The 72089-nt window shown below is 36.5% G+C and overlaps 2 protein-coding genes and 1 long non-coding RNA gene across 3 annotated transcripts; all 3 read left to right on the top strand.

The window, feature by feature from the left end:
• Window positions 1–5132: 5132 nt before the first annotated feature.
• LOC147387677 (glutamate receptor 2.7-like) lies at window positions 5133–17157 on the top strand. Its single transcript, XM_086421303.1, has 6 exons — window positions 5133–5611; window positions 5690–5974; window positions 6095–7059; window positions 10242–10548; window positions 14358–14752; window positions 16541–17157. The coding sequence occupies exons 1-6, from the start codon at window positions 5284–5286 to the stop codon at window positions 17033–17035; spliced, it is 2775 nt and encodes a 924-aa protein (XP_086277429.1). The 5' UTR covers window positions 5133–5283; the 3' UTR covers window positions 17036–17157.
• A 6143-nt stretch (window positions 17158–23300) lies between these two features.
• LOC147387676 (uncharacterized) lies at window positions 23301–56055 on the top strand. Its single transcript, XR_015171336.1, has 3 exons — window positions 23301–24021; window positions 25242–25329; window positions 55778–56055. It is a non-coding gene; the product is annotated as an uncharacterized LOC147387676 (long non-coding RNA).
• Window positions 56056–61491: 5436 nt separating this feature from the next.
• LOC147387675 (glutamate receptor 2.9-like) lies at window positions 61492–66953 on the top strand. The gene is made up of 6 exons (XM_086421702.1): window positions 61492–61864; window positions 61944–62228; window positions 62346–63307; window positions 64659–64971; window positions 65426–65805; window positions 66147–66953. The coding sequence occupies exons 1-6, from the start codon at window positions 61573–61575 to the stop codon at window positions 66801–66803; spliced, it is 2889 nt and encodes a 962-aa protein (XP_086277828.1). The 5' UTR covers window positions 61492–61572; the 3' UTR covers window positions 66804–66953.
• The last annotated feature ends 5136 nt before the right edge of the window (window positions 66954–72089 follow it).

The following is a 72089-nucleotide window of genomic DNA, read 5'->3' as shown; positions in this document are numbered from 1 at the left end:
TATGCAACAATTGTTTGGAGGTCAAATAATGTGAGGTGCATCTTATGAAATAGCAAAATATTTGTAATATACAGTTTGTTCGTTCAGGTACATCTTATTGAGAATTTTCCCTTAGTTTTCAACCTCAAAATTAATCTACTTTTACCTTTAAACCTAAGAGCAAGATAAGATTTTTGAAATAGAAGATAATGTAATTTTTTAATAGAAAATTTTAGATCAAAGATGTGAATATTTTAAAATTAATTTAGCGTAAACATAGAACAGCTTGAAGATGAATGGTTTAAAAATGAAGGTAAAAAAAAAAAAAAAAAGGTGAAAAGGGGTATGTCATTAATTTGATAATACAGCTGGGGCATCTCAAATACTCATTAAAGTATAGGATTTTTAAATCAACAAAAAAAATGGAGGGGAACAAGCCATCAAAACATAAGGGGCTATCTTAAATAATTGTCAAACTTTAGGGGATATTTTAAAGCACCAGAAAAAACCTTGAAGGGGGGGTGCAATTGCCCACCCTGGGCCCTTCCTGGCCCCACCCCTGCACACGAGTTGCCAAAAGCCACAGGTAACACTCGGTCATCAAACCCACCCTAAGTCTTTTGATAATTTAAGTATCTTCATATTTTGATTATTCACCTGTTCCATCGTTAGCAAAAGTAGGTGTGGCAATATCAAATATGTTTTCTTAACCCATGGGCTTGGGGTCCATAATGAAAAATGCTTGGCTGAAATGGGTAGAAAATCACCAATCGAGATGCTAGCATATTGATATTGTCCATTTGTTTTGCTTAAACTCTGTATTCTAAGTTTCAAACCAGTGTTTTCTATGACCCCTATAAGTTTTCCGTAACCATATTAAGTTTACTTTCTTTTCAGTCTTGACTAGGACACTCATTTTATCCAAACCAAACCAGGGCCGCACAATTTTCAAATACATAGTAGAAATATCTAAATAGAAAGACATATTCCAACTATGGTTCGAAGTTTTCTTTCATTTCAGAATGTTAACGTAAAACACTTTCGTTCAACTAAAATCTTGACCCAAGAATATTCAATATTTTGCATTCAACATAAATAATCTTCTCATTCATTACAAGGTGGTCCCTCGAGTTCCTTGTCTGAGAGTTCATTTTTTCTTTAGGGGTACTTCTGTTCTACTTCCAAGAATTTTATTTATTAGAAAAAAAAATCGATACATTTTATTGATGTTTTGGATTGTTATACTTGAGCTAATAAGTTCAAAAAAAATTTTCCCCGAAATCGATTGCCTTGAAATAAGGTTTTAATTGTTTATTTCAACTGTTGTGATGAATAAGTGGTCATAAACCTACTAAAATGTGGATCACTCGATTTTCTCCCCATATATAAAATAAAAGTACTTAATATTGCTCCAAAAAGAAGAAAAAGAATTCATATTTATGGCCTTAGTAACTTCATATACCATATAAAATTACATCCACAGAGAATATAAAATGGGACTGACTAGTTGCACGCCATCGTTACAAATTGCTCTCCATCACTTTAAAATTCCCCTTTGCACTCCATTTGGATGATTACACTCGAAAAATAATAGTAAACATATTACACTCATTTTCTTCTTCTTCCTCAACCATGCCCACATAAATTATTGTTGGTTCAATCATTTTTGTATAGTCTAATCTATGTGCAAATATCACAAATCCCTTGTAATCATCATGTATTCAGATTGGTAAACTAAGGAAGGACTGGTTTAGGTGATTTTAAAGCTATCGTGAGGCTTACGAAACTTGTTGGAATCGATGTCAACACTTTGGACTATTCTATGATCAAGGAATTCCAAGAGATTAGATCCAAGCATAGGCTCTTATCAATTTATAAACAAAGCCTAACTAGAGATGGGAAGACCAATACATTCAATTGGTGCCAACGAGAATTTGAGTAAATTCAATCAAAAGAAAAATACAACATGAACATAGAAGAAGCCATGAGAACATGAATAATGAAGTGCAACTAGTGGGTTGAAATCAAAGTTGAAAAAACCATTAGTGGTGTGCAACTAGTGCGTCCCATATAAAATATGGGTATGTTGCATTGTATTAAGATATAAAGCTCATACTTTCATAAATTATTATTTGAAATAATAATTATAAAATTTATTTATGCTTAATTAAATATTATTGGAGTATATCATCTAGAGATCCCTCCTTAAAGCCATCATCACTGCTCATTCATCTCTCTTAAAAATCGTCCTTGTGAGTTCATTGTGATAATCTCTACAACAGAAAAAGTTTGTGCACCAAAGGAAGATTATCTTCCATATAAATGTTATCTACGATCAGTAAAATAAAATTTCAAATATCCTAAAAATAATAATAAAAGATGCACCAGCGTTAACAAATAGATCTAGGAATCATACGGTGGTAATCGAATCTATAAAATCCAAAATAAAAATTGTGTATCTTAGGCTACTGTTAAATTCATAATATTTTTTTCTTCTTCTTTCCTTATACCATGTTTACATGAAAATTCAAGTTTGATCAATGGTTAAGATTTCACTCGGCTCTCCTTCCCTCACATCTCCCTTGCTGGGAAATAACCTTTGTATATAGAGTAGAGAGTGGGGCAAAACTTTCTATTTGGATTAGATTTCATAAGAGAGCTGCTATTGGCATCCCATCTTTTACTTATTTCACCCCAATTAAAAAAAAAAAAAAAAGTGAATTGAAAGATTAGGAATAAGTAAAAGTTGGGGTGCTAATAGTAGCTCTCTCCCTCTACCGCTCTATATATGTGAGAGAGAGAGAGAGAGATTTCTACTTTTGAGGTTTGATATTTTATGAGGCTAATTCTAATTGTAAAGAACGGCTGAAATTATACTGTGTCGTGAGATGTCTAATATTCTTATTGGATTTGGACTTCAAAAGGGATCTTTTGTGTGTTCGTTTTTCCTTTTTGTTTTTTACTCTTGTCACGCTTTTGCACAACATATGGCTTAAAACGTTGATTAGGAACTTGAGCTAAAAGCTTTGTAATGTTTAAATAATATGTTTTAATATTTAATTGAAGTGTGATAAATAACTTAAGAAGTTCGTGTGCTAATAGCAACTCTCTTTCTCGATCCACGAAGAAAAAGGATTGGCTAAAACCTTTTTAATTCCCTAATTAATTTATTATTCAATTAAAGAATTCAAATTTTTTAGAAATACTATATCTTTTGACCCACATAAATTAAAATATTTAACAAACATGACTAGAAATACTGGAGTGTTCTTGCTCACTAGGAAAATTTTGCATGGGTTCAATTTTTCTATTGAGCTAAAATTTAAAAGGTTTTTATTCATATGAGTCGTGATAACTTGTCAATCTCCATCTATTTTAACCAAATTTTAATTGAACTGTTGAACATATCATGGTTTAAAATCTCATTTCGTTCCATTATTTTGATATTTAAAAAATCAAAACGTTACCAAATCATTGTCAAAATTAATTTCAACAATTAAAAACATCTTTTAGAATAGACCAAGGTCAAATGACACATCATTCTGTCGAAAACACAGGGCTAAGATATCTCAAATATTTACAAACCATAAGGGGAGCTCATCCACGGACCAATGTAGTTTTAGCTTGGTCCATGGCTTACCCACGAATCCTTGTTTTGTTTGCCTATACTTCTCTTAAAGATCATTTGGTTAGAAAATTTTGATGAGATGTGAGCACTTGAGGAAGTACCTCTCTAAATCCCATCATTAGCGCATTATTCCTCAAGAAGATCCCATCTTTTTTACTTCTATGCCCTTGTATTAAATTTCACATAATCTCCCCACCTAGGTTTTCTAGTAATTCTATAATTCTTCTAATCTTGATAACTTTGTCAACATTAACAACATTTCGAAAATATAAAAAAACTTTTGTAATTATTTGAGAATTTACCCAATAAAGGATTAGAGGTATAACGGAAAAATCCATAAAATTACTTATTTTATAGGTTTATAGTAAAACTGAAACATGGAAGAGACTTTACAAAAACTTCATACATTAAAGGCTGAGATATCACCTTATGATGAAATTAATCATTACATATTTTCCGGCTCTTTATTAAATTTTTAATCTAATTATCCTTTATTGAATAATAATGAAAATTAAAATTTTGAATTACTTTAAAAAATTTAATTTCTTAAATCTTAATTATATTAATTATCATCCATTATTATTTTTTATTTCTCATTGACTAAGATGAACACTGGTCGGACTTTGGATTGGGGTTTGATTAGTTAAGCAGAATTTTAGTTTGATCATCGATCCGGTTTTTAAAACATTGCCCAATAATGGTTGAGGTAAGTAATTGTTTGCTCACAGACTAACACCGTTTTGCATGTGACACTGATGACATAAGCAATAATAAGAGAGTTTTTCTCTCCTACCTAAGATAAAAAATCGAAATTTCTTGATAAGATCATCTTGTCGCATTCAAAAATATGATCCAATACAAAAGTGTTGTAGAGGATGAAATTCTATGAATTTCAAAAAAAAAAAAAAAAAAAAAGTTATTTTTCACCGTTGTATTTTAATTTTAAATTTAGGTGTTCGATAGCCATCCATTTTCAACACCATTGATCAAGCTCTAAAAAATTTGTTTTCTTTTATCAGGAGATTTTTCGTGAAATCTAGAGGTTGAGGTGTTTGATTGCTAATATGATAATCTATGTGGATCCCACAATACTTTTTAAGATTTAAAATTTAAAAATAAAAATACCTGGCAGTCAGGGGCGGAGCCAGGATTTTATTCATGTGGGGGCAACGTAAAAGTAGAAATTTTTTTGTGAGGGCAACAAAAATTGTAATTGTTTTGTATGGGGGCAACATAACAATGAAAATTTTTTTGTGAGGGCAACTAAGAGTATAAAACAAATTATAAGGGCAATAGTAACAGATTTTTTTATTTGTCATTATCATCTTTCACAATAGCTCATTACTCCAGAGAAGATTTGAATATTCTTATGGGGGCAAGTGCCACTATTGCCCCCACACTAAATCCGCCCCTGTGGCAGTGGATGTGCCGACAGGAATGAGAAATTTCCCTCTTATTACTTACGTCATCAATGCCACATGTCAAAACGGTGCTGTAAGTAAATTTACTCACAATGATGTGAGCAAAGAATCACTCCATTTAATCCTTTGATTCTTCTACTTCAATTGGTTTTTAAGTTTCCATCCAATTGAATTTCTCAACGTTTATACTTTTTTCAACTTGACCAAATCAGCATGCAATCTCTATAAATTAGAGGTTTTTTGTTTGTTCCAATTATGAAAAACAAGCTCTGGACCTTCAAATTCCAAATGCCTCTCCCAATATCTGTCGCGGTTACTAAATTTTCTCTATCAAAATTCCTCTTCATCTTCTTCTACTTCTTCATTCTTCTCTCCCATGGAGGGATCACAACAGCCCAAAACAACAACAAAATTATGAACATCGGGGCCATTATCGATGCTAATTCCCGTATCGGAAGAGAAGAGAAGGTAGCCATGGAAATTGGAATCCAAGAATTCAACAACCGCCGGTCGCGCAACAATTATGAATTAGTCCTCCATATAAGCGACTCTGGTGGAGATCCCCTGAAAGCAGCCTCTGAAGGTAACATTTCTACGTAAAAACTTTAGTTACACTTATCTTTAACATCTCTAATTATTCCTCCATTTTGTGTGGGTGCAGCTGATAATCTCATTAAAGATAAACAAGTTCGAGCAATTATCGGCATGGAGACATGGCAGGAGGCAGCTTTAGTTGCTGAAGTAGGAAATCGAGCACAAGTACCTGTGATTTCTTTTACTACACCCACTATTACTCCTCCCTTAATGTCTGTTCGATGGCCTTTCTTGGCTCGGATGGCTAGCAATGCTTCCCTCCAAATGAAATGTGTGGCTAACATTGTTGGCTATTATGGGTGGCCTAAAGTCATTGTAATCTATGAAGATGATGCTTATGGTGGTGATACAGGTTACAATCATATTATTTTTACATTTTTTTTTTTTTTTCGATCTATTATATTTCATAGAAATCATATTAGGGTTCCCATAATTTATCCAATAACAAATAAGAATTATTACCTTGACACAGGCATTGTCACACTTCTTTCAGACGCTCTTCGAGATGTTGGTACGGAGATTGAGTACTGGATTGCTCTTCCACCGTTTTCATCTCCTTCCGATCCAAAGACAATAATTCGAGAAGAACTAAAGAAGTTAAAGAGCAACCAATCCAGAGTCTTCATCGTTCACTCATCGATACAGTTAGCTACCCATTTGTTTATACAAGCCAAAGAAATGGATTTGATGAGAAAAGATTCTGTTTGGATAACTACAGACTCAATTACAAATGTCTTCGATGCCCTTAATTCATCGGTCATGTCTTCCATGGAAGGTGTTATAGGAATTAAATCCCATTTCTCGGAGACTACCCAATCTTTCCAAGACTTTACGATCAAATTCAGCAAAAAATTTCGATCAGAATATCTAGATGAAGATAGGTACGATCCAGGAATTTACGCGTTAAGGGCTTACGATACCATTTCTAGTGTTGCAAGAGCAATGGAGAGACTTACCAACAATATTATTACCCCAAAAACATTGTTAAAAAATATTTTGTCGAGTAATTTTAGTGGTTTAAGTAGTGAAATTCGATTCAAAAATGGTGAATTATCACAAAATCAGGTTTATCAGATTGTTAATGTGATCAAGAAGGGATACATGGAGCTCAAATTATGGTCAATAGAATTGGGGTTTTGGGGAGGGAAAGGTGGGACCATGGAAGCATTGGGTAGAGTAGTGAATTGGCCAGAGGGCCTACTAGAGAGGCCCCCACGAAGATCGTTGATGCCTAGGGATTCAGAAAAGTTGAAGATTGGTATACCAAGAAGTCCCTTATTTAAGAATTTTGTGACGGTGAAAGAGGGAGAGAAACCCACAGGTTTCTGCATTGATATCTTCATAGAGGCTTTAAAACATCTCGGCTGTAATTTATCACCCGAGTTCCTGGCCTTCAATGGCACGTACGATGAACTAGTGGATCAGGTCCGTAATGAGGTGAGGATCATCAATCCTTAAACACTTGTTTTTAGTTTTTCTTTCTCTAAATCATGGTTTCAATAATCATCCAATACCAAGATGGCTCGGGTGATGGGTGAGTCCTTTTGGATTCTTGATATCATTCGTGAACGAGATGAGATGATCGAAACATCCATCATAGAATCTTTCATGAACAAAAAATGAGTCAACATCAAAATTCGAGGTTGAAAACCACGTTTAATTTAAACTCCACGATTGTTTCATTTGTTTCTTTTACATGGCTCACAATTAAACTTTTCTTTCTTGACTAGACCTATAGAGAATTTTCGGAATGATTATAGTTTTTTTAAAATTAGATGATTTGATTGAATAAGTGGACTCGGTTAATTTGGATATTTTTTTTATAGCATAATTTGACTTGTCTTACTTGAAGACTTAGGACTTGAAAAATATTAGTTGAGTTGTAATATGTAATTATTATTTTATAGAAACCGTCATTTAACTCACTAGTATAACAATGACCCCTTGATCACGTTAGATTCTGATTCTAGATTTTAATTTTGAATTATCAATATAAAAACTGATTTTCATATTTTTAAATCTCGTTAACTACATGATTGGGATATTTACGAAAAAGTGATCAACTTTGACGAATTTACGATTCCCGACCCACTGTTCATTTTAATTACCAAAACGTGAATGATAAAGAGGTTTTTAAAGAATTCGGGGCAAGCGTCCCCATTATAAATCCGCCCTTGTGACTAGGCTCTCAATTCCCATCTATTTAAGAGGGATGACGTCCTGATAAGATTTTAAGTCAATTGACCATAAAGACAGATTGAGACATAGGATTTTGATTTGAAGTGATCTCCATCAATCACTAGAATCTTAAGATTATATCCAATTAAATGCATGCGGATCTAAAATGATTCACGCGTATTGGAGATTTCACAAGTGATTTACAAGGTAATATTATTCTTGGTTAATCCGCTTCAATGGCACAAGGTTCGCCCATTAAACTTAATTATTAGAGAGCATGTTTTAGGTTCTTGAGATGCATGTATCGATTTTTTGTAAATCATTTTGATGGAGTTAGAAGTTTTGGAATGGGCTGATTTTTGGTGATGATGATCTCCTCACCGTAGAGATCATCCTCACCAAAAATCAGCCAATTCCAAAACTTCTAACCCATGTTTTGAAAAATGTTTGGTGCTGAACATTTCCCTATATATATACATATATGGGGGCAGTTCAAGGGACATATGTAAAAACAAAGGTTTTTCAAAATATGGGTTAGAGGTTTTGGATTGAGCTGATTTTTTGCAAGGATGGTCACTATGATGAGAAGATCATCTTCACAAAAAATCAGCTCAATCTGAAACTTCTAAATCCATCAAAAGTGATTTACAAATTATTGACAAAACTTGACAAAAAATCGACGATCCACATTCTAAATCACTTTTAATGGGGTTAGAAGTTTCAGATTGGACTGATTTTTTTTTCGGATGATCTTCCCATCATAGAGATCATCTTAAAAAAAAAAAAATAGCTCAATCCGAAACTTCTAACCTATATTTTGAAACTTTACTAATATTACATTGTTTTTACATATGTCCCTTGATCCTGACCACACACACACACACACACACACACACATATATATATATATATAGGGAAATGTTCAGCACCCTAAGTTTTACCACACATTTTAACAAACGTTTTTTGTCCTACATGGGTTATAAGTTTTGGAATGAGCTGATTTTTGGTGAGGATGATCTCTATGATTAGAAGATCATTCTCCCTAAAAATCAGCCCATTCCGAAATGTTTAGCCCCATGTTTACACGTTGAAAAATCCTGGACCGTCCCTTTTTTGTAAACCATTTTTGATGGGGTTAGAAGTTTTAGAATGAGCTGATTTTTGGTGAGGATGATCTCCTCAACATAGAGATCATCCTCACCAAAAATCAGCCCATTCCAAAACTTCTAACCCATGTAAGACAAAACACGTTTGTTAAAGTGTGTGGTAAAACTTAGGGTGCTGAACGGGACCCATATATATATATATATATATATATGGGTGGGGTTCCTACGACCCCCGTTACGACTCACATTGCGACACACCATTTGTCTTATATGGGAAAAAATGTTTGGAATGGGCTGATTTTTTGTGAGGATGATCTCTGTGATGAGGGGATCATCCTGGCAAAAAATCATCCCATTTCAAAACCCCATCAAAATTGATTTACAAAAATTGGACGGTTTAAAAATTTTCAACTTGTAAACATGGCGCTAGAAGTTTTATGATGAGCTGATTTTTGGCAAGGATGATTTCCTCACCATAGACATCATCCTCACAAAAAATCAGCCCATTTCAAACATTTTTTCCCATATAAGACAAAACGGTGTGTCGCAATGTGAGTCGTAATGGGGGTCTACGAAACCCGACCCTATATATATAGGGTGGCGTTCAAGGGCCAACTTTTTGGCAAAACATTTTTCAAAACATGAGTTAGAGATTTTGGAATGGGCTGATTTTTAGTGAGGATGATCTCTACGGTGAGGAGATCATCATCACCAAAAATCAGCCCATTCCGAAACTTCTAACCCCATCAAAAACAGTTTACAAAAAATGGACGGTCCACGATTTTTCAGCTTGTAAACATGGGTTAGAAGTTTTGGAATGGGCTGATTTTTGGTGAGGATGATCTCTAAACTTCTAACTCATGTTTTGAAAAATGTTTTGCCAAAAAGTTGGCCCTTGAACGTGACCCATGTAGGACAAAACATGTTGGGCAAATTATTGGGTAAATGGTTGGGTGCTGAACGGGACCTATAAAGTTCTTGCTTCTCATTTTTTTAGATTTCCAAGTCTGAATGTAGAAGAATCATTTTTATAATCTGGAACTAATGTAACATCAGATTCTAAAAATTGGATTAAGGCAAGAATTAATCGAATTCTAGATTCCAAAACAAACACCCTTCTAGTCAAATCAACTCGAAAGTCGGTCAATCCAGTTGAGTTTTAATAGTGTAATTTCCTGTATTTCACAAAATTAAATGTTATTTTGTTAGATTGGAGTGTTAAAAAGAAGCTCATTTGACTTTAGAAGGATAACCTTATCTTGGGTAAGGGATCAAATGACGGTCAATTTACCCATAATTTATACTTACCACTGTTTGGGTCAAAATTGATTGTAGATATACGATGGGGTGGTGGGCGATGTGACGATCCTAGCCAAGCGGTTTGACGGCGTGGAATTCACTCAGCCTTATACTGAGTCAGGATTATCGATGATCACCCCAGTGAAATCTTCTCAAAAGGCATGGTTGTTCTGGAAGCCCTTCACCACGGGAACGTGGTTAGTGACAGGGGCTGTCTTGATGTACACAATGTTCATAGTCTGGTTCTTGGAACATAGATCCAATCCAGAATTTAGAGGCCCATGGACGAGTCAACTCGGTACCGCATTGTCGTTCACCTTCTCCACTATCTTCTTTGCACACAGTAAGTTATTTAAATTTCTAGTATAATGACACATTATTATGTTTAATCAAGAAAATACCAAGTTCTGATGGCATTGAGGCCCATGTGTTTACACAATCAGAAAAGGAAAATGCTGGAATGACAAAAACGGGGACAGAAAGGTGACAAAAATGATGTGGTGGCACACACACAACCGTAGATGCTTTTTACTTGTATCTTGTGGAAAAGCATCTATGGTAATGTGCATGACACCACAAGATTTTGTCACAGTTTGTGTCACCCCAGCATGACTCATCAGAAAATTTTGTCTTAGGATCTATCAAATTCAATGAAAAAGTTATATTGCCACACCAAACAATTAAATTAAATACTTTCTTTTTCTAAGGATAACCATCTTATTTTCTTATTATTTGCTCCATTTTTTTCCATTTCTTCTCAAAAAAATCTTTTTGATTTAGATTTCAGCTAAGGAGAGTGGTAATACCATAGACTTGAGATCAAAACCCTATCTTCACCCTCATATATTCTTTTATAAATAATAGATGGTGGCATTTTTCAAACGCCAATGTTTCAAAGGGGAGGTTTTTTTTTTATTATCGGTGAGCTGGGGCTATAAAATTCAGTCCCCACCCTATTTTATTGAGAGGCTAAAGCCGATAGAAATTACAAAGAAGATCTGCTGAAATATAGAGCACAACTCAGCAGAGTAAGAAGAGTTATCCAAAAGAATCAATCAACAGAATAAAAGGGCACGTTTTCTAGCTAACCAATCAACAGTTCTATTAGATTCTCGCCAAGCGAACTCAAAACTAATATCCATGAAGTTGTGTCTTAAAGCTTGAATTAGACCAAGGAGGGTAATGTGTTTCTAGGAAGTATTCCAAGACGCTGAAATAGAGTCTTGAGTTTACCATTACTTTAGTGAATCCTTGTTGATGCAAAACCGAAAGACCTTGAAAAGTGGCCTCTAACTCAATAGTTGTAATTTCAACATACTGAGACTTTACCCATACCATAAATGCAGATGTTGCCAAGGTTATCCCTCGCAACAAACCCATATCCAAGCCCATTGGAAGATAAAGATCCATCGGTATTCAGCTTTATAACACCAGAGCTTGGAGGAATCCTTTTGATATTAACCTGATCTTTGCGAGTGAAATAGACCTTACAACCCCACGCCTCTAACAAATTCCTGATAAATTTGAGGGTTGAACTCAAAATCAATAGGCAATGAGTGGAGAGGCCCAAGAGCTTATAAGGAAAGAAACAAGGCAATTTGTGTCCGATGTGGAACTAAACTCAACACGCCCCCGGATGTGTGGGTTGGACTAGGCCAAAGCACTTGGAGATATGAACTGAGTGACATGGAAGAGAGAAAGACCCGTTCTGATACCATGATAAATTTAAGGGTCCAACTCAAAATCAATTGACAATGAATGGAGAGGCCCAAGAGTTTATAAGGAGAGAGACAAGGTAATTTCTATATGATGTGGGACTAAACTCAACAGGATCTTGCAAAATGAATAACATCCAGATGTTGTAAAAAATGGTTGTCCCCCCATCTTGATATATATAATCCAAGTCTAGTCTATCCACCAAGCAAAATATATATATACGAGTTGGGATTAGGTGACAATCCTTATTTCATAATCCATGTTGACAATCCTTTGTCTTATAGGGTTATGAAATGTGCTGAATTTTTTGTGAGAATGATCTCTATGGTAAAAAGATCATCCTCATAGAAAATCAGCTCATTCTGAAACTTCTAACCCCATCAAAACTTGTTTACAATTTAACGGTAAATGTTAACGGTCAAGAATTCTTCAACTTATGAACCACTTTTGAATGGACTGATTTTTGTGATGATTTTCTTACCGTAGTTATCATCCTCACAAAGAATCAACACATTTCAAAACTTCTAACCCCATCAAAAGTTTTTTACAATTTAACAATGGTCAATGATCATTCAACTTAGAAACCATTATTTATGGGTTTAGAAGTTTTAGAATGAATTTTTGTGAGGATAATCTTCTTACTATAGATATCATCTCACAAAAAATCAGCACATTTAAAAACTTCTAACCCCATAAGAGAAAGGATTGTCACCAGATCCACTATATATATGGGAGCCGTTCGGGTGCCAACTATTTGGCCAACAAGTTTTTGCTTACATGGGTTGGAAGTCTTGGAATGGGCTGATTTTTGGTGAAGACGATCTCTATGATGAGAAGACCAACCTCACAAAAAATCAGCCCATTCCGAAACTTCTAACCTCGGCCCATAAAAAATGGTTTACAAATAATGGACAGTTCATAATTCATTAACTCATAAACATGAGATTAGAAATTTCGGAATGGGCTGATTTATGGTGAGGATTATCTCCTCATCATAGAGACCATCTTCACTAAAACCAATTCATTACGTAACTTCTAACCCATGTAGGACAAAAAGTGTTGGCCAAATAGTTGGTGTGTGTGTGTATATATATATAGGGTCTTGTTCAACACCCTACGCTTTACCCTACACTTTACCCTACGTGTTTTGTCCTACATGGGTTAGAAGTTTTGGAATAGGCTGATTTTTGGTGAGGATGATCTCCTCACCAAAAATCAGCCTATTCCAAAACTTCTAACCTCATAAAAAATGGTTTACAAAAAATGGACGGTCCACGATTTTTCAACTTGTAAACATGGGGCTAGAAATTTCGGAATGAGTTGATTTTTGGTGAGGAAGATCTTCTAACCGTAGAGATCATCCTCACCAAAAATCAGCACATTCCAAAACTTCTAACCCATGTAGGACAAAACATGTTGGGTAAATGGTTGGGTGCTGAACATTTCCCATATATATATATATGAGGGTGGTTCAGCAATCCTAAAGTTTGCCAAACATTTTGCCAAACATTTTCCAAAACATCAGCTAGAAGCTTTGGAATGAGTTGATTTTTTGTGAGGATGATCTCTATGATGAGGAGATCATCCTCACCAAAAATCAGCTTATTCCAAAACTTCTAACCCCATCAAAACTGATTTATAAAAATTTGACGGTTCATGATTCTTCAACTTGTAAACTAGGGTTAGAAGTTTCAAAATGAGCTGATTTTTGGTGAGGATGATCTCTTCACCGTAGAGATCATCCTCACCAAAAATCAGCCCATTCCAAAACCTCTAACCCATGTTTTGAAAAATGTTTTGCCAAAATGTTTGATGCTGAACATTTCCCTATATATATATATATATATATATATATATATATTATATATATATATATATATATATATAATATATATATATATATATAGATATATATAATTTATTTACCACACTGCTAGATGCCGTGGTATCTTGTAAAATGGATGGCACCCAGACCTTGTAAAAAATCATTGAAACAAATAATTATCCCCCCATCTTGACATATAATTCAAGTCCAGTATATCCACCAAGAAAAAAAAAGAAATAAATTTAGAGAGCTACTATTGCCACACCAACTTTTACTAACACCATACCAATTCCTATGTAAATCACCAAAGAATTGCACACAATTGGCGTAGCGCTAGTAAAAGTTGGTGTGGCAATAATAGCTCTCCAAATTTATCAGTTTACTATTAATGTAACTACTTGCTCCTTACCTTTGTTTTGGTTTTTACAATTCTTTTGGTGTGTCTATATTCTTATTTGGCATGCCATATACAATTTCATTTCTCATGTGTATATAAAATAGTTGGTATAGCAATATAAATCCCCGAAGGCCCATTTATGGGCCCAAGCAATTAATGAACGCCCCTTAGCTCAAAGGTTAAGAGTTGATATATCAATTCATGTTAATTACAGGGGAGACACTTCGTAACAACTTCACTCGAATAGTGGTTCTTATGTGGTTCTTGGTCGTTTTCGTCGTGACTTCAAGTTACACAGCCAATCTCACCTCCATGCTCACAGTTACGCAACTCAAGCCAACTGTGACTGATATCGAGTCACTAAGAAAGAACAATGACAAAGTTGGGTGCGATGGAGCCTCGTTCGTGAGTAAATACTTAGAAGAAGTTTATCACTTTGAACGAGACAACATAAAAAATATCAAAAGTGTAGAGAATTATATAGAAGAGTTCAGAAATGGAAGAATCAAGGCCGCATTCATCGAACTCCCCTATCAAAAAGTGTTCCTCTCCGAGCACAAGGGATACATGGTTGCTGGGCCAAAAACTAAATTTGCAGGCTTGGGCTTTGTAAGTAGTCACCAAAGCTATTAAAGTAAATTACTTGATATGTTTATGAGAAACCAAAGACAACAAAAAATCTAGGGCTGCAACTTGGGCGGGCTAACCTGAACCTAATCCAGGCTCAACCCAATTGATGGGTTAGCATGGGTTGGGTTATATGGAAAATGAGTTGAGCCTAGGTTAGGAAATCTGAGCCCAAATTGAATTCGGGTTGAGGCTCCTGATAACCAACTCCACCCGAACCCGATGCTATATATTTATATATAAATATGTTATTTATTTAAAAAAAAAAAATTATTTATCTTTTGCTAAATATATTTGTCAAATTAAGGGAAAAATTTATAATATGAAAATTAATGGATTTAGAGGTTGTGTGCAAATTTATTTATTATTGATTTTTTTTTATATATTGTATTTATTTTTTAAGATATAAAATAAAATTTATTTGTTGATGAAAATGAAATTAGACTTGATTAATGAGCCCAACCCGTCCAAAATTACCTAACTTGGGCTAATCTGAGCTCAACTCGATTTTAAAAACTCAATCTCGAGTTGAGCTTAGTTTAATGAGCTCTAACCCGATGGTTAGATTGAGTTGAGCTTGTGTTGAGGGTTCTACACCTTGGATTGAGCCTAGGTTGATGCTCCAATCTGCCCAATCCGCCCAGGTTGCAGCCCTACAAAACACTAAATAGCTTGGGTTAATGAGCTCTAACCCAAAGGCCGGATTGAGTTGAGTTCGGGTTGAGAGTTCTACAACTTGGGTTGAGCCTCCAACCTGTCCAACCCGCCCAGGTTGCAGCCCTACATAACACTAAATATTGAGACCCATTAATTATCCCAAAATTTAAATATTGCATTTAACCATGCATGGCTCATTGAGTTCTTGATGGGCACATGATTTTAAAACATCCAATTTGGCTCAACCCACTCGATGGGTACTAGGTAAGTTTTCTTGGTCCAAAACCGGTTCAAGTAGTTGTTTAGTTTTGAAACTCAGCTGAGTTTATGAATTTGGATTGGAGCTGAGTTTATGAATTTGGATTGGTTTTGGTATACTCTCACCTACATGTATATATGGTAGATGCTAACCTTCAAGACTCAAACATTAGGCCATTTTTATTTTATTTTTTGGCCGGGGAGATAATTAATGGCTAATAATTAATGAATAATGATGAATGCACTCGGTCTTGGTATATGTGACTGACGTAGCAAGGACACAAACCTGCACATCTTTTTCTTATGTGTCCCGATGAAAACGATCTATGATTTTGTGCCCTTGCCACGGCAGCTGCATACCTAACCGCATACCAAGATTGGGTGCATTCATCACGACTCGTAATTAATAGGTGAAGATAGATTTTGAATCCAGGTCATTGTATCAACGCTTGTAGAGTTCAACTAACTTATCAAGTTAGCATATTCATTAACATGCTTGGTGTGACAAACATCCATCATCATCAAAGACTTATCTCAAAAAAGAAAATAAAAATATTTTTAGTGAAAAAGATTCATATGAGGAGAATGGTTTTAAATCTCGTCCGAGACCGTGACGACTCATCCGATATGTCTCGGTATCATCCACCAACGAGACGGATAGATAAGTCAATGTATCCTACGAGATTTAAAACCCAAGTTCAGCTTTTTCATTGTTGAACGAGACGTCTCAAATGTATCGGAAAACTCATCGGAGATGACTCAGTCTCATTCACAAACGAGATATCAAAACAAGTTTTAAAACCATGACGAGGAGATGACAAAGATTTAACCATATCTTCTGTTCTTCTCTTTCAGGTATTTCGAAAAGGTTTTCCCCTTGCAAAAAACATCTCCAAAGCCATTTTAAACCTTTCTGAAGATGGTATCATAACCAAGTTGGAGAAAAAATGGTTCAGGTTTGATCCATGGTCCGAGGGTTCAACCTCTGAGAATCAAAGGTTAGGCCTCGACAACTTCTGGGGTCTCTTCGTCCTAACGGTAGGAACATCTACCATTGTATTTCTGCTATATCTTGTTCAACTATTCAAGAATTTTCGACGCCATGGAGAAGCATACGTAAGTAATACATCACCGAAGGATGATAGCTTATGGAATCGATCTAAGAGAGCAGTGCACTACTTCAACAAAGGCAGAGTTTCGACTTCGGCAGAAGCGGTGGATGTGGATGGGATTTCTACAAGTGGGAAGCATGTAAGCGAGTATGATACCCCTAGGCATCCTCAGACATCTTCACCAGCTGAAATTGAAATGGCAGACGCATATGTTGCCCATTTGGATACTCATGCATGAGTTTTGAGTTTAGCTTCTTTTCTTGGGTATGGTAGGAGATGACATAGCTTTCCCTTGGATGACCAAGAGCAGCAACACCACCATTCCTCTAGTGCTTAATTTTTAGGTGTTTTATTATTTTTATTTATTATTATTATTATTTTGTATACTGTTCATTAATTGAAGCAGACAACATTAAATAGGAGTATTTTTTTTTTCTTCTTAATTTATAAATTGTAATTCTTAAATTTCAGATATTTAAAATAAATTTAGAATTGAACCAATAAAGAGAGTAGTCCTAAATGAAAAAAACAAACTCTAATATAAGAAATCTAATCCAATAGCTAATCAATATCCATCCTAATTTTGATAAAAGATGGATATGTGATTAATTTATTTAATGTCAACCCTAGATCTCATTAATTGGATTGTTGATTTTATTGAAATTATTTTGGTGGTCATCATCTGTCTATGAAGTTCATCATTGTTGCTTCATTATCATTTTTTTGAGTTTATGAATGGTCCATCGTTATCTCTTTCAAGAGAATGTGAGTTAGGATCATGTGTTTAGAAAAAAACAAGTCGTTTGAGACGTATGATAAGGATAAATAGAGGAATTTATAAGGCAGGGATGCATAAATTATAAAGGACTGACCAGAGTAAGTTAATATCTTTATTGAAGAAAGTAAAATACTAGTGAATGTAAAATAAGGTCTCGATAAACTGGGATTTTTTACAATAAAGAAGAAATGAATTGGTTTGATTCTCTTAATTGAATTACAATGAACCCTATGAGATTCATATAGAAATATTAAAAACAATCCTAGAAAGAAGCCAAGTCTAATATAAGAAACCAAATTTAATCTTTTTCTATCTTGTTCGTGAGAAAAGATGATTTGGCATTTCACAATGCACCTTATTCTATTGCATCCTATGATACTCTAATATAGTTAATGGGCAAGATTGGCTTTAGGATATAATCTTGGAGGCACCAGTTTGGGACCAAGAGCACAAATAAGATCCTTAGTCTAAATGGACGGTGGGCATGTCCTCCAAGCGAATAAAGCCTCACATACCAAATGATATTACGAGCACTTGCATCTCTCAAGTGTCCATACAATCTGACACTAATTAAGTAGATTGATTTTAATATTGTTGGGTTATGTCTTCTATTCTTGTATATGGAGAGTTGTTGTAGATTCAACCCGGATCTTTTGATGATCTATTAAATTCACCCCCGGACATAATATTGGGCCCATTTGAATTGATTTTTGGATCCGACCCGTTTAACTTCTTTGTAACCCTAAGTATATAAAGGGTAAGAGATGAAATCCTAAAGGGGTGTGAGAGATATACGAGAGGCAGAGAGAAATTGTAACCCAGTTATTCTTTGGTTAATATAGTGAAATCGTCGTTTTCGCCTGTGGACGTAGGTCGATGTTTTGATCGAACCACGTATATCTTGTGTCTTGTGAGATTCTTGTGTTCTCATTGATTTATACTTCGGATCTTAGGGTTCTTTCTAACAACTATATATATATATATATATATATATATATATATATATATATATATATATATATATATATATATATATATATATATAGGGTCACGTTCCTAAGACTCATATTGAGACTCACATTGCGACACACCGTTTTGTCTTATATGGGCAAAAATGTTTGGAATGAGCTGATTTTTTGTGAGGATGATCTCTGTGATGAGGGGATCATCCTGGCAAAAAATCATCCCATTCCAAAACTTCTAACCCCATCAAAATTGATTTACAAAAATTGGACGGTCTATAATTTTTCAACAAAAATTGGACGGTCTAGAAGTTTCATAATGAGCTGATTTTTGGCAAGGATGATCTCCTCACCATAGAGATCATCCTCACAAAAAATCAGCCCATTCCAAATATTTTTGCCCATATAAGACAAAACGGTGTGTCGCAATGTGAGTCCCAATATGAGTCTTAGGAATGCTGTTCATATATATATATATATATATATATATATATATATATATATGAACAGCATTCCTAGACTCATATTGGGACTCACATTGCGACACACCGTTTTGTCTTATATGGGCAAAAATATTTGGAATGGGCTGATTTTTTGTGAGGATGATCTCTATGGTGAGGAGATCATCCTTGCCAAAAATCAGCTCATTATGAAACTTCTAGACCGTCCAATTTTTGTTGAAAAATTATAGACCGTCCAATTTTTGTAAATCAATTTTGATGGGGTTAGAAGTTTTGGAATGGGATGATTTTTTGCCAGGATGATCCCCTCATCACAGAGATCATCCTCACAAAAAATCAGCTCATTCCAAACATTTTTGTATATATATATATATATATATATATATATATATATGGGTCACGTTCCTAAGACTCATATTGAGACTCACATTGCGACACAACCGTTTTGTCTTATATGGGCAAAAATGTTTGGAATGAGCTGATTTTTTGTGAGGATGATCTCTGTGATGAGGGGATCATCCTGGCAAAAAATCATCCCATTCCAAAACTTCTAACCCCATCAAAATTGATTTACAAAAATTGGACGGTCTATAATTTTTCAACAAAAATTGGACGGTCTAGAAGTTTCATAATGAGCTGATTTTTGGCAAGGATGATCTCCTCACCATAGAGATCATCCTCACAAAAAATCAGCCCATTCCAAATATTTTTGCCCATATAAGACAAAACGGTGTGTCGCAATGTGAGTCCCAATATGAGTCTTAGGAACGCTGTTCTATATATATATATATACACATAGCTTCCATGTAGAAAGGGTGGTACATGATATAAATGTTTAAGAATTTTGGAGAATTTTCTAACACAAGGTGAGATTAGAGAGAGACTATATTGGTTTATATAGAAGAGTACAAAATGTTGGCTTGGTTTCCATTATTACGAATAACCTTCCAATAAAATAAAAAATTACATATTACGCGTAGATAAATCATAACAAATCTTAACAGTTACAATCACCACGTCAAAGAGATAGTTATGCATCAATCTGTAGAATCTGTAGAGATAATTGTATCTAACTGTTGGATAGATTTGTGCCTATTCTCAAGGGATTGGAAACGTAGAGAATATCATGGATTGTTGTATCTAATTGTTGGATAAATTTGTGCTTATTCTCAAGGGATATATGTACAAACACTTCCTTTTATTGTTTCAGTCTCTCTTTGACCCTTCCAAGCTCTACTCACTATATTTAGATGGTGTATTGTAATGGGAATCGAAAAATGAGTGAGCTTGGGGACCAAAATGGAGTCATTTATAATCGAGGCTCTTTATCAAAGCTTCGGTACACGTTGCTGTTGTTCCACATTCCGAGGTGGTTGTTGGTGACGTTCCTCAACCAAAAGAAGATGTGGAGACAAGCTACCAAGTCGTAGGCCACAATTCTAGTCACTCCCTAGAATATAGGAGATTGACCAAATCGACGGTTGCTCAAGACATGTGTGCGTGCATGCTAACACAAAAGCCCTAGAATAGACGGTCTCTGTATTCCTCGTTAAATCCGATGGTGGATGAACTAACATTTTTCTACTTGGCCCACACTATTAATCTAATGTCTCATCTTAAATCCAACAATGACACCTATTAAGTAACAAATACTTGCATCATGATGATAAGTCCTTTAAATAATGAGTATTATTTTTCATATATTACAATGTATTTATTTTTTAATATTATACTTTACGTGGCAACAATTTCTTAATGAATAAACCCTATGTTTATTCTAATCCTACACAAATGAAGTTTTTCAAAATAAATTAAGATGCACATAAATATGAGAAAACATCACAATCATAAGAGTTTCATCAAATAACATTGTCCATACAATGAAAAACTACATAAGGAAACCAAGTCCCATATTTACTACATGATCCTTGAATTTCAACGGTGGCATTGCTTTTAGTCAAATGATCAAAGATCATCAATTCAGTGCTAATGTGCTTAAAGACCACTTTCTTTTCTTTAACATGTTCCCTCATGGCTAAATACTTAATATCGATATGTTTATTTCGACTCCCACTTTTATTATTCTTAATCATAAAAACAACAGTTGAATTGTCACAATACATTCTCAATGGCTGATAGATAGAATCTATAATTCTAAGCTCAGATATGAAACTCTTAAGTCATACACCATGCAAAGTAACCTCAAAACAATAAACAAATTCAGCTGCTATAGTGGAAGTGGCAGTCAAGGTCTGTTTGGCACTTCTCCATGATACAACTCCATCGACCATCAGAAAAATGTAACCTGATGTTGATTTGTGTGAATCAACACAACCAGTAAAGTCAGAATCTGAGTAGCTAAATATTTTCAGATTGTCCGTCCGTCTATACATAAACATATAGCTTTTAGTTCCTTAAAGGTATTTCATCACTTTCTTTGCAGCTCTCTAGTGGTCTAAACTTGGATCACTCTGATATCGTCTCAACATTCCCACAACAAATGCAATGTCAGGTCTTGTGTAGACCTGAACATACATTAGGCTTCTGACAGCAGAAGCATATTGAATGTTTTTCATTTGTTCCCTCTGAAAGTTGTTCTTCGGGCATTAGTTCAAATTGAGCCTATCCCTTCACAATGAGAGCAATATTTGGTGAACAATCCCTCATCCGAAATCTCTCTAAAACTTTATTGATATAAGTTTCTTGCGACAGACCCAAGATACCTCGAAATCTGTCTCTATGGATCTTATTGCCAATGACATAAGACGCCTCACCCATATCCTTCATATCAAAATTTTTAGAGAGGAATTGTTTCACCTCATGCAGCAAACCCTTATTGAAAAATTGTGATTTGTATTTATAGACACCCCATTTTTACATCTGACTAATTTGATAATTCGTCACCTGATTACCGTGAATTCCTAATGATAATCGCAAAGAACTCGAAGACTTGTGAGTACTATTCTTGATTCCTCCCAGTTCAATCTTTTCATCTCCCTAACTCGTTACGACTCAACATAGAAATTTACCCACGCTTAGGATCACTATACCTTATACTCGATTTAGCAAGCACGTACGCTTTAGGTTCGATACACAGTTCGATAACTTAGAGACCTCGCTACGTTAGGAAAATACGACTTTGAAACATAAAAATAATCATGTTGGGACCGAAAGAAATCTTACGTCCGAATTTGTAAAAATTCGCAAAACTCGACAAAATGACGAAAATACCCTTCATAAATTTTGGACCTCCGAAAAATCTCGAAAGTACCTCCATTGCACTTAAAATGTGATTTCAAGTTTAACGGGACTTAAATCGACGAAAACAGAAAATCTTACGAAAAATCAAAAAAATGACCAATATGCCCCTTAAGGTCCAACTTTGACCTAGAGACTCCAATTCTTAAGAAAACATGACAATTAAAATGTAATCCAAAAAATCAAACTCAAATTAAAAAAAATTAAACAATTAAAATTTAAAATCTAATAAAAATTAAATTCAAAATTAAACAATTAAAATTTAAACTAATAAAATAAAAAATCAAACGATTAAAATTAAAAATTAAATCCGATCAACCAACAAATCGAAATCAAAATAAAATTGACTAGGAAATTGAAATTAAAATCAAAGTCCTCCCGACCATTTAAATTGAAAGTGAAACTCAATCACAAATTTAAATCGATCGTCAAAAATAAAAATCAAAATCAAATGGTCAATTAAAATTAAAATTAAAAATCTATCCGACCAATTAAAATTTAAAATCAATTTAAATTTTAAATTAAAAATTAATCAATCCATTCAAACTTCAAAATAAAAATTAAAAAACAAATAATTAAAATCCAAATCGAAATTTAAAAAAATCAAATATCGATCAATGAAACTCAATGGACCAATCAAGTAAGACTTAAACAATGACCATCGTATTACGAGGAGCACGGGATAACCACCCTTATTATTTAAAGAAAGAAAAAAAAAAAAAAAAAAAGAAGGGAAAGAAAGAACGCAAACGTGTACAAAAGAAACAGAAAAAAATTAGTTTTGTTTTATAAAAAAAGGGACGTCTTCTTCTTTTCTTCCTCGGTCTTCTTCTTCGGCCTCACGATTCTCTCCCTCTCTCTCGATTCTCTCTCACGCACGACTCTCTCTCGGCACTCTTACTCTCTCTACTCTCTTCTCCCTCTCCACGTCCTCTTTTCCATTGGATTGCTGCACATTCAATAGCTCTGCATCAGTCCCCCCTCTCCACGTCCTCAACACAGCCACTGCTACACCTTCAACAGCCCTGCAACACGGCAATTTTAGCCACTACAACAGCCTTGCAGCAGCCCCTTATCACCTCTCTCATGTCCCTGCAACCTTGCTGCATCCACATCCACTAAGACCTGCAACACAACAACGTTCAGCCACTGCCACAGCCCTACAGCAGCCCCTTATCATTCCTTTCTCACGTTCTACCAAGCCCCCTTTCTTCTCTCTTTGTCTTGCTGCAACACCTCTGCTCTCTCTGCCCTTCTCCCTCTCCACATTTTCTTCCACAGGCTAAATAACCTCCCCTCTCAAACTTTTTCTCTCCTAGACGTTTCACCTCTCACAATAGCAATACTCCCATCGTTCCCCACTCTTCCTGGCCATTACAGCAACCACCATCATCATCAATACTCCATTGCAGTACCTTCACTGCAACGTACACCTCCACAGCCATCACATCCAGTGCTGCAACAACCCTCCCAGCCTTCTCTGTCACGTCCTCTACACCTCCCCGACTCTTTCTCTCTATTCTCTTCTCCTTCACAACACCCCTAATACAGCCACGTTTTGCTGAACCAGAACCACCCTTGTTGTCCCCCTCTCTATCTCCATCTCTAGAACAACCCATTGCTGCAACAATTTCCCGCTATGTTCACGTCATAAACCAACAGTCCTCCCAGCCATCTCTCAGACATCATCTTCTACGCGCCATAAATACTTGCAAGTCTTTGGGTTGTACCTGGACGAGTCGAATCACGCTATGTTTCCTTATAGGTAAGTTCATTTTTTGGAGTTTTTTTGCTGTTGTTTGTTTTTTCATTTTCTTCACTCCTCATACTTCATGGCACATTGTGTATTTTCCCATCTATTATTGTATGTTAAATTTTCTTCTACATGAGGTTTCACGTTGATTCTAGGCATCATGGTCCTCGTGGAATTTGTCGTGAAAAAGATTTTTTTAGGCTCGTGATGTTACGTAATGATTTTGTCGCGCTTAAGGGAGATGCATCGTTTTACTTTTTGGTGTTTGTCTTGGCATATTGATAGGATTAGAAGAGTTTTTATTTTATGCATTCTTTATTTTTATTATTTTTTGCATGCCAATAAGGTCAAGAGAATATTTACGTTTTAACAATTTCCTAGTTTTGAGAATTTTGCATTTTCCCATTCAATTTCATGTCCATAAGAATTTGAGATTTCCTAATTAAGAAATTTGATATTTTTCGGAAATTTTCTATTTTGGAGAATTCATTTTGTAAACTTCCAATTTGGTAACTCATCATATTTTTTTCAAATTCTAAATTTAAAAAAATTCAAGTTCCTATTTAGAAATTTCACAAGTTCCAACTTAGTAGTTTTGATATTCATGTTTTTTTTTCTTATTTGGAGAATGATTCGGGAGCTTTCTATTTTGAATAATTTGGGAATGTCGCTATGTGAATGCTAGAATGTGAGGTGCGATTCAAGGCTTTTTCAAGGTTCCCCTTTTGTTCGAAATTTAATAAATAATCATGTAATAATTGGGACATTTTTGACCATAAGGTTCGTTTGGCAAACCCGATATAAATTGGTGATGATGATTGGACCATAGTCTTGACTTTAGTCTCTACCCGTTGATCGTAGGATAGTTTTGGATTGTAATAGAGACCGATCATTTTGATCGGACGGGTTCGGTGCCTAACACCTTCCGAAACCTGTAATCTGACCCCTTACCCATCTCTTTGATCCGTGGATCGACCCATATCTATTTGGAGTTAATTTTAATTCCTAGACCTAAACTAGGTGGCGACTCCCATTTTTCAAAAATCCCCATTTACCAATCAGACCCCTTTAAACTATTTAGTGATGAAGGATCGAGGCGATTTCAGTATTTGACCTGAATTTGAGTCGGGTCAAGGGATATTGACTAAACCATATTGAGCCCATTTTTTATTTGGATCTACTTAAAGGATTCAAATCCCCTAAATTCAATTTTTGGATGACTTTAATTTCAGGTTATGTTCAACTCGTTTTATACCCTAGCACACACAACTTGGCCATTGGAATTGTTTCAGGCTACATAGGGTTCATCCTATTACATAGGTATATCCTAACTTTGAAATATAATTTATTCCTTTTGGCAATACTATAGCTATTTAAAAGCCATTGGTTAATTTGCCTAAATTTTTGCCTGATTAGCGATGTCTAGTTTTTGGATTTAGGCTATTTCTTTAAGAGAGCTACTATTTCCATATCAACATTTACTAATGCCACACCAAATTCCTATGTAAATCACCAAAGAATTGCACACAATTGGTGTGGCAATAATAACTCTCTTCTTTAATCACTCATACTGGCATGGTTCACTAATCTTGGCTAAACCCTATATGCAATTTCTAAACCCCCTAAAGTTTTCCATGACTATATTAAGATCACCTGACCATTACATTTTCAAAAATCATTCCAGTTATTTTTATTCTAGACTATAAACACTCATTTTTCTAAACCAAATCAAGGCCACAATATTTTCAAATAAATAGTAATATATTTTTAAATATCGAGACATGTCCCAACCATGGATCAAAGTTTTCTTTCATTTCAAAATGTTCTTGTAAAACATTTTTGTTCAACCAAACACCCTAGAACATTCTATATTTCAAGTTCAACATTGATTATTGTCTCATTAATTGCAAAATGGTCCCTCGAGTTATGGTCTCACTTTCTTTCCTTATTTTGCATCATTGAGCGCTGGCCTAATTATATTGGGTTCTTGCCCAAGATTTGATGTTTCTTCGGGGTACCTCCATTCTACTTCCAAGAGAATTTTATTGAATCTTACTTCTTTTACCATTTGTTCGGAATTTTAAAAGAGAGTAAAAAAAAGTAGTTAGAAGATTTTTCTCGACACCTTACATTTAGCCTTACGTATTTTTTTCCTACATGGGTTAGAAATTTTTGAATGAGCTAAATTTTGGTGAGGATGATCTTTATGGTGAGGAGCTATTCCTCACCAAAAATCAGCCCATTCCAAAATTTCTAATCCCATCAAAAGTGGTTTACAAAAAATGGACGGTCCACAATCTTTCAACATGTAAACATGGGGCTAGAAGATTTGGAATGGGCTGGTTTTTTGTGAGTATGATTTCCTCACCATAGATATCATCCTCACAAAAAATCAGCCCATTCTAAAACTTCTAACCCATGTAAGGACAAAACAAGTTAGGCAAATAATAGGATGCTAGACATTTCCCATATATATATCTTAGAAAACTTGATTTATAAAATAATAAGTTTGAAAATATAGGTGTGCGGTTAGAATCTGATGGACAGCTTTGATGGACTCTACCTCACTAATCCAAGGTCGTTCCAAGCACCTCCTTCCTCGCAGTGGCGTGGTACATGCCAAAATCCCTCTGACGCTCAAGTTAGAGAAGCAGAGGAATCTTCTAAAAAAATTGGTTAGACCTCTGATCTCCCCCAAAAAGATCCTCTTCCACAGTGCTTACTATGTTCCTTATAGTTCCTTGTTACGAATCAAGGTTTCCCCTTTTTCGGACGGCAATCCTGGGATATCCCTTGACTTTACGGGGTTGTTTACCTAACGAGGATCTTCTGAATTGATCGTACTATTCTACAGAGATCTCTGGGATTAACGTGTGCACATCAGATTTACGGTTACTCTATGACCAGGCCTATCCTGCTTGGCTGGCCTAGTTTCACTTAATGTTGTGTTGCCCTTTGAGCTAGGATAGGGAGATCACCGCTTTGATCTGCCCTGCTTGAAGAGGCAGCGCTTGTAGGTTGACCTATGCCTAGTATCACTTAATCAACTAGGACACATGTACAGCTTAGATTAAAGTGTAATTATTTCCCTCTACAGTTACCCCCTCTCGAGGAGACATGAAGTCTCTTCGTCTCCTCGAGACATGTGTTTGCTTTCTCATTGGGTACCTTGATTCTCCACAATTACTTCTGCTATTCCCGAATCGACACATTCAATGCAACGTCGTTTCAAATCACTTTTGACGACTGAGATAGGTCACTATTTATCTGTATCCATCCACGTGTCCCACTATCTTATGTACTACCCCCAAATTACGATGTTTAAGTTGGACTCATGTTGTCCTCTCAGGCATATGTGCTCCACTATTTATTCTTATAAATAGGGGGCTTAGCATTCATTTCTTTTCTAATTGTGCCAAAACTCTGAAATTCTGCCTTCTTGTTTTCCAACGAAAATGTTTTCTATCTCCTTCTTTTTGCTTTGCTACTACTGTTACCTTTCTTCGATCGAGGTAATATTATTTTATTGTATTATTTTTGTACACATTTTCTTTCTTCATGGCTATTAGTGCAACCCAACTTCGACGGAATCTCTATATTCTCGCCTATGTATCTATTCGAGTCAACAAGGACCTTGATACCCCTGGTGAATGTCATCAGGAAGAAATTATGGTCTATGTTGGCCAATTTAAGGTTGACCTCAGTTTTCCTCTCTTTCTTCCTTAGAGACATACTGAGTAAGATAAATCGGCCCCAGGCCAAATATCTGGGAACTTCTACCGTCTAGTGGAGATTGTGGAGAAGATGGGTGTAACCACCAAAAACTTCCTTTTCAGATACAATCTGAAGGCCATCTCCCAACGTCCGGGGTACTACTCGTTGTTCTCCAAGAGTGCAGTAGTGGCATTGGTTCCTTCTCTTCCTAGTTTCGACAAAGGGTGGCACAAAGACCCCCTTTTCATCTCTAGGGACTGGAAGTTTGCCCCTGGTGTTCTTCATGAGGTATTTAAGGTCCCTCAGACTTTTCAGGGTAAGACTAACTCGTGATTGCTAGTTGTGTCTCACTCTTCTACTCGGTTCTACGACTTTATTTTGCTTTTGGCTTTTACTTTACTTTATCTACAGATTCTTCTGCCCTTGTTACTGTTGAGGCTAGGAAGGAACAACGCAGAGCATCTAAAGATTGGAGGCTTGTGGTAGTGGACCTCCAAACTAGAGTTGCTAAGAGGACGGTGGTGGAAGACCTCCTTTCTGTCGTGTCATGGCCACCTGCACCATGAGTTACTTATAGTCAAGCCGAGCGGACCATGAAAATCTTGATCCATTCCCTTTCGCCTCTATTCTTCTTCAACCTCCCCCATAACAAGGGGCTTTTTCTGGTCAAGCTTCTTTTGCCCAAGTCGAACAGGACCTGAAACGTTTTGATACATTCTTGGACTCTGTTTCGTATCCTCCTTCATCTGAAATTTTGTCAGGGTCTTCCGACGTCATGAACATCGACCTCTCGAAGTTTTCATTCTCATGTTTTCCTGTCATCAAGATAGTTCATCCCCCTGACCCAATCAAGAAGAGGAAGAAAAAGAAGATTCAGACCTCTCAGGGCTTCAACCTCACTAGAGAAACTAGGAGCTGGCTATAGTGCCCGGAGGGTTGCCTGTCATTGCTTCTACCTCTACTTTTGCTTCTACTGTGGTTGCTACTGATTTTACTACTATAGCCGTTATTGTCCCTACTGAGCTTTCTGAGCGGATTCAGACTCTGGTAGGGTAAAGTTTTGCCACTTCCAAGGAGCACAACCCTGCTCCTAACCTATAGTTGTGAAAAAGGCGTCATTGGTCAGGAAAAGTTTGAGAAATTCTACTCCTTTAGAGGAATCCGAGCACAAGGGTCCTAGATTTCGTAAGACTCCTTTAGAGGCAGCTGCATTCGCTTAGATGGGTTGTATGGCCTTCCTCCAGGATGGGAATGAGAATAATGTTTTTCGACCCCTCTCATACGTTTACAATAAGAACTGCGGGGTAAAGGACCCTGTTGACGTTGCTTCTCTGCTTTCCCAATCCATTTTTCCCATGAATTGGGATGTCGTTAACCGGGCTAATGCTGACCTGGGCTTTGGTCGGTTTGCTCACGACCGTCACTAAGTAATTTTCTATTTTTCCTGTCCTGCCATCTATTCTGTATGTTCTGCTTACTTAAATGTTTTACTCTGCCTCGCAGGCCCACGTCTACCGAACCCTGGCCTTCCTGAAGTAGCGTGAGGTTGAGAACCAAGCGGTTGTCCTAACCAGGGAGCATGAAAAAAAAAAGTCTACTCCAAAATGAGCTAGCCTTTTCAAGCTAATTTTTCTAGGTGGATAAAGAGGAGATGGAGGTTAATTTGACCCATTTTTCTAAGGATCTTGGAAGCCTCCAATAGGAAGTTGATAAATCTCCAGGGTGCTCTGCAACTGGAATTGGCTAGCTACAAAGAAAGAATGCAAAGAAAAGATGTAGAGCTAGAGGAGCTCCGAGAGAAAGTGTAGCAACAAGAAGTTGAGCTAGGTTCTCTGAGAGCATGTGTTGAATCAATTAGGGCAACTCAAGCCAAGGAAGATGAGGCTGAGATCAAGAGGTTGTTGGGGGGCAACTACAAACCCAATACTCACAGTTTACAGAGAAGGCTTCTACTAAGGCCTATCATGAAGGCTTTGAGGCTACTCGACTTCAATATGAGGAGGAGGAAGAAGAGGGGGACGATGAGGAAGACATGGATGATGCTCCTTTGGTTTCTCATGTTAGGAACATGTCTTGGATTGGACGTTTTGGGCGACCCCTACCCTTTCAACTGGATAAGGAGGGAAACCCTGTGGTTGTCCTGAAATGAGCCCCTAGTGAGCTTATGGAGGCTAGGCTTACCTTAGAATTGAATCATGTCAGACGACAGATTCTTCAGCCCAAACCAACAATCTGCCCTCTGTTTTACCTTCTGATCTGCCTTTCGTCCCTATTATTAACGTGGATCAGGATGAAGCGATTGACCCTCCGAGTTCTACTACTAAGGCTGATCCTCTTCTTCCTACTTCTGAGGCTGATCCTTTTATTCTTGCTACTCAGACTTCGCCTTCTGCCAATTAACCTTCCACCATTGAATGAAGATCTAATATTTGTTTTTTGTTACTGCGTTTTGTATTATCCTCTCTTTGGGATCTCTCTTGTGTATTTTTCCCTTTGTTATTAAAGAAGAGAAATTTTGCTTTTACACAACTATTGTTTCGTTTAAAGCTTTACCTCTTCTTACTGCTATACACTACCTACATAATCTGCTAGTCTATCTTTTAACTTAGCATAACTTTCAACATTATGCTCTACTTAAGAATTCTAGTAATTCTAGTTTGTCACATCGCTTGCTTTACTCAAGCTTACTTAAGCCATCTGCTCACTCATTTCTAATGCGAAATTTATCGCATCGTTTGTACTGTTGCACTACGCATTCTACTCATATTTACTTCCTTAACTGAATCGTTGCACTACACATTTTGCTACCTTAGCTAAATTGTTGCACTGCTCATTCTGCTCATAGCACTACTACTCTGTTTGGATTGCTCATGCTTCAGAAATCGGCTTATTATACTACTATTCTGCTCATAACACTGCACATTCTACTACCTTAGCTAAATTGTTTCACTGCTCATTCTGCTCATATCATTGCTACTCTGCTTGGACTGCTCATGCTTAAGAAATCAACTTATTTTACTGTTATTCTGCTTAAACTGCTCATGCTTACTATACTCTTCCCCCAGGTTCTATCTTAAGTAAGTCTTACTTAGGTAAAACCTTTTAGTGGATGACTACAATAAACTTGGGAGGAGGGAATACCCCTGAGTTACTTTTCTTGAAGAAGGCTCTAACTCTGCTTGTACAATAGTTAAATTTAATGTTCTTGAACTCGTGATAGAGTAGGACCCCAACCAGCTTCTTACTCTACCAATGAAGGTAGAGAAGACCCACGTAGGTTTGGATCTAGGTAGGATCCACATTAGTACTTTTGTTACTCGTATCAAAATTGGGCCCCGACCAACTGTTTACTCTGCCAACTAAGGTAGAGAAGACCCACGTAAGTCCAAATCCAAGTGGGATTCAACTTAAGTGCTCTTGAAACTTGTGACAAAGTAAGACCCCGACCAGTTTTTTGTTCTGCCAATGAAGGTAGGGAAGACCCGCGTAGGTTCGGATCCAGGCGGGATTCACATTAGTGCTACTGTTACTCGTGTCAAAGTTGGGCCCTGATCAGTTTCTTATTCTGCCAATTAAGGCAAAGAAGACCCATGTAGGCCCAGATACAGGTGGAATCCAACTCCAGTGCTAATTCCTGCGCATAAGTTAATAGTAATCAAAGAATATTATTCACTGATAATATCTTTTTAAGTTACAAGCATTCAACGGTCTAGGCAGCTCTTGATCCGACATCGTTATCAAGTAATAGGCTCCTTTTTGGCTTATCCTTGCTACTCTATATGGCCATTCCCAGTTAGCACCCAGTTGGCCATTGTTTTGCTCTCCTACTTTCTAGAATACCCTGCATAGCACTAAATCTCCTTCCTTAAACTACATATGGTTAACCTTCTTATTGAAGTAGCTTTGCAGCTTATTGTGATAATGTTTTAGTCTTACCAATGCTGCTTCTTGCTTTTCTTCTAATAAATCTAATTCTGTAATCATCTACTGGCTATTTCGGTCGGTTTGCACTACTCTTAATCTTATCGTAGGGAAGCTATTTTCCATAGGGATCATTGCTTCCACGTCATAGACCATAACAAATGGTGACATCCTTGTAGAGGTTCTAGCAGTTGTCTTGTAGGCCCATAATACGCCATGCAAGACTGTGGTCTACTTGCCCTTCGTTTCTTTTAGTATTTTCTTTAGGGTATCTATCAATACCTTATTTGTATCCTCTGCCTGTCCGTTGCCTTATGATACTGTGACATTGAGAATAACTATGTTATTCCATGCTCTTCACAAAAATCTCTAATTCGATCTCTTGCAAATTGTCTCCATTATCAAAGACTATAATGTGTGGTAAACCAAGTCTACAGATAATGTTTTCCCATAGGAACTTCTGGACTTCCTACTGACGTATTCTAATTAGAGGGAGTGATTATGCCCACTTGGTGAAATAATCTGTTGCCACTCATAAGAAAGTCAAGTTACCTGGTGCCCTAGGCAGTGGGCCTACTAGATCGATTTCCCATTGTGCAAATGGCCAACAGCTGATGAGGGAGTAGAGCTGCACTGTCAACTATCGAATTATTTTTCCATGCCTTTGGTAACTATTGCAGTGTTTGACATGCAGTGCTATGTTTTTCTGCAAATCGGGCCAGAAATACCCTTGAGATAGTACTTTATAGGACAAAGTGCTCGCCCCGAAATGATTTCCACAGTCTCCTTTGTGGATTTCACTTAACACACCCTTTGCCTCATCTGGTACTAAGCAATGCATGAGTGGCCTTCCAATAGACTTTCTGTACAAAATTCCGTCTAGAATAGTGTACCACTTTGTTCTGTTTTTGATTCGTCTGGCCTCTTTTGGATCGCTGGGTAGCTCCCCTTACTACAAGAAGGCTAGGATTGGGTTCATTCATCCATGGTCCCCTACGACCGCTACCACACTGACCGGCTCTGGTTCGTCTTTGGCGAGACGTTCCTGGTAGCCCAATAACAATTCTCTCTTGCCTTGCCTGCCAATATCGAGGCTACGTATGCTAAAGCATTTGCATACCTGTTGTCTTTTCAAGGTATATACTCCACTTTAATCTCTTCTGCTTGAAGCATGACAGACCTAATATTCTCCAAATAGAGTTGCATCTTGGGATTCCGTGCCTCAAATGTCCCATTGACGTGATTGACTATCGACTGCGAGTCACTGAAGAATGTTGCCTTTGTTACATCTAGCCCTACTAAAGAATTGAGGTCGAATAGCATTGCCTCATATTCTGCTTCATTTTTCAATGCCCTGAATCCTAGTCTGACAACCTTCTCTATCCTGGACCCGTTTAGAGTAATCAACACCACTCCTATTCCTGATCCTTCCACATTTGACGATCCATTTACGCAAACTTTCCACCTTGGGTTATTATGCAATTCTTGATCTTCTTCCTCATTCCCCAACTCATTTACCAATAGATCCGCCTTTTCTTCTATCGGGAAATTCGCCAAGAAATCAACTACTGCTTGGCCTTTCAATGAGACTATGGGCTTAAACTCTATGAGCTTGTAGACACCCCATTTTTGCATCCGCCTGATTAATCAAGTCGTCGACCCGATCGCAAAGGTTCCCAATGATGGATGTCTATTCCAATACTTCATTTTGTTACCAGATATGTTTCAAAAATCCGGATGAGGTATCTCGAACTGACAAAACTTAGAAACCACGCTACGCTAGGAAAATACGACCCCAGAAACATAGAAATCATCATCTTGCAAATAAAAAAGAAGCTTCACGATAAAAATCACTAAATTACCAAAATACCCCTAACATCAAAACAACTCTAGAGCCTGCATTACGCTTAGGAAAACCCACTCAAACACATAAAACAATAAATCGAAACCAAGTAAACCACTTCGCCAATTTTCACAAAATTTGATAAAATTACGAAAATACCCCTCATAAAGTTCACGATCATTTCATACAAAAAACTTCATAAATGACAAAAACCAACATTCCCATTGAATTCCTTACGAAAAACTGATTCCAAAACATCTTGGAACATTGAAAAATGACTTAAAACGTAAAAAATCCTCTCCGAGGGCAAAACGGTAATTTCACAATTTTCATAATTAAAAAATTCGAAATTAATAAATAAAATATTAAATAATTAAAGTGAAACATTAATGAAATTAATTTAAAAAGTTGAACCTAAAAAATCGATTAATTGGACTCTCAGGCAAAATTGTTGAGGGTTCGTGGGATATTTCTTTAAGGACCCTCCATTTGGGGGTCCAAAGAATTAAAGATATAATAGAAGGGGGTTCTCCAAAAATTAAAAGTAAATCAAGCAAGACTAAAGTCAAGGTATTAAAGTCAATCAAGTGAGACTGAAGTCAAAATTAAAGTCAATCAAACAAGACTGAAGTCAAGGTACTAATCGAGTCAATCTCATAAGACTAAGGTCAAAACCCTAAATCAAAACTCTAATCTAAACTAATCAAGTCAATCTCATAAGACTAAGGTCAAAACCCTAAATCCAAACCCTAATCTAAAACTAATCAAGTCAATCTCATAAGACTAAAGTCAAAATCCTAAAATCCTAAAGACTAAGTCAAAACCCTAATTGAAACCCTAAAAGTAACCCTAATCAAACCATAATGCTTCTAAAAACTTTATAAATAGGAGCCTCCACACCCTATTTTCGTATCAAAGAAAAAACCTAGGAAAAGTAGGTGAAGAAGCCCCCACAACCCCTCCAAAATCCTAATTTTGGAGCCCCAACTCCTTCCCTAACACCCCTACTTCGATTTTAGCCTAAAAAACACCCAAAAACCTTTCAAAAACACCCCAAAAATCCACCACAAATTCGAAGCATCCAGATCCAAGAAAGAGACACCTTGCCTTGGAGATCAGAAATCAGATTCGGAGACAAGCGAAGTAAGGAGTACGGTACAAGGAACTCCTTTTTAGATCTGAGGGAATAGTACTTTTGCAGATCGAAGGTAAGGTTTTTTTTATTATTTTTTAAATCTAGGTTTTATCATTAGCGATGTAGTTATATTTGGTATAAGTAGAGACCGGCATTGGCCGGGCGGGGTTGGTGCCTAACACCTTCCAACCCCGTAACATGATCTCCGGATTTAGATTTCTATAGTAGACTAGTTCTTTTTTATCCATTGTAGGGTCAGTTTGGTTCCTAGACCACAATAACTAGGTGGCGACTCCCAAACCTCAAGGGTCAAAAGCGGATCCGCGCACCCCGCGGATCGAGGGCGCTTTCAGTGGCGACTCCGCTGGGGACATTTGAGGATCAGACTTGAAAAGTCCCAAGTATGGGAAACATTGCCAGTAGGACCTAGTTTTTTTTATAATTATTTTATTTTATTTTTAGTTATTTGTTTAGTTGTTTATTTTTTATTTTTTTTTTATCATTCTTTTTTATTCAATTATTGAGCATTGGTTTGGATGTTGAATATTTTGTTTTGACATTTTTATGGATCATCAAGGGTTATTCGGAATGACCTTAGAATCATGCAGGATTTCAAGAAGGTAATGGTCTAAAATAATGGGTGTTGACTCATTTTTTATTTGGATTATTATTATTATTATTTTGGTATTATCCTTTATTAATACCCTTTGGTTCAATTTTGGATATTTCGGATTTGGCATAATTTTTTTTTTTGATTCAATCTAAGGTCATTTTGGGATGACCCTAAGTAATGAAAGATTCAAATTGACATAAATTGATGATGGAATGATGGTGGTTGGGATGAGAGTTATGATATTCTTTTATAATATAAAAAAAAAAAAGAAAAAAAAATTTTGGATGATTTTTGGCATGTTACTAAGCATAAGTGGCTATTGATGAAAAACAAATTATTTGTGAATGATGCACTAAGAAATAGAAAAAGTGTCTTTTTTAATGTTGTTCATGATGAGGAGAGAATTCCAAGAAAAAAAAATCAAAAAAAAAAAATTGCAAAAAATTATTTTTTTTTCCGTGTGGTGTGCCATTAGTAGAATTCTGTTTCTGCTGTTTTTATCACCTTCTCCAACAGAAAAAACGAAAATCAGCAGAGAGAGAGAGACGTCTCTCTCTCATCTCTCTCTCTGTCTCCCCCCCCCTCTCTCTCTCTCTCTCTCTCTCTCTCTCCCCTCTTCTTCTTCTTCTCTAAAGGAATCCATACAACCGAAGTTTATGCTGAATGATTCACATGTATTCGATCGAATTGAAAGGAAGAGAGTTCAATCGTTGCTATTTTTCTAAATCTGAGAGGACTCGCGAAAGGCAAACTCAAAACGTAACATAACTCAAGGTATTTCAGTAAATTTTTGAAATGTAGATCACTGAGTCTTCCTCACTCCAAGATCAAGTTGTTTGTAATTCCATACTGCATGGTGGACCAATTTACATGCTCAATCTTGTTAGTCCAATTACCAGAGTTGCTGAGTTTGAAGCTTCGGTAGTTGAAGAATTACAAAGTTTGAGAGTTGTGTTGATGACAACCCAATTGAAGAATTACATCCTTGGCTAAGAATGTGAGTTGTGCTTGCTGCTAGCACTATTAAAAAAATTGATGGTTTAATGGTGGCAGCACAATAAGAACAAAAAATAAAATAAATAAAAAAATGTGAGTTTTGAGTTGTGTTGTGTGCTGGGCTGGAACATAATAAAAAAAAGTTGTATGTTATGTGTGTTGGCAGTATTAAAAAAAAAAAAAAAACCCTTTTGAGTCTTGATCATTGGTAAAAGTCTCAATTTCTTGCTTTATGATCCCGGCCCGTCAAATCATGTTTTGAACTATAGCATGGATTTCCATTTCATACTCTTGGCTGCGCCAATTTTTGATGTCCATAAAATAGGTTAGTCTTACTAACTTAGTAAAATTCTTTTCTTACCAAGGGTCATTGACCTCACCACGTGGCTCCCAAAAAGTTGATCCAATACTACACGCATGTGGTGGATGAAATTGTGAGAATCTTTTTTTCAAAAAAAAAAATTTTTTTTTTTCATTTTGAATTTTGATTTCAAATTTGATTTAATAGTCCTCATTCTCAAAACATTGGATCAAAGTTAAATGATGTGAATTTTATTTTCGGATCAAGACTTTTTTGTCAAAATCTTTTAACGTTGTGACATTGGGTTACAACCATGGTGAATCACGTGGCCCAATGACCCTTAGTAAAATTTGAAACCTTATGAGTTGGTCATGCTAGCCTATGTTCTCAAAAGATTTGCCATGCATATTTTTCCAAAAAATAAAAAAATAAAAAAATAAAATGTTCATCACTTCTTATCTCAATAATGACCGTTCTATCATTGATTCAATATTCATTGAAATCTTGACTTGTTTAAGATCACCCAAAATAACCTTTGATTGGACCAAAAAAGAAAAAAAATTATTGGTTATTCTTGTGCCCATGACTGATCGATAATTGATTTTTTAAGTGCTATCCTGATTAATTGATCACTGTTGTTATTTTTATAATGCCTTGATTGATTGCCTATCTAATGGTGCCATGATATTGATAAGTTTGATGTGCGTATCTTTAATAATGTGATTGAAATAATGTTTGTTTTAATTCATGTTCATGTAATTCAATGTATGATGATAAGATCAGGCCCATGGGCCCATGTGTTTGAAAGCCCCGGGCACACCCTACCCTGTTTTGCACACACCACATGCACGTTTACCGCTTTACTCACTTACACGTCCCATTTAGCCAACGTGGCACAAGTGCGTGGCCCGGTCTCTTCGGAGATGCGACGTCATTCATGAAACCCACAACTCCAGTCACGTACCTTAGGGTATATCAAACTGGGGGCATCAATACCATCTGATCAGGTGATTCTGAGAAGCATGTTGATGCACCCAGGCTGGAGCGACCTGAGCCTTTGACCTATTGTAAGCCACACAGTCACATGTCCCGATTGCCAACGTAGTACTAGTACGTGGTCGGTCCCCTCGTGGGATGCCAAACCATTTATGAAAGCTACAACTCTTGACTCGTACCCGTAGGTATAAAATGTAATCTAAGTATTTCAATTGCACTTCTTGGTCAAAACCGGTGCCTAAGCAAGATCTTGCCCCGCTGTACCCTACTGTACGAGGGGGATAGACTACGTCTATTCTAGACGAGAGGTATTTAAGTGGGCCCTTGCTCAGCATTGTGCGCCACCTCTCAACTGGAGATCAAACTGGCTGTTTTTGACTTCAGAGAAGTGAATTGAGATTTTAGATTATCATCTATACGGTATATCAAACCAAGTCACTGCGTATCGAAAGGTATATAGGTGTGCTTGGGCAAGGGTGGCCAGATAAAAATGCATGGCACATAGTAAGCCTAGAGTCTAGAAACCTTCCCAGTAGGTCACGACTCGAACTTATCGTGGGTGTTCCCGGGTTGTTTAATTGAATGAATGCATGTGATTGATGAATGTATGTGAGTGATGTGAATGATGAGATCAAAGTGTATGATTGTCCTCAAGGATAAAAAATGTTATTTTTGAAAATCAAAATGGGTGCACCGACCCAATAAAAAATCCATCTCTTGCAAATGACCCAGCCCAACTCGATCCAACAATCCTGATGGACCGGACCATTTAAATCGAAATAGAAATCAAATTTTCAAAGAAGAAAAATAGTTTACAAAGGGAAAGTATTTTCCAGAAAAAATATTTTCCAAAAGAAGTGTTTTCCAAAAAAAGTGTTATTCTCTAAAAAAATGTTTTCTAAGAAAAAACGTTTTCCAAAAAATATTTTCCAAGAGAAGATACTTTCCAAATAAAAAACTATTTTTCAGAGAAAAAATATTTTTCAGAAGAAAATATTTTCCAAAAGAAAAGAAAAGAAGGAAAAATAATTTGCAAAAGATCTATTTTTGCATGAAAAATTTTTATGGACCTTGGAAAACTACCAAAAAAATATTGTAAAAAAATAATCAGATTTGTGAAATAAAAACATTATTTTCCAATATTTTTCAAGAGTGCAACATAATTATTTTTCTTCTGAATAATCATTGAATGGACGAATTTTTTAATGGATTGGTGCACAAAAGTCAATAAAATCTCAGGGTTTATTTAAAATGTTATCAAGGGGGTGACACTGAAATTGGTTAAATTCACCTTCAAAGAGGTTTAAGGGTTATCATTGTATCTAAGCTCAATCGTCTATCGTCTAGCTAGGGCTGTAAATCCGGTTAGTTAAAGTAAACGTCAATATCAAGTCAAACAGTCAGAAATGACCTCAAAATTTCTCAACATCGTCCAGTTGTTCTTTAAAGATCATAGTGCTTCAATCCTACCGGTTATAAGCAATATCTCAGTCCTCAGTCCTAATCAAACTCGTATGAGTACTTATCTTGAGTTTTCAAGAGTCATTTGGGTTAGCTCGAGTCCCTTTTTCTAGCAAGGTCATGTCTTCCTTAGATTGAGTCTACTCTTTCCTATTGAGTCAAGTTAGTTCATTGAGTCTATAGAGGTGTCTGTTGTCCCATCTGAAATTGATCGGATAAAGGAAATTTTTGAATACCTCGAGCGCATTAACGAATTAACTAATAATTTGATAGATTTCATTTCTGAACAAGAAGATAAGAGTCGGGCTCAACCTTTAATCGAGAAAGGAAAGGTCTTTGACCTCGAAACAAAAAATAATTCCTAAAGAGATTCAGATAGAAACCATCTTATCCCTAAAGGAACACGAGGGGATAATGAATTTACTCAGAAATTTCAAAAGACTTGTTCGTGTGATCATATGAGGGTATGCTAGGTACAAGCTTGGGTGTTGTTCAACACGAAATAGATACTCGTCTATATCGATGGAATTAAAGAAGATGTTATAAAATGTATCAGCACTATCCTTACTACATCTTGAGTTTCAAATCACATATTATCAGTCGATATGGGGGTACCTTTTGAACTGATCTCCATAATGGGTCGTACTTCAAAGTATAAATCATTACTCTATGTTTAAAGTTGAAGATCCAGAAGCACAAATCATCCCCCTACCGTCCTCAGATCAATGGAACGATTGAAGCAGTTAGTAAGAGTCTCAAGACTATCATCAGGAAAATTGTGTCAATCACATCGAGATTGGTCAAAAAAAATTATCATTCACGCTATGGACATATCGAGCTTCAATTCAATCCTCTACTGGAGCTACTCCCTACTCTTTAGTGTATGGCATGGAAGCAGTCTTGCCAATTGAAATGGAAATTTCGTCTCTCAGGGTCTTGTTGGAAAATCATTTGTTAGAAACAGATTGGGTTCGTCAGCAGCATGAAGAATTAAACTTGATCGAAGAAAACGAGTTAAAGCCCTGTACCATGTGCAAGCTTATCTAAGAAGAGTCACCCGTGCATTTGACAAAAAGGTCAAAGCTCATCATTTATAAGTCAAGGATTTAACTATCAGACTTCAAAGAAAATTGAACACTCCTCCTCGACTATAAGAGAAAGTCTGAGCCCAATTGGAGAAATTCATTCATTAAGGAAATACTGTCTGGAAAAGTCGTCAGACTTCAAGATCATGATGGAAGTGAACTACCAGAACCAACCAACGTTGACCAGATCAAGCGGTACTACATTTAAGGAGGCCATATTTGGCCGAATCAATTCTCCTATTACCCAGTTCAATATATCATTTCTCAACCCTTTTGCAGTATTTTCAAAAAAAAAAAAAATTATGTTTTTTTTCTTTCTCAGCCCGTTCACCTAACCTAGGGGAGGGAAAAATTCGAACTACGTTTTGGTCTGATCCCAAAAATTTGGGGTACGTAGGCAACCTGAGAAGTTACTTCAGGCCCGACCACACCAAAATAAAAAAATAGATTCCTCGATGAAGAAAAAATCTAAAAAAAAAAAAATTCAAAAGAATGGGGAAGAAAATTCAAGAAAAAGTTTAAATGAAATGCCACACAAGGGGCATTTGGGTTTTTGAGCCTCAAAATCCCTTTCATTTTACGCCTAGTCCCAAGCCTACCTATAAAAGTCCTCCTAAGTACCGTGTGAAAAGGTTAAGGAGGGTAGTAGAACATGATCAGACAGTAATTCTAGAAGGTCAGAGGAAAAGAAAAAAAGAAAAAGAAAAAAAAATGATGAAGCCTGCTAAGTTGAAAACCTGAAAATGGCGACTTAGGCAAAAATTAAGGCAAGCTCGCAAAGTTGAAAATCTGAAAGGACAACTTTGGCAACAATCAGAGCCAAAAAAAAAAAAAAAAAAAGCTCGCTAGATTGAAAACCTGAAAAGGCGATCTAGGCAAAAGTTAGAGGAAGCTCGATAGATTGAAAACCTGGAAAGGCGATCTAGGCAAAAGTTAGAGCAATAAAAAAAAACAGAAGAAAATCCCCAAGCTGAGAGCAGTTCGAGCTGAAACATCAGAAATCCGAATAATCAAGTTCAATACTCAGCTTAAACCAGGCATAGATTCAGAAGCCACAAGTATCTTGTCTACGATCGATCTGAAAATTCTTACTTCCCCAAGTGAACCAATGGAGAGAATGGTGAATTCTATGATGAGTCTCAAAAGGAAATATTTTGTTCTCTTGAGCCTGACTCAAAATCTTTAATAAAATTAAAAGTTGGATCTTTATTGCGCTTGTGGTAATCAAATATTTCAAACCTTCATACAAGGGGCATTTTTTATTTCTCCTCTAGATATGTAATTTCCCCCCTTTATACTAGGGGCATTTTTTAATGATGTGTTCAATTATTTTCAATGCCATGTTTATTGTCAAACTAGGGACATTTTGTTTTGGAGCAATGTTAATCCTAAAATGAGAACTCCAAACCTAAGGTTACCCTCTTGATAGCAGTTTTTCAAAAAACTCTTAAGGTTCAAACTCAGGTTTTAAATTTACAAAACTTTTTTGATAAAACCTTGATGTTCAAACAAATGCATTCTGAATCTCACATAGGAGATAGGACATCCATTCTGTCCCAAATCTATTCATGCCCAGATTCAACCACTCTTCTCCAAACTCATTTTCGATCGTTTCTCTCCCAGATTTATTTCTTTGTTCTCAGTTTTACTCAGTCAGTCTCTACCAAGGGTTATCTTGGATTTTGCTCAGTCTCCGCCAAGGGTTATCTTGGATTTTGCTCAGTTTCCGCCAAGGGTTATCTTGGACCTTACTCGGTTTCCGCCACGGGTTATCTTGGATTTTGCTCAGTTTCCGCCAAGGGTTATCTTGGATTTTGCTCAGTCTCCGCCAAGGGTTAACTTGGATTTTGCTCAGTTTCTGCCAAGGGTTATCTTGGATTTTGCTCAGTCTCCGCCAAGGGTTATCTTGGATTTTGCTCAGTCTCCGCCAAGGGTTATCTTGGATTTTGCTCAGTTGCCGCCAAGGGTTATCTTGGATTTTGCTCAGTTGCCGCCAAGGGTTATCTTGGATTTTGCTCAGTCTCCGCCAAGGGTTATCTTGGATTTTGCTCAGATGCCGCCAAGGGTTATCTTGGATTTTGCTCAGATGCCGCCAAGGGTTATCTTGGATTTTGCTCAGTTTCCGCCAAGGGTTATCTTGGATTTTGCTCAGATGCCGCCAAGGGTTATCTTGGATTTTGCTCAGTTTCCGCCAAGGGTTATCTTGGATCTTGCTCAGTTGCCGCCAAGGGTTATCTTGGATTTTGCTCAGTCTCCGCCAAGGGTTATCTTGGATTTTGCTCAGATGCCGCCAAGGGTTATCTTGGATTTTGCTCAGATGCCGCCAAGGGTTATCTTGGACTTTGCTCAGTTTCCGCCAAGGGTTATCTTGGATCTTGCTCAGTTGCCGCCAAGGGTTATCTTGGACCTTGCTCGGTTGCCGCCAATGGTTTTCTTGGATTTATGCTCAGTTTACGCTCAGTTTAAATTTATTTCATTTTGACTCTTTTCCAACTCAAACTTTTTGAAATCTATCTCAGATTTTGAGCCCACACACTTGCACAGTTGTTATATCAGTCAAGGAGAATTTTTTAATTCAAGGATCTGACACTGCCAGTGAGAGCTCGCGCTCAAGGACCTGACATTTTTTCTAGTTCGGGGAGAGTTTCATGCTCAATGATCCGAATACCCCGACGAATTGTTAAATCAGGCTGCAAAATGAACTGTCACTAGCTTTGGCATTCGGATATCGCACTAATCTACCAAGATAGATTTGCTATCTAGTTTGCTTCAACCCTCTGCCAAAGAGGGGCATCTGTAGACACCCCATTTTTGCATCCGCCTGATTAATCAAGTCGTCGACCCGATCGCAAAGGTTCCCAATGATGGATGTCTATTCCAATACTTCATTTTGTTACCAGATATGTTTCAGAAATCCGGATGAGGTATCTCGAACTGACAAAACTTAGAAACCACGCTACGCTAGGAAAATACGACCCCAGAAACATAGAAATCATCATCTTGCAAATAAAAAAGAAGCTTCACGATAAAAATCACTAAATTACCAAAATACCCCTAACATCAAAACAACTCTAGAGCCTGCATTACGCTTAGGAAAATCCACTCAAACACATAAAACAATAAATCGAAACCAAGTAAACCACTTCGCCAATTTTCACAAAATTTGATAAAATTACGAAAATACCCCTCATAAAGTTCACGATCATTTCATACAAAAAACTTCATAAATGACAAAAACCAACATTCCCATTGAATTCCTTACGAAAAACTGATTCCAAAACATCTTGGAACATTGAAAAATGACTTAAAACGTAAAAAATCCTCTCCGAGGGCAAAACGGTAATTTCACAATTTTCATAATTAAAAAATTCGAAATTAATAAATAAAATATTAAATAATTAAAGTGAAACATTAATGAAATTAATTTAAAAAGTTGAACCTAAAAAATCGATTAATTGGACTCTCAGGCAAAATTGTTGAGGGTTCGTGGGATATTTCTTTAAGGACCCTCCATTTGGGGGTCCAAAGAATTAAAGATATAATAGAAGGGGGTTCTCCAAAAATTAAAAGTAAATCAAGCAAGACTAAAGTCAAAGTATTAAAGTCAATCAAGTGAGACTGAAGTCAAAATTAAAGTCAATCAAACAAGACTGAAGTCAAGGTACTAATCGAGTCAATCTCATAAGACTAAGGTCAAAACCCTAAATCAAAACTCTAATCTAAACTAATCAAGTCAATCTCATAAGACTAAGGTCAAAACCCTAAATCCAAACCCTAATCTAAAACTAATCAAGTCAATCTCATAAGACTAAAGTCAAAATCCTAAAATCCTAAAGACTAAGTCAAAACCCTAATTGAAACCCTAAAAGTAACCCTAATCAAACCATAATGCTTCTAAAAACTTTATAAATAGGAGCCTCCACACCCTATTTTCGTATCAAAGAAAAAATCCTAGGAAAAGTAGGTGAAGAAGCCCCCACAACCCCTCCAAAATCCTAATTTTGGAGCCCCAACTCCTTCCCTAACACCCCTACTTCGATTTTAGCCTAAAAAACACCCAAAAACCTTTCAAAAACACCCCAAAAATCCACCACAAATTCGAAGCATCCAGATCCAAGAAAGAGACACCTTGCCTTGGAGATCAGAAATCAGATTCGGAGACAAAGCGAAGTAAGGAGTACGGTACAAGGAACTCCTTTTTAGATCTGAGGGAATAGTACTTTTGCAGATCGAAGGTAAGGTTTTTTTTATTATTTTTTAAATCTAGGTTTTATCATTAGCGATGTAGTTATATTTGGTATAAGTAGAGACCGGCATTGGCCGGGCGGGGTTGGTGCCTAACACCTTCCAACCCCGTAACATGATCTCCGGATTTAGATTTCTATAGTAGACTAGTTCTTTTTTATCCATTGTAGGGTCAGTTTGGTTCCTAGACCACAATAACTAGGTGGCGACTCCCAAACCTCAAGGGTCAAAAGCGGATCCGCGCACCCCGCGGATCGAGGGCGCTTTCAGAGCTGCACAGCCCACTTTGCCATTCTGCCCAATCCTTTCGTTTTCCCCAATACGAACTTGAAAGGATACACTGTAATGATCTGCACTCGATGTGACTGGAAGTACGACCTTAAGCGTAACGCTGTGTAGACTAGTGCTAACCACATCTTCTTAAGTCTGGAGTAACGTGATTGATTGTAAAGCTTGCTATAGAGATGCAGAGATAGAGATGTGAACTAAGACTTTGGGCAAGTCGAATTCGTTCCACAGGGACAGTTTGGATTCAAAATCTCATTCGGATAAAAAGGCCAAAACAAAATTAACAACAGATTTTTCTTAAAAATAAAATTGATTTGTTTAAAAACAGAGATGAGAGTAGCAACTAATTTGTAAGTGAAATTAAAACTGAAAAGAAAGATTGAAAATCTAAGAGAGAGAGATTAGAGAAGTCAAGTAGGCTTTTGTAATGAATCCATAACGTAGATAAATTCTAAATACACTCAATCCATGGAGCAAGTCATTGCTCATGGATCGGATGGTGGAACAATTAAATCCTTGAAAGTAATTAAAAGATAATCATGAAAACACTAGCATGATTAAGATTGCCCAACTTATCTTCTGATTTTTCACAGAGCATAGCCATTCTTGAACTTATCTAAGTAATGGCTATCTAAGTTGGATCAAAATTATAAGCTGGATTACCTTAATCAGAATAGAATTTTCAGATTTAAAACATGTAAGCAAAACAAGGATTTAAATCTACACTAGAGGGATTAATTTGCTCTGGCTTCCTTAACTTCTCTAATGAGAATTTAGCCAATCATCACAGAAATTAAAATTGCAGAAATTAATAAAAGATCAAAGAACATGGGTGAAGAAGATGATGATCGATCCGAAATTCTTCTTTTATAGCTCTCCCAAAAATTACACAAACAATGAATAGTTCACTCTTGATGTTCTCACTACACTCAAGATCTCACCCAAAGGAAAATTACAAAGAATAAAAGAAGATTAAAGAGAGGAAAAACCAAAAATTAGAGAAGAAGAGAGCCTAAGAGGGACCCAAGAGGGGACCCCTTCTTTGAAATCAACCCTCAAATTTATAATGTTCGTATTCGGGTAATCGGAGTGATTTGACGGATAATTCGATTCGAATGACCCAATCAGTTACAACCACCGAAGCTTCTGTAAAAATCTCGAGGACAAATTCCTCAAAATGATCGCGGTGCGGTCTTGGCTAGCCGCGATGCGGTGACGTGGCGCCCAAAATCCTCAAGATTTTGCCGAATGATTCCTTTTTGCTCGCATGTTGTAACAGTAATTGTTATTTCTTTTGTTGGTTTCTGAATGTGTCATTCTCACCTGAAATTAGTAACAAACTATTGTTAGCCACATTAATTTGGGATTTAATAAAATTTATTATTATTTTAAGGGAACTACTACTTAAACTTTGATAATCTTGGTGAAATTACGATCCTAAAATGTTATTATTGGGACCTTATCACACCCCAAAACCTCAATTTTGCTAGTCCCGAGCAAAACTTAAATCTAAACAACTCCTCTTTCGTGAGGTTTTCGACTGCATTTAGCTTATGCAGTAAGCTCTTAAACCCCTAGGTTACCCCTAGTGGACGAGTTTGACTCGTGAGGGTTTGCAGTGAAAGAATATACCCACAAAATTCTAACATTTTACAAAAATATTAAAATCAAAATCAAAGTATGTAAAGTGAACATAACGACATTTCATAAATCAGTCAAAGGTCATTTATGTTTGAACAAAGTTCTAAGTTTTTTATTCCTCATTTTCAAAAAATTTGAAAGATAACTTGAGTGCTTGTGTGATTTTCTGATTTTTTTTTCTTTTTAAAAGCAACATCTTTTTAGGAACAAGATTTCACCTCCTAACTGCTAAGAATGGTTGGTTCTACCTAAGTTCTAACTCGAAACTAAGCATCCTGTTTGGGATTGTGAGAGGTGTGGATATTCACTTTAATACCTCTAAGGGGCTTTATCTGTGATATTCCAGTTTACTCACGTTTTTACCATTGACGGCTTTTTCCCTACTGCACTATTTGGTCTCATTGGAATCTTTTTTCATTTTTTGCAGTTCTAGCCATCTTTGACATTTTTCTCGTATTTTCTGTTTCTTTTTTAGATTTTATCGCCCTTCACCATTTTTTGGTATTCCTTTTACAAAAAGCAGGTAGCCCTTTTCAAGGTACCCAGTTTAATCCTATGGTTGCTGTCCAAGTAATACTAACTTCAATTCTGTTTTTCTTCTAACCAGCCAACCAAAGGACAGAGAAGTCATAGTTCACTAGACTAGGTTTTCCCTAACACTCCAGACAGAGAAGAGGGCCAACTTTTGTTCCATAAAATCTTATCTTTCCAAATACTTAATCAGAAGTAAAATTTTACAGTATATCTTTCATAATTTTCTTAATGAGGAATAACCAAAAAGAACTTTTGATCAAAAGTTAGAACATGAGCCTGAGATTTGAAATTCATATGTAAAAAATATATACAAAGATTTTGAAGAAAATATTTCGAAAGTGTTGAATATTTTTGAAATTTTTTTTTTTAACATGAAATTAAACTAGCAATAAAATAAACATGAACCTAAAATACTAATGAGATGCAATGCAATGCAATTGTGAGCTAACTTAATACCCCCAAACCTAAATGACATATTGTTCTCAATATGCAAGCAGTAAGGAAAAATAGAAAGGTTAGATCACACCTGAAACGAATTGGGCATTAATGTGCAAAGTCTTGTTACAACTACTCTGAAAAGAATGAAAGTTATAACAATGATAATTTTCGAAGCAGTTTTTTTTTTTTTTTTTTGCATAAAAGAAATCTTTCCTAAAATAGAAAAATAACCTAATTAAGAAATTAAGAAATTAAAAACATCATAATCTAAAATTTAAACCTATCTTAATCCGAACATTCAGTGGTCTGTGCCTTTTTCTCCTCAATATAAGCTAACATCTATCTCTGCTACTCAATCAACAATTAGTGACCAGGCTGCAGTTCTAGTGACACTCATTGATTTGGGTTCGATAGTGGACTTGAAGATGAAGAGAATGAGAAAGGGATTAAAGTTAGAGGTTTTTTTTTTTTTTTTTTTTTTTTTTTTTAAAGAAAAATTTTATTTCCTAACTACACTACTTATTAAAATAAAAGCACATGGGTTGCCTCCCAAGCAGCACTAAGTTTAACATCTTCAGCTGGACCTATCAAAAGATCTGATATATAGGAATTTTCTTAACATTCATTTTAACGGACACAACAATCGACTTTCCACCCCAATTGATAGGTAAACATATTTTTACCATCGTTAAGACATGAAAATTATTTTTTAAAATGATCAACAACCCTCGTTTGTCATCAGTTCTTAGTGTCATCACTTTTTCAAAACAAGTTTCAATCATCATATTCCCAAAGAGAATGGAAGCTGTAAGACATAAAAGGGTCTTTACACTTTTGTGAAATGATGGGTTGGATGGGATACGAAATTGAATCAATAATGGTCGAAATTGGTGTGACTAACAAATTAGAATTGGTTGGTGATTCCTCCTGGATAACAGTCTCCTCTGATGGCGGATCAATTTGCTTAGCCAAATTTATACAATCAACTTGCTCATTGGGAATTTGAAACATTGGTTGGCTTTCATGGGTTATCTCATTTGAAAATTGACCATTTTCTCTTTCTTCTAAGGGCACAATAAGCTGACTTAGTTGGACTTCCATCGTTGCTTCGGTTGGAATTGTAACCTCATTGGTTTGAATTTAAATTTCAATTGAGACAGGGTTATCAATTGTTGATGGACAATCATCGAAATCTTTAAAAAAGTAGAACTGGTCACTAAGGTTATTTTGAAAGAATGGTGGATTTTCCAGGATTGAGATATCCTCATTTTTGAATTTATCAAATTTTCCTTCTTCTAAGGATAACGCTAGGTGACTCAGTTGAGTTTCTATGTTGACTAAGGCTTGACCCATATCCCATTGTTGTTGATGATTTAACAACTGTTGTTGATGATTTACCAACATTTGTTGATGGAGCTGTTGTTGTTGGATTAACTGTTGTTGTTGAATTAAGAAGGCAGACATCATAGACTCTAATGACGACGATTGAAGAGAAGACAAATATGAGTGAGTGGATATTGGCTCAGGCTCTGTAGCTCTACAATTGGAGAAATGTTGAGAATCATAGGATTGTTGGAAAATTATAGTTGGATTCATCATCGAGGTGTTATGCAAATAAAACTCTTCATGGTTACCAAAATGACTACCCTAAGTGAACTCGTTCTGACACGGTATGGAATTTTGGGGAAACAAATTATCTACATGGTATGGTTGGTCGAACGAACTGGGTGTCGGCATCCAATACGAATTTTGAGAATGATGCATATTGGCCTGTCTAGCATGAAGCATGGGCTGACTCGGACAATGCTCGGGAGAATGACCATAATTATCACATAAGCCGCACGAGATCAATGATTCTCTCCTAAACTCCATGACGATATAAATCTGCTCGAGGTTATGTATCTAACCTAACATACACTATTGAATTGCACACAGAAGAGGAAGGAATTCACACGTGAAAACTGGGTGCCTATGACTAGACAGCTCCTAACTGGTTCAAAGGATTAATCAAAGCCTCTAACCCAAATCTCTGAAATCGGAACAGCCAGTTTAATCTCCAGATGAGAGGTGGCGCACAATGCTGAGCAAGAGCACTCTTAGATCACCTCTCGTCTTGAATAGACGTGTGTCTATCCCCTGAATTCACGTAGAACTACAGGGCAAGATTGCGCTTAGGCACTGTTCACGATCAAGAAGTGCAATTGGTGCAACTTTTAATTAACTTTGCTTAATGAGCTCGATGGAACCTAGAGTCCAATCTAATTAATTTTAATTAATTAATTGGCTGTGAATTTGATTTTCCTGAAAGGGCAAGATATCGGTAATGAACTCCGATTCTTATCTTATGGTGCCATCCTCGTAAGGGTGCCCTTATTACTAGGTGCAATCCAATGTGTACAGATTAGTCACTTAAAATCAATACAGAAACTCACTAGCGAGAGATGCGTGAATGTTTCAAAATTTTACTTCCCATTCTAGACGGGGGATGATCGAGTTGAGTCAACTCGGGCCACCAACACCAAACTTGGTGTCCGAACTTGAGGGGCTGAGATAGTTTCGTCCCACTATTGTCCGTCCTTAATTATATTACAATCCGAGCCCTCTTGGATACAATTAAAATTTAATACAAATTCAAGTACCTAATACAAATTATTTTCTAAGAAAAAAATAAATAAAATGAACAGAGAATTGGAAGTTGCTGTCTTCTTAGTGAGGGAATCAATTTGGTGGATAAAATTTCCACGTGTCGTCTTTCGTTGAAATCCGTCGAGTCCTTCACCTGAAAATAACAAAATTATTCAAATCAGAATGCTAAGAAAAAAAAAATATGACCATTACAATGTCCATGATGTCAGAAACTTGTTCAACAAAAATCAGCAAAACTTATTGACACGTCACCGCGGAGCACCTAGAGGCAACCGCGGCGCGGTAAAATTTTGATGAAAATCAAAATTTCAAATTGGAAATGGTTTCTGATATCCTCAGGATTGTAATGGAATTTTTTTCAATTTTTTTTCTGTTCGTTTGGCTTCTGTTTTAAGCAAAACACGTTCGGTTCTGTTTCGGATACTTTCCGAATTGGAAAATGAATCAACTCGCTGTCCCCGGCAGCGGCGCCATTTTGATCGATTGTAAATCTTGCTAAATAAATGCAGAGATTAAGATGTGAACTAAGACTTTGGGCAAGTCGAATTCGTTTCACAGGGATAGTTTGGATTCAAAATCTCATTCGGATAAAAGGGCCAAAACAGAATTAGAAAACAGATTCATTTAAAAACAAAACAGATTTGTTGCAAATTAGAAAATGAAAATTAACAATAGAAAAGAGAAATTGAAACTAGTGAGAAATGGCTTAGAGAGCTCAACTCTACCATTGCAAGTCATCCAAAATGCTAATTAATTCTAAATATGACTCAATCCACGTAGCAAGTCATTGCTCGTGGATCGGAAGATGATTCGATGTATCCATTGATTGGAATCTAAAAGTATCCATGAAGATCTCTGATTTAGGCAAGATTATCTGACTTATGCTTCCATTCATCACAGAGCATGAGTGTTCTTGAACTTATCTAAGTAATACTCATCAAAGCTTGAAATGGAAGTATAAATTGGATGATCTTATCATGAAAAGATTCACAGATTTAACATTAAACATAGAAATATAGAATTGAAATAACATGAATAGAATGAACTTGCTCCGGCATCCTTGATCTCTCTAAAGAGGATCTAGCTACTCATAGCAAGGGTCATGGTTGCAACAATAAGAAAATAAAGAAGACACTAGATGGAGAGGAGAATGTAAAACAGAGTTGCAACTTGTGATTCCTTCTTTAAATGGTTCTCCAACGAATTACAATAAGAACTAATGGGGGAAAAACTAATACAATCAACTCTTAATCCTCTCACTATTATAAAACACTCTCTCTAAAAGAAAAACTAGGAACTATGCAAAGAAATTGGGGAGAAGAAGAGGCTCAAAAGGGACCCAAGAGGGGACCCCTTCTTTGAAATCAACCCTCAAATTTATAATGTTCGTATTCGGGTAATCGGGGTGATTTGACGGATAATTCAATTCGAATGACCCAATCAGTTACAACCACCGAAGCTTCTGTAAAAATCTCGAGGACAAATTCCTCGAAATGATCGCGGCACGGTCTTGGCTAGCCGTGACGCAGTGACGTGGCGCCCAAAATCCTCGAGATTTTGCCGGATGCTTCCTTTTTGCTCGCATGTTGTAACAGTAATTGTTATTTCTTTTGTTGATTTCCGAATGTGCCATTTTCACCTGAAATTAGTAACAAACTATTGTTAGCCACATTAATTTGGGATTTAATAAAATTTATTGTTATTTTAAGGGAACTAGTACTTAAACTTTGATAATCTTTGTGAAATTACGATCCTAAAATGAGATTATTGGGACCTTATCATAACGCGTCCCGACTTAGTGAAAGTCTTGTTCAAGAAATAAATGGGTTGCTCGACTGCTGGTCCAAGCCTGATCAAGACTGAATTGAGTGCGTGCTCTGAGATGACTAAGTACAGTCATAATTCCTCTTCCACTTCTGGCTTGGAGAGTATAAGTGGTTTTCCCAAGTACTTTTTTAGTTCTACGAAGGCTTGCTCATACTCTTCTGTCTACTCAAACCTGGTATTTTTCTACAGCAACTGGTACAATGGTCTGCATTTATCCGAAGACTTGGAGATGAAACGATTAAGTACTGCCATTTTTCCTACCAACTTCTGAACTTGCTTCTATGTTTTTGAGGAAGGCATTTCTAACAATGCTCTGATCTTGTCTGGATTGGCTTTTATCCCTCTCTTCGTGACCAGGTAACTTAAGAATTTTCCCAAGGTTAATGCGAAAGTGCATTGCTTCGGATTAAGCTCATCCCGACTTTTTTTACTTGAAAAAAGACATCTTCTAGATCAGCTATTTGATCCTCCTTCCTTTTACTTTTCACCAGCAGATCATCTATGTAGACTTCTATGATTTTTCCTAACAGATCCCAGAAGAGTTCTGTTACCAATCTCTGATACGTAGTCTCATAATTTTTCAATCCAAAGGGCATGACTTGGTAGCAATAGAGTCCCTGCTCGGTGATAAAGATTATTTTCTCTTGATCTGTCAGGCTGAGCTGTATCTGATTATAGTCAGAATAGCCATTCATGAAAGACAACCTCTTGTGGCATGAAGTCACATCTACCAACTAATATATCTTTGGCATAGGAAAACTATTCTTGGGACAAGCCTTATTTAGGTTTATAAAGTCAATATAAACTTTGACTTTTCCATTCTTCTTAGGCACTATCACGATGTTTGCTATCCAATCAGGGAATTGCACCTCCCTAATAAATTCAGCTCTAATCAGCCTGTTCACCTCTTCGTTCACTACTTCTCTAAATCGAGGTTCTAATCTTTTTGGCTTCTACTTTATCGATTTGAAGGTTGATTCCACATTCAAATGGTGACAGATCACCTCTAGGTTGATCCCCGACATCTCTTCTATGGATCAGGTGAAAACATCCCGGTTCTTTCTTAGACAATCAATCAGTACTCTCAACTCCTCTAGAGCCAATTTCGTTCCTACACCTATCTGTCTGCCTTCTCCTATATTCACAATCTGGATACTTTCCAGGCACAGGGATTCACCAGGCTCATTTTCCCCCCATTGTAACTATTATTAATGAACCTTGATCTCAGAGGGCTCCTCTCTGCCTAATGTACACACTTGGGCCGCTCTCCTCGTATGTCTCACATCCTTCATGGCATTGGAAATCGTAGAACCTGATAATACGTATAGGGTACAACTTTCATCTCATGCATCCACTATCTACCTAGGATGGTGTTGTATGGAGAACAACCTTTAACGACCATAAACCTGGTCATCAAGGTTATAAGTCTTGCCTACACAGGCAAAACTATCTCCCCCCAAGGCTGATTTGTCCTTCCATCAAACCCAATCAGTGGTGTTCCTACTAGAATGAGCACACTTCTACTGAGGCTCATCTTCAGAAAAGTTGAAGCGTACAAAATGTTGATAGAGCTGCCATTGTCGATCAACACCCTCTTGAGAGTAAAGGTGTCTACCTGGAGAGTTACCACAAGTGCATCATTACAGGGTCTTACTACCCCCTTTAGGTCCTTTTCTATGAATTCCATAGTCTGTTTGACATAAGGTTTTATATGCTTTGTAAGCCCACTCATTGTTGTATAAACATGAGCCATATGCTCTACTCTACGTCTCTTGATCCTCTCGTCATTTATGTTCTGGTCTGATCTTCTACTCTCCTACCTGAGAACAACATGTATCACAGCTACCCTACGATCCTATCCTTCAATAGGTGGCTGGTCAGGCCCGAGGATCCTATCTCAGGGCGGATCTTCCCTCTGCCTTCTGGGCAAATCTCTCAACCTACCCTACTCTACCAACTTCTGAAGAAATCTCCTTAATGCCTAGCATCTATTGGTGGTGTGCGCCCTTACTTTGTGGTACCTGTAGTATCTTTCATATCGATTTATCTAATCTCGAGGAAAGGGTACTAACCACTCAAAATAAGGCTCATTTGCAATGAGCAACAAGATTTAACTAAGGGACATGGCGAAATATGTCCCATCTCTTATTTGTTCTTTATCCTACGCAATTGATTTTTTCTTACTCTGCTGGTATGGTTGATGCTACTTATTGGGTTTCACCATATAATGTATTACCTTGCTCTTTCTGGTAGAATTCTGAGGGTCATCTTTCAAACGAATATACTTCTTTACTTTTTCGAACAGTTCATTCAATGCTTATGGTCTCTTCTTCACAAGGGACCTATACAACCTTAAGCCAGAAGGCAAGGAGTTCCTGAATGCCACAACAGCCATTTTCTTGTTGCAACTCTCTAAGGACATCGTTTCCTCCTTGAATCTTCTCATAAACTCTCTGAGACTCTTTCCAGACTGCATCTTCATGCTAAGCAGCGCATCAACGTCTTTGCTGCTCTTTATATTGCTAATATAATGCGCTACAAAGGTAGTACATATCTCCTCAAAAGAAGTTATGGACCCACCTAGTAACTTATGGAACCATGTTAGCGCATTCCCTTGCAAACTCGAAGGGAACAGTCTGCACATCAATCCTTCATTTCCTTCCCATAAAGCTAACATCTGTCGAAAATGGAAAAGATGCTCCACTGGATCTTTCGTTCGCATGTAAGAAGTAAAGCGTGGCGGCATAAATTTTTTTAGAATTTCCTCTGCTAGGATTTATGCCGTAAAGGAAGACTTCTGGATCCCTTTAACGGTTTGCACAGCCGTTGTGCCTATATCAACACTTTTCATCGTTTCCTTCTCTTTTCTGATCATCTCTTTTATTTATTCTTGAGTTAAACCTATTACAAGCTCAGTCCGAGTGGTTGTGGTGGCAACCTCTATCTCGCCTTCTCCCGTAGGGATCAATAACGGTACGCTCTCTTCTGTACTCGAAGCACAGTCACCTTCATCTGATAATTGAGGGTCTCTTGGTGGGCTATCTTGCCTGACTGACTGCTAGTTATCGAGACGTTGGCTTAAATTCCAATTTTGTTCAACCAAATCGTCCATCTTCTTTTGTATTTTTTCCTGCTGCTTCCTTATGGCATCTAGCATTGTCAAGAGCTGAGCATCTGTGGCCGGTGCCACTGGTGGGGGTACATTGACTTCATTTGTTCTTGTGGATCTCACCATTGTTTCAACTGAAATCAATTTGCTACTAGTATTCCCATAGACGATGTTAGTTTTGTGTGATCATAATCCGGTAGACGGCTTTGAAATACTATGCCTTACTAATATGAAGTCGCTCCAAGCACTTTCTTCATCCCAGCAGAGTGGTATTTGCCAAAATCACTCCGACATTCAAGCTAAAAAAGTAGAGGAATCGTCTAAGAAAATTGGTTAGACTTCTGACCTCTCCCAAAAAGATTCCCTTCCACAGTACTAACTGTGTTCCTTATAATTCCTTGCTGTGAATTAGGGTTTTTCTTTTTTTGGGCGACAATCCTAGGATATCCCCTAACTCTACAGGATTGTTTACCTAACGAGGATCTTTTGGATTGATCGTACTATTTTATAGAGATCTCCTCCTTGACCATCAGATTTACGATTACTCTATGACCAGGCCTGCCCTACTTGGCTGGCCTGGTTTCACTTAATGTTGTGCTGCCCTTCCAACCAAGTTAGGGAGATCTCCACTTTGATCTACCCTGCTTGAAGGACAGCACTCGTATGCTGACCTGCGCCTATTACCACTTAATCAGCTTGGACACGTGTACAACTTAGATTAAACCGTAATTATTTCCCTTTACAAAAGGGATCTTGAAAAATGTGATACAAAATGATCAATCTCAAGCAAATTGGGAAGTTTTCTTAAAACTGGATAATGGTAATGAAAATTTTCATCGGTGGTTTTGACCTATTTATTTGTTTCATGTTTTATTTGTGTACTTGAGTTATTATTCTTTATATACCTAGTGTTGTAAAAGGTATATATGGCTGAATTTTCTGAATTTTTTTAACTCTTTAATGGCATTTTGGAAGGAGCCTCGATTTAGGGTTTGTTATGGTGGTTCACAAAATCGCCATTAAAATCGGCTCAATTGATCACTATGGTTTTGTTTCTTCCTTCTTCTAAGTGGAACGCCTCCCATTGATCTGCTGATTTAGAAGCTCGTCATTCTTCAAAGGAGTTTCCAATGAAGATGCCCCCTTTTATCGCCTATCTTGACGCTCCATGAAAACTGCCAAAATGAAATGCCTCTAAAAGCCCTCGATTTTGTAATGTGTTGAAGTTAAATTATACTCTAAACATTTTCATATCTCATCTATGTTGTAAATTTTTGTGTTGCTCTCCATTTATTTTAATTAAATTTTTAAGCGAATTATTGAACATATCATGGTTTAAATTCTTGTTTCATCTCATTGTTTCAATTTTTTGAAAAATCAAAATGATACTAAAACATTACCGTAACATTAATGAAATATTTCATGATATATGAAAAATTCTGAAACATTAATTTCAACGTTTGAAGAAGTCTTGTAGATGTGTAGGTTTCACACTACATAGGTTTTGGAGTAGCCACCATTCATGTATTCTTAGGTGTGAATGATCACTTGAAAATGCGTTTTCTCAAAATAATTTTTTTTTACTTTGAAAATTACTCGCAAATTAGTCTTAACCGAAACATTCAAGTAAGAAGGTTTGGTTGAAGGATGCGAGGAAGGTGTTAGACATCCCATCCTACCCACCAAGTTGGTGGTTAGCTAGGCATTGGATATGTGAAGACCAGACTATTTTTTAAAACAGGTTTGGTTAGTAAGATGATGATAATACATGAATGTACAATGCATGCATACTAAAGTATATGTGCATGGCTTGATATGCTATGTCCTTACCAGTTGGGATTCTCATGTTTGTTTTGAGTTGGGAGTATCAACCCATAAGGATATAGCACCCTTTAAACGCTGGCATCTTTTATGATGGCGTATAAGCAATCAGAATGTACCCCAAGATTTGGGCTTGGATATTGTCGGTAAGATTTTTAGTGACATTCCATTAGTAGGAGTGTTATTTTGTAACCTTTACCATTTTCATGCTTAATCTATATGAATGCACGAAGCGACTATGTGCTAAGTGAAAGCATGTTAAATGTTCCAATGGAACTTATTATGAACTTACCATGGTGGGGGATCACCTTATGAGAGGATATACGTCTCAATCTTGTCTTGTAATTATAGTGTCTAAACTACATGAATAATGATACTAACAGGCTTAGTATGCTTTTAACTACATGATGCATGCAAAATAAATCAATGGAGCTTATTATGGATTCAAAGTTGTGGGGATCACCTCGTGAAGGATAAAGTACTCCCTAATCTCATCTTGCCATTGTAAATGCTTACACTACATGAACATGAACATGGACGCTATAGTTTACTACATGATTGGATTCTAAAAAGGTCCTACAGAGTCTTTCTTTTGATTCCCAATCTGACTTTCAATTTCTAGGTGGGTTTACCAATGTATTAGGTGAGATAAGGATTTGAATTGATTTTAGGCTCTAATGAAAAATAAAATAAAACTTATAATGAGGGAGGTAGGTATAAATAGGAAGGGAAATGGAAATAAAGAAATTAAATCAGTGTTCATACCTTTGCCTTCTTCATTTTCATCATCATCATCACCTTCATCTTCTTCTTCTAGGATCTTTAGGAGATGAAAGTAAGACAGATTTTTGGGGTCTTGAAGACTTTTGAGAAGAGGATTTAACAGAATTTTTGGATGAAAGAAAGCTTAGCCCTTAAGCCCTAGGAACCTCTCTATTTATAAGCTTTTCAAAACTTTTGGGGATATAATAGTCCAAATTAAAGATAACAAATTCAAGTCATTTACAAAAAATTCTTAGTGATTGACATTAATTATCCTTCATCAAAGAGGTTTTGATGGTCATATACACCTTTATGAGTTTTACAAATTATGATTATCAAGGGTAAATCTCCCTCAACATCTCTAAAGAATTCTTTGAGGGATGAAAAGTTTTACACATTTGAGGAGAGCTTGAATTTTATGAAAAAGTTCAATGATGACATTGAGTTATCTACAGAGGAGAGGTCTTAAGGGCCTATTACTCTCTCATGTATCTCAACAACTTAGGGTTAGTAAAGTAATTCACCTTTAAAGCTGTTGAGACTTCTATGAAGGGCAAAAGTGTCCACACCCTTTGAACTCAGTCTAATTTCAAAGAATCATGAAGAAGGGTAAGAAATTATCCATGCAAACATGGTCAATTACCTCCTTATGTATGTTAACAACTTGAGGCTAAACAGGTAATTGGCCATTAAGAGGGTAAAATAAGATTCCTTTTCAGGATGCCAATATTTACAAAAAAAACCTTGGTGAAAATTTACATGAAATAACTAAAGGATGGGTAGAAAGGAGAATTCACCTTACTTGTCTCAAGACAAATGTGGTAAAGGGGTTTGTGTTTGAGCTGTAGATGATAATAAAATAAGAACAAAAAAAAACCTTAGTAAGCAAGGGTCGAATCACAAAGATAACGTTAATCCAAAGTATTTTAACTTCCAATCCAATTCAAGTTTATGTAACCGATTAAAAATAATTTTCAAGAGAAGTTTATCTGAAAAAAACTATTAAAAGAAAGATTTAAAAATACAATAAAGAAGTGTAGATCAATTGGATCCACCTTCACAAGCTTTATCAATGATTTTTGGTTCTCTATTTATCTCGATCCACTAAATAAAGTTAATGTTTGTGGATCGAAAAATCAAATAATTATAATATAAACAAGATAAAAAAAATATACGATAAATTAAGCCAAGATTATTAGATAAGCATTAATTGAACTAATCAAAAAATGGATCATCAAAATTTTGAGAAACATTCAATGTTTAACCTAATAATAATTATCAAACAAATATCACAATAACATTATGAAGCAATTACGAGAATAGTAAACACTGACAAAGTCTTGCTCCGACTTCCTCAATCGACCTAATAGAAAAGTTAGCCAATAGCCATTTTAAGAGCAATAAAGTAAAAAATAAAGTAAAGAGAAACTGAAAGAAAGAATAGAGATGAGAGAAAAATAATTCTTAATTGCTTCTTGATTTTGAAACTGGAAGAGCCTCCTTACAATTTCTATAAAACTAAGAAACAGAAATTAAAAACTAATATTACTAATTCTCTAAATCTAGATGCCTTTAACTCTTGGTCTGGTCTCCTATTTATAGAGAAACCAAATTAGAGTTTCTTGTGGGAATTATGATCTTGGAGACATTATAAAAATTCTAAAATCCTAGTCTATTACGGATGTTTTTTAGCCGCCAGCTTTCAGTACGAATTTCGAGGTAAAATTGTTTGCGTTGACCGCACCACCCATGTTGACCATGGTGTTGCAGTCCAACTGGGCCCACGTGACTTGGGTCTTGGTCTGTTGACTTATCTTGGTTCCTTGATCACAATGATTTCTTCTAATCTTCTGAATTATTTCGAAAATTTACGATCTTTCTTGTTTACACGAAATTAAACGTAATTACTTATGAAATACATAATTAAATTGAAAACAAGAATTATTGTGGACTAATAATGAACTATATTCAATTAGAAGGTTTAGTGTATGATTTACTAATAAAATCTATGTAATTAGGGCTCTAGAAATCACTTTCTAGACCCTGATCAGTTTGTAAGGAGGATTAAGGTGTAAAAATACCTTAGTAGAATTTGTAATCACATGGAGCATGAATCCAAAAAATACTAAAAAATGAACTAGTATGTACATAGGGCTAGGGCAAGGACTTGTGCAACCTTGCACTGGTTGTTGCTCTAGGCACGGACTAGGCTAGTTTTACATTGGTCTTTACCTTATGCATGAACCAGGACATTTTCTAGCCTAGTCAATGCATAGGTACAAACTCTTACTAATTTTTGTTCCCTTAACTCTAGACCTTTTTCAGATTACCCTAGTTTTGAATTTTTATCTGATTTGAAGATCGTGCTCATCTCTTGCAAGATTTTAGATTGCTCTCGAGACTTTTCAGACAATTTTAGGTGTCTACAATTCTTTTAGAAGAGACTAAAGTCAAGGGACATATCATCTATTTGAAAACATAGGGGTATCTCAGATAGTTTATAATACATAAAGTTGGGCTTGTCTAAAAGCTTTAGTTCTCAAGAGGAGACCAAGGTCAATGGCATATCATCAATTTGAAAACATGGGTATCTCAGATAAGGAAACTAGAGTCTGTGGGGAGGGAGGGGGGGGGGGGGGGGATGATGGGGGGAAAGAGATAGAAGTTGTTGGGGATGATGCAGGGAAAGAGATAGAAGTTGACATGTATTCTGGTACGGCTCTGTTACAACTGATGATCCAAGTACTCTCTCTCTCTCTCTCTTTGGAAAAATTAAATCGAACAAAACAAAACTTGAATATTTTGATTTCATCTCAAAATATTGAGAAATTAGGATGTTTTAGTTAAAACGTTGTGAAAGCAAAATGAGATTTTAAATCATGAAACATATAATCTTAATCATACTCGAATTACCATATCTGTGTGCGCCAAATTATGCATGAAGAATTCATTTCCCATGGCATTGGTCAACTTTGAACTAGTGTCTTAAAAATCGGACTGGACCAACAGTCCAACTGGGTTTGACTAGATTTTTTAGAAATTTTAGTCCGATTTATTAAGAATCAATATTTATTTAAGAACCATCGGTTTTTTTAATTTAATGGTTCAAACGTACGAAGTCGTGTCTATGAATCGATTTTTAAGTCTAAAGAAAACTACTCAAAAATTATGTCACATCATTATCTCTTTTTGAGATTTAAACCTTCTTAAATTGAAGGGTGGGCTTCCAAAACATGCACTTTTTTTAAAGCAAATTTCATTGATTAAAGAGGAGTCATTTAGAAGCATTAAATTCCCGCACCAAAATTTATTTTTTTAGTTTTATTAATGCAAGGGGCACACGTTAAAGTGCAATAAATACACTTTGAAAATAAGCATCTAAGAGTATTTTGATAAAAATAATTAATACAAAATATAATTTACCTGCTGTAGTTATTGCACTTTAACGTGTTCCGTGGGCATATATTAACAAGACCCTTATTTTATCATCTAAAATACCCTCAAAAAAGATTCCACCAAAAATATCCTCAAATACATATTTTCAAGTTATTTTAAATTCATAGTTAACATGTGTCCTAGCTTCACATGTTAATAAAATCCATTAAAGACTTGAATGATCCAACTTTAATCAATTTATCATTTATTAAAGAATACTTAATTTAAATGAATTTAATTTCTCAAATTTTATATTATATTATATTATATATTATATTTATTGATTTATTTATCTTATATTGATATTTTAAATTATCTTTCATTATTTTTATATATTTATATATATAATAATAATTAGATATCGGTCCAATCAAAATGAACCTTCGTCGACCCGATTCCACGAATCAATTAAAATTTCGGTTTAATTATCGGTCCAACTAACTTTTAAAAAAATTGTTTTAAACATTTCAAGCAGCAAGGGTATTATGGATAATTGCCCAACGGATTCATATTCGGGTCAAAACCGCGTCATAACTGAAGAATCCGACCGTGATGGTCCCACACGGTGTCACAAGTCCTAACGAACCACCCAATAACGATTGAAATCATTCCAATTAAATTTCTCACCATACATGGTTTTTATCAATTTAACCAAATCACCATACTAAAATCTAAATTAGATTACAAAATTTCTCTTTCCCATTCTCTATTATAAATACTACTTGTAGAATACAAAGCTCTCCAAATTCCAAATGCCTCTCTCAATCCCTACTACTGTTATTAAATCTTCTCTATTATCTAAGTTCTTTTTAATCTTCATCTTCATTCTTCTCTCTCATGGAGGGTTCACAAAAGCCCAAAACAACAACAAAATTATGAACATCGGTGCCATTATCGATGCTAATTCTCGTATTGGAAGAGAAGAGAAGATAGCCATGGAAATCGCAATCCAAGAATTCAACAACCATGGGTTGAGCAACAACTACAAATTAGTCCTCCATTTAAGCGACTCCGGTGGGGATCCCCTCAAAGCAGCCTCTGAAGGTAACATGTCTATATAAAAAACTTTAGGAACAATTCTCTTTAAATCTCTAGCTAACTCTTCAATTTTGTTTCGGTGCAGCTAATAATCTCATTGAAGATAAAAAAGTCCAAGCAATTATTGGGCTGGAGACGTGGCAGGAGGTGGCGTTAGTCACTGAAGTAGCAAATCGAGCACAAGTACCTGTGATATCTTTTACTACACCGGCTATTACTCCTCCGTTAACGTCTGTTCGGTGGCCTTTCTTGGCTCGGATGGCACACAATGCTTCCCTCCAAATGAAATGTGTGGCTAACATTGTTGGCTCTTATCGGTGGCGTGAAGTCATAGTAATCTATGAAGATGACACTTATGGTGGTGATTCAGGTTTGGATCATATTATTTAAAATCTTTTTTTTTTTTTTCTATTATATTTTATGTAAATCGTATTAGGGTTCGTATAATTCGTCCAATAATGATCAAAGATTTATTTCTTTGACACAGGCGTCATCACACTTCTCTCAAAAGCTCTTCATGATGTTGGCTCGGAGATCGAGTACTGGTTAGCTCTTCCATACTTTTCTTCTCATTCCGATCCCAAGAAAGTAATTCGAGAAGAACTAAAGAAGTTAAAGAGTAAGCAATCCAGAGTCTTCATCGTTCACTCATCGATACAATTAGCTTCCCATATATTTACAGAAGCAAAAGAAATGGATTTAATGGGAAAAGATTCTGTTTGGATAACTACAGACTCAATTACAAACGTCTTTGATACCCTTAATTCATCAGTCATGTCCTCCATGGAAGGTGTTATAGGAATTAAATCCCATTTCTTAGAAACTAACCCATCTTTTCAAGGCTTTTCGATCAAATTCCGCAAAAAATTTCGATCAGAATATCTAGACGAATATAAGTACGATCCAGGAATTTCCGCGTTAAGGGCTTACGATACTATTTCTAGTGTTGCAAGGGCAATTGAGAGATTAACAAACATTAGTACCCCAAAAACATTACTACAAAATATTTTATCAAGTAATTTTAGTGGTTTAAGTGGTGAAATTCGATTCGGAGATGGTGAATTATCACAAAATCAGGTTTATAGTATTGTTAATGTGATCAAGAAGGGTTACATGGAGCTCAAATTATGGTCAATAGAGTTGGGATTTTGGGGAGAGAAAGCTGGGGACATGGAAGCATTGGGTCGGGTGGTGAATTGGCCAGGGGGTCTACTAGAGCGGCCCCCACGAAGATCGTTGATGCCTGGGGATTCGAAAAAGTTAGTGATTGGTGTACCAGGAAGAACCTCATTTGAGACGTTTGTGAAGGTGAAAGAGGGAGAGGAACCCACAGGTTTCTGCATCGATGTCTTCAAAGAGGCTTTAAAACATCTCCACTATGATTTACCACACGAGTTCCAGGCCTTCAATGGCACCTACGATCAACTAGTGGATCAGGTTTATTATAAGGTGAGGATCATCAATCCATAAACACTTGTTTTTAAGTTCTTCTTTTTTCTAAATCATGGTGTAAATATTGTTCGATACCGAGATTACTTGCCTGAGTCATCTTGGATTCTTGGAATTATTTGTGAATGAGACAACGTCACTAGGACATCCTGGAATAACGAACGAAAATGACACGAGACCAAACAATCGAAATTGAAAACATGTTTCAAGCTCGACCTTTGTTTTAATTTTTCTTTTACATGGCTCACCTTAACTTTTGTTCCTTGTTTAGACCTATGGAAACATGCTATAATACATTTTTAAGTATGATTATAATTTTTATTTAAACTAGATGAGTTGATTCAATGACTTGGCTTCATTCGATTGGATTTTTTAGTATACTTTGACTATTGGCTTGATCTTACTTGATTACTTAAAACTCAAAAAAGAAGAGTTGACTTGTAATATTTAATTTTATAGAACCCGTTATTTGATCCCCCAGAATACCAATGCCCAGTGGCCACGCTTGATTCTGATTCTAGATTTTGACTTTGGATTATTAATATAAAAACTGTTTTCATATTTCTAAATCTGCTAGCCACACTATTTCTAAAAATTGATTTCAGGATTTATAGTCAATTTTTTTTTTTTTTTTTAGTGCTATCCATGGTTTCAAAACTCATCTGAGACCAAGACGTATCGTCCAAGACGACTCAGTAATTACCCTGGACGAGGCAAGACGTGAAATCGAGTTTTAAAACCATACCTAAGTGTCACATTTATTATAATACAAGAAAAAATACTTATTTCTGATTTTAGTAAATTTTGGATTTTGAATATAGAAGACTCATTTTATAATCTGAACCTGATGTAACATCAGATTCTAGAATTGGATTAAGGCAAGAATCAAATTATAAAGATTCCAAATCAAACATTCAACTAATCAAGTCTACTCGAAAATCGGTCCATCGAGTAGAATTTTAGAAGTGTTCCATTTCCTACAATTCACAAAATGAAAGGTCATTTTGTAAGATTGGAGGGTTAAAAGCGGCTCATTTGACTTTATAGGGATAACCTTATCTTGGGTAAGGGTTCAAGTGATGGTCAATTTTTTCAACTAGGAAAGAATATTGAAATTCTTTGCTTCTAATTACTATTCCTATCAAGACTTGTCTAATATTTTTTCAAGTCTGAATTTGTCTTTACGAGAGATGTTCCTTTCAAAATTAAAGAGGTAACACCACCAAGACTCTTTATCATTTAAGGGAATTATAATTTCTTTCTTGATATTATGTTTCCTTTTTCTCGTACTTGTTATGTAATATATACCATAATGTATACTTATTGCTGTTTGGGTCAAAATTGATGGTAGAATTTCGATGCGGTGGTGGGCGATGTGACGATCCTAGCCAACCGATCTAATTACGTGGAATTCACTCAACCTTATGCTGAGTCAGGGCTATCAATGATCGTCCCAGTGAAATCGGAAGAATCTCAAAAGGCATGGTTGTTCTTGAAGCCCTTCACCATGGCAATGTGGTTAGTGACAGGAGCCGTCTTCGTGTACACAATGTTCATAGTCTGGTTCTTGGAACATAGATCCAATCCGGAATTTAGAGGACCATGGAAGAGTCAACTCGGTACCGCGTTGTGGTTCACCTTCTCTACTCTCTTCTTTGCACACAGTAAGTTATTTTAATTTATAGTATGATGACCCATTATTATGTTTAATCAAGAAAATGCCAAGTTCTGATTGGTTTATTAGCAGTCTTCTAGCCCAATATGAGGTGGGCCATCGGCCCAATCACATATGTGGCATTGATGGCCCATGTGTTTAACCATTGTGAAACTTCTAACCTCATCAAAAGTGATTTATAAAAATTGGATGGTCTACAATTCTTCAACTTGTAAGTTAAGGTTAGAATTTTTGGAATGAATTGATTTTGGTGAGAATGATCTCTTCACCATAGAGATCACCCTCACTAAAAACAGCGCATTTTGAAACTTCTAACTCCTATTTTGAAAAATGTTTGGCACAATATTTGGCTTGCTTTAGGGCCTCTCAACACTTCCCATACATGTATAACCCCATAGCTTAAAGCTTAAGAATTTGATATATCAATTGCATTTTAATTACAGGGGAGAGACTTCGTAACAACTTTACTCGAATGGTGGTTGTGGTATGGCTCTTTGTCGTTTTCATCGTGACATCAAGCTACACAGCCAGTTTAACTTCTATGCTCACAATCCAGCGACTCGAACCAGCTGTGACAGATATAAGCAACATCAAAATTGGGTGCGATGGAGACTCATTTGTGAGGACATACTTAGAACAAGTGCTTGAATACAATGTAAACAGCATAACAAATATCAAAAGCGAATACGACTATCCAGGAGAATTCAAAAATGGAAGTATCAAGGTCGCATTCCTGGAGCTCCCCTATCTAAAAGTCTTCCTCTCCAAGTATAAGGGATACATTGTTGCTGGACCAACACACAGATTTGGAGGCTTGGGCTTTGTAAGTAGTCACCAAAACTCTTAAAACTTAAAATCAACTCAAAGACTTTAACCAACTTGCAAACATTACACTTTTTTTTTTCTAAACAAACGAGATTAACAGTCAATAATTAATAGGTGAAAATGGATTTTGAACCTAAGTCATGGTATCAACACTCAAAAGACCTTAACCAACTTAACAAGTTAGCCCCTTTACTAACATGTAATGTGTAACAAACATTCATCATCATCATCAAAGCCTTATCTCAAAAAATGAGATGTCTTTGTAACGAAGGATCAAGATTCATGTCAAGAGAGGACAAAGATTTAATTAACCATATATATTTTTTTTCTTCTCTTCAGGTCTTTCCAAAAGGTTCTCACATTGCAAAAGACATCTCTAAAGCCATTTTAGAACTTTCCGAAGATGGTACAATAACCAAGTTGGAGGACTACTGGTTCAAACCACAGCCCGAGTGTTCAAAGTCCGACAACCAAAGCTTAAGCCTCCACAACTTTTGGGGACTCTTCGTCCTAACAGTAGGCACATCTACCATTGTATTTCTACTATATCTCATTCGACTATTCAAGAATTTTCGACGCCATAGAGAAGCATACAGAAGTAATACATCACCGGAGGACGATAGTTTGTGGAATCGAACTAAGAGAGTAGCCCACTACTTCGACAAAGGCATAGTTTCGACTTCGGCACAACCAGTGGATGTGGAGGATTGGATTCCTACAAGTGGGGAGCGTGTAAGTGGGTATAATACTCCTGGGCATCCTCAGACATCTTCACCAGCTGAAATTGAAATGGCAGACGCATATGTTGCCCATTTGGATACTCATGCAAGAGTTTTGAGTTTAGCTGAAATTGAAATGGCACACACATATGTTGCCCATTTGGATACTCATGCAAGAGTTTTGAGTTTAGCTTCTTTTCCTGGGTGGGATAGGAGATTAAATGGTAATCCCTTGGCTAACCCAGAGCAGCTACTCCACCATACCTCTAGTGTTTAATTTTTAGGTGCTCCTTTATTTTATTATTATTTTTTCTTTTTGTTTGTTGCTCATTAATTGAAGCAAACAAATTGAGTAGGAAGATTTTTTTTTTTACGTCACAAATTGTACTTAAATTTCAGATAATTCAAATAATTTTAGAATTGAACCAATAAACAGAGTAATCCTAAATAAATAAATAAACAAACTTTAATATAAGAAATCTAATTCAATGGTAAATCATTATAAATCCTAATCTTCACAGAAGATGGGCATGCCATTGATTTATTTAATGTCGACCCTAGATCCCATTGATTGGATCATTGATTTTATTGAAATACTTTTAATAGTCATCATTTGCCTATGAATTCCATCATTGTTGCATCCCACTCGTTTAACTTTTTGAGTTCATTAGAGCTAATGGTCCATCATGACCTCCTTCAGGAGAATGTGAGGTAGGGATAGGATCATTTGATTACGAAAAGAAAATCTTGTTTGGAGAGGTATGATATGGATAAAAACTAAAAAGAGGAGATTATAAGGCATGAGTGTATAAATTATAGGGGTCAGTCAAGAGTAAGGTAGGATTTTTATTAAATTAAAATATATAGGAGTTGTAGACACCTCAATTTGAACGGGCCACTTCTCGAAAAGGCCCAAAAATACAGATTTTCCAAATAAATGTGTCAACGGGCCTTAAGGGCCCAAGTCGTTGAAAAATAACATTTTGACCAAACCGAGGCCCCTAAGACCTCTCAATGGTTTAGGAGGCCACCAAAAGGGACTCGGCCTACCTTACGCTTTCCCAATATTCACCGCTCCGCTTCCAAAATAAAAAACGCCAAATTTTCGATAAATTTCACCAACGGGCCTAAAAAGCCCGATTCGCCAACACGTGACATTTTTTATCAAACTAATGATTGCAAAAATCTAAAAAATTAAAAAATTAAAAATATGAAACTTGGGATGCCTATCCCTCTTCTACTACCACCGCTCCGCCTCAACCAATCCCTAAAATCCAAAATCATTTCTAAAACCCAAGTCCAACACTACAAAGCCCTAAATCATTAATCAATCCAATTCATTTCCAACCCACAACCCAACCCATAAACCACAACCCACATCAACCATCACTCTTTTTTCATCAAAAGATGACACATGTCATCACCCCTCTCACCTCCCTCACCCACTACCTACCCCATTAATTTGCTTTAAATCCCATCTACCCACACATCAACCCATCACCTTTTCTCTCAAATCAAACACATCTCCCACACCCCTAACCTATACCTCCCCTAATCTACCCTCATCATTCCCGACAAAACCTATATCTACAACCTAACCTACACCATCCTCTCAAGTCAAACACTCAACCTCTCCCATCAACTTATCTCAACCTTCATTTCCACTCACCTTAACACATGGCATCATCTCCCTCACCCTCTCAAAATATCATCAACCACCTCTTTAAATCCTCCATGCTCTTAAATCAAATCACAACCACCATCTTAATTTACCTCACCAAACACTCCACCCAAATGGGTTGGGTAGGATCCAAACCATTTGGGTCAAAACTCACCCATTTAACCCTCCGTACCTAAATACCCTCCAATCTCCTCTAAATTACACCCACTTCTCTCTCAAACTCATAACCATTCTACCCTTTTTCTTCACTTCACCCCATTATATCCCTAAAATAACTCCTCAACATCTATAAATACCCTCCTCCTCTTCCCAAAAATGACCCCCAACCTTCACTACAAAATTCTCTCCAACTCTCTCTACTAACAACTATCACCCCTCTTACTAAGAAAAATCTCATCAATTCCTTCACACTAACCCTCCCCAAGTTTCATAAAAAAAAATCACACACTACACTCATCTCCATTATCATCTCTTCTCTACTCCTTAAAAAAAAAAAAGAGTTGTATTTGTTTAAAATACTAAGGACTCAAGAAGACTCAAGCAAGAAGAAGAAAAGAAGAAACAAGATACAAGGTGGGTTCAAGGCAATCCCTCCCCATCTCTCTTCTACACCCTCTCCTCCTCCCTCTTCTATCACCCTCTCCCCTTCATTTTATTTTTTAGGATGAATGGACCCCAAGGCTAAAGGTCCATAAGGGTCATTTCCATCAATGGAATGACCCTATGATCAAGCCGAAAATGAACCCCTATCTAGGGTACAAATGCACAACACGTGGCACATCATTTTTCGTATTTTTTTTAATCAAATGACCGAGTTTAGTTGAGGTTACCACTCTTTAGTGGGGAGAAAAGGGTGCCTAACACCTTCCTTTTTCTCCAACCGAGCCGCTTACCCCGAATCTAAATGTTCGATTAGTTCTTATCCACGTGAGTCACTAAAATGCCAAAATGTCACTTTTTCAAAAATGCACATCGGGTGACCATTCACACCCACTTACAATATGAATGGTGGCGACTCCAAACCATTGTAGATATGGTCGTCGTAATGACGAAATCCCTTGTCTACAGCTTGGCGACTCCACTGGGGAGTAAAGGCTCCACCCTCGTGTCAACTCGGTTATTTTGATAAAAAATGAAAGGTTTCAATTTTTATTTTTTATTTGTTATTTTTGTAAGCTAACAATACTTGTTGTGCTTGTTGTATTTATTTTTTAGGTAGGTTTCCTTTATTTATTTACTCGCTTGAAAAAAAAAAAAAAAACAAAAAATCCGATTTTCACTTTATTTCTCCGATTATGTCATTTTAAGCATGCGTATCATCAAACAAATGAAAAAAAAAAAAAATTTTGGCCCAAGCCAAAAACCAGAGGCAATGTGCCTCAAAATGTGTATAAAAAAATAAAAAAATAAAAAAAAATAAAAAAAAATAAAAAAATAAAAAGTCGTTTTTCTTCTTTTTTGGCCGAACGGACAGTCGAACTTAAAATGATCATAACTTTCTCGTCCGATCTCCGATTAGCTATTAGTGCATATCGATTTGGGGTAGAACAAAATTTTCTATCAAATGTGACAAAGTCAGCAACATTTTGACAAGTCAGAATCGGTTTTTGAGCTCATTTACTATCATTTACGCTATCATTTCCGTTTGACGTCTCGTCGCGATACAAAATGAGTAGGAAAGAAAAGCATAAAAAAGGGGAAAAAAATTTGGCCCAAGCCAAAAACCAGAGGCAATGTGCCTCAAAATGAGCACAAAAAAATTTTTATTAAAAAAAAAATTTAATTAAAAAAAAATTAATTAAATTAAAAAAAAAAAAAAAAAAAAAATTTTGTCAACTTGTTCCTTACATCAGTCTTGGAAACTTTCCTTTTGGAACTTATTTTTATTTTAAGTTTTAAAGCTTCAAAAGATCAAACGGATCATCTTTTTCAAACTCAGGGCGTACCGCTCGCCACTTTTTGATTGATCAAAATGAAAATTCAAAGTGATCATCGGTTGGACTATAATAAAAAAAAGAGAAGTCCTTTTATGATTAGTTCATTCATAAAATTGAAAAAAATGATTAAAAAAAAAAAAAAAAAATCGATTGGTTGATGCTTAACTATGAATGTGCAACCCTTATGGACAAATTATCTAAAAAGTTATGATCTGGCCAACGGGCCCACCCATCTGGAAAATGCCCCGGGCGCACCCTATCCTACTTGCACACACACTAGCACGTTTACATTACTGTATTGCACGCGTGCATGTCCCTAATAGTCAACGTGGCACTAGTGCGTGGCCCGGTCTCCTCGGAGATGCGACGTCATTCATGAAAACCACAACTCCAATCACGTACCGTAAGGTATATAAAACTGGGGCATCAATACCGTTTGATCAGGTGATTCTGAAAGGTATATTGATACACCCACGTTGGAGCAACCTGAGCCTTTGTCCTATTGTAAGCCGCACGGTCAAATGTCCCGATTGCCAACGTAGTACTAGTACGTGGTCGGTCCCCTCGCGGGATGCGAAAACCATTTATGAAAACTACAACTCCTGACTCGTACCCATAGGTATATAAAAGATAATCTAAGTACATCAATTGCACTTCTTGGTCAAAACCAGTGCCTAAGCAAGATCCTGCCCCGCTGTACCCTACTGTACGAGGGGGATAGATTACGTCTATTCTAGACGAGAGGTACTTAAGCGGGCCTTTGCTCAGCATCGTGCGCCACCTCTCAACTGGGGATCAAACTGGCTGTTTTGGCTTCGGAGAAGTGAATTGAAGTTTTAGATTGTCACATATACGGTATATCAAACCAAGTCACCACGTACCGTCTGATTGAGTACGCTTGAGAGGTATATAGGTGTGCTTGGGCAAGAGTGGTCAGATAAAAATGCATTGCAGTAGTAAGCTTAGAGTCTAGAAGCCTTCCCTGTAAGTCACGACTCGAACTTATCGCGGGTGTTCCCGGGTTGTTGAAAGAAACTCGACGATTGATGTATGAGAATGATCAAAGTGTATGATTGTCCTCAAGGGTCAAAATTTTGTTTTCAGAAATTAAAATGGGTACACCGACCCAATAAAGAATCCATTTCTTGCAAAAATTCAATAATGACCCAGTCCATCTCGATCCAATGATCATGATAGGCCGGGCCATTTAAATCAAAATGAAAATCAAAATTTCAAAAAAGAAAATTGAGATGCGCTCTGTACTTCCACGAGTTTGAGATAGATTGGAACCTTTTGCACGCTATGGCTAAGCGTTAGAATCCTTATCTTCACATCTTCCACATTGGGCATATGCACTTGTGTCCTACTCATGAAGACTATTGTGGTATCATGGGGATATCTACTTTAGGTCCTCTAGTCAGGCCTTCATTGAAGACAGGATATTCTGGTGATCTCGCCACAGGCCTAAACATTTTAAAGGAAGAAGCCAAGGCCTTAGTCCGTAACGGGAGATTGGATTTAGTACCCTTATTGAGTCCATACCACTCTCGTAGTCATCCCATCAATGTAAAACCAGAAGCTTGGAGAGCCACTAGAGACTATCGATTATGTTTAGGGATCCTAGCCCAATACATACTGACCTCCAAAAGCGAGGGTCAAACTGTTCCTGAGTCTTTCATAGACATAGCTTCCCAGCTCTCTAGAAAAGCCAATCCCGTACCTCTTATTCTAGCTGAAACCTTCTCAGGTTTGGATGCCATAAAAAATGGTGAGGGAAGGGATTTCAAAGGAAGCCCTCACCTACTTTATATGTGGCTCTGCGACCGTCTCAAATTGTGGACATTCCTTCAACCCTCGAGTATAGACCAGAGCACTTTTCCAAGAGAAACATGTTAGTGCGTCACAACTCAGTCAAGGCATGGGGCAAATGGTTGGATTCTCGCCT

Source organism: Akebia trifoliata, chromosome 13, assembly GCF_017979445.1.
Source record: "Akebia trifoliata isolate Shusen 1 chromosome 13, ASM1797944v1, whole genome shotgun sequence".
In the NCBI taxonomy this organism is placed as follows: domain Eukaryota; kingdom Viridiplantae; phylum Streptophyta; class Magnoliopsida; order Ranunculales; family Lardizabalaceae; genus Akebia; species Akebia trifoliata.
The sequence above is the reverse complement of the archived record's forward strand: the minus strand, read 5'-3'. Positions and strand labels throughout refer to the sequence as shown.

Coding starts and splice junctions, on each gene's coding strand:
- LOC147387675 (XM_086421702.1), top strand. CDS start 61,573: ATGCCTCTCTCAATCCCTACTACTGTTATTAAATCTTCTCTATTATCT. Junction 61,865..61,943: donor CCTCAAAGCAGCCTCTGAAG/GTAACATGTCTA, acceptor GTTTCGGTGCAG/CTAATAATCTCATTGAAGAT. Junction 65,806..66,146: donor GATTTGGAGGCTTGGGCTTT/GTAAGTAGTCAC, acceptor TCTTCTCTTCAG/GTCTTTCCAAAAGGTTCTCA.
- LOC147387677 (XM_086421303.1), top strand. CDS start 5,284: ATGAAAAACAAGCTCTGGACCTTCAAATTCCAAATGCCTCTCCCAATA. Junction 7,060..10,241: donor TGGATCAGGTCCGTAATGAG/GTGAGGATCATC, acceptor AATTGATTGTAG/ATATACGATGGGGTGGTGGG. Junction 10,549..14,357: donor CACTATCTTCTTTGCACACA/GTAAGTTATTTA, acceptor TGTTAATTACAG/GGGAGACACTTCGTAACAAC.